Below are 72,089 nucleotides of genomic sequence, written 5' to 3'. Positions count from 1 at the left end.
GCACTCACCCACACACTCATACACACAGACATACTGTTTGTGTGTTTCGTGTGTGTGCATATGTTCTGCGCGAACTTAGAATCCGGTTTCATTCTAGAATGGACCGGGTCCAGGTTGGAATTCTAACCCTGCGCAAGTACAGGGGTGCCATTCTAGAATGAAACCCTTGTTGCTGGTCCATTCTAGAATCGGCCGTGCGCAAGGTTGGAATTTGGGTCCAAGTTGGAATAGTCATTTCAGTTAGACTATCACACAGCCAAAGCCACAAATGTGGATTTTCTGTTTGTTTTTATTTTTTGTGTGTTTGGTTGGGTTTTTTTTCTCAGGTTTTTTACACTTTACTCAAAGACATCGTGAATTGGGATTGTGATGTTCTGAAAGTGATTACGATTTTGAGAGACACTCAGCACTGATCGCTACGGACGGAAATTTCCGGACTGACAGTGTTTTGCCGATCTCGCTTGTAACTTTTAATCTTATTCATATACATGAAGTTGGTCTTCTGAATTGTGAAGATATAATGTCAACTTTTTTTTTAAACCTGTGACAACAGCTCTATACCTCACTCTGTCCTTCTGTTGGTCTGTCTGTCGGTTAGTCGGTCTGACCGTCTGTCTGTCTGTCTGTCAAAAAAATTGTCAAAAAACCGGACATTTCCGAGAGGGAGACAGCGCTGACATTGCAAGCGGCCGCAACCGGCTCTCATCACAAAAACAACTGCCCTGCAAACAATACCGCCTTGGTAGTCCCCCTTGCTATGGTCTGCCTTTGTTTATTGGGTACTCAGGAGTGTCAACTTTCTTGACAGGACATGACATCGCAAGATCGCCAAAGGATTTTTTTCAGGGGTAGACAAATCAGCCCCATTTTATCAAAGGGAAGGTGCAGGTGGAGATAATTCAAGGGAAGACAACTCTGTCTTACCTACAAACATTACGGCCCCCTTTATTCAAGGGTTTCATTCTAGAATGGCACCCCTGTACTTGCGCAGGGTTAGAATTCCAACCTGGACCCGGTCCATTCTAGAATGAAACCGGATTCTAAGTTCGCGCAGAACACATATATATATATTTGTCATCATTTTCACGAGTTTTCATTCACAAACATCTGGTAAATAAATCTCATGTTCCCCATGCAATAAATAACTCGAGGTGGTGAATGGGTTTGAGCTTTCATGTGAAACGTGGATTGTCAAAGTAAAAGCCAATCAGGCTGATTGTTTGATGTGTGGAACCATCGTGGCTTTGGATTTGTGTTTCCGAGGACAACGATTGTAAGCATTCACTCTCAAAGACCCAATCAATGTTGATAATTACCGCGGCGACTCATGGTCAATTTGCAACTTATCTCTGTAATCGCAAAATCCACAACGAAAAGTCATAAACACTTAAAAGAAAAGAAATATGCTCAACACTTACTGAATTCACAGGTATGATCGCAGCTCTGTACATTTTCAGACTGGAAGAAAAGCGTCAACAAGCTACGTTTGACGTCACATACAAGTTTGACGTGTTATCTCGTGCTACTGTGACGATGTTTTGTGGCCCGGAGTTGGATTCTAAAAATTCGTCTCCCTGTAACCAAAATGATGATAAAAACGATGTTTGGTGGCTTGTTGTCAGACCAGCATTTTGTTGTTGGTCCTCGGGGAGCATATCGCCTTTTGTCTCATATTTATCAAGCGCGGCCTTCGGCCTTGGTCGATAAAGATGAAACAAAAGACGATATGGTCCCCTTGGACCAACAAAAAAGCTGGTCTGTCAACAAGCCACCAAACATCTTATAATATATATGTGTGTGTGTGTGTGTGTGTGTGTGTGTGTGTGTTGTGTGGTTTCATCCACACCCCCCCACCCCCCACCCCCCCCACCCGCCGCCTCAACGTGGGATAACCAAGACTAATAATGGCGGCCTCCATGTTTTAAGGCAAAGGGAGCCACTAAAATCTAAATTTGTATTTACTTCTACCATAGGCTAATGTTATATGCTTATGAAGTGGTAAGGCATATACGATTTCAAAACGGATAACGTTTTCAGTACCGTCACTGTCCGTTACCATGGAAACGGCAATCTCCAACTGCCAAAATGGGTTGCTAGGAACACGTTTTTTAGCTTCCCCTTAAATCATAGGAATGTGTTTTTTTGTATGTAGGATGAAGGAGTCCATAGTTGTGGAATGACAACAGGGATTTTTTCTAGGATGAATAGTTCTGATAAAATATTTTTTTTAGATGAATTATCATGTTTTTCAGCACAATTTTAGTAAATATGACCCGCCTGAACAGTTATTTATTAATTTAAAGAAAATTCCTGTTGTCATTCCACAGGTTGGTTGTCCTCTGATAAGCATGTCCCTTAAGTTTCATTGCATTCTGAACAGCTGTATTGAAGAAAAACAGTTTCCTAGAGAGCAGGTCATGCAAAAACGCTGAACAGAGAAACAAGGCCGAGAACATTTCAAAGCTCTTTCATTCACCCCAAATCAATGTTAACATAGTTCAGGTATTTTTCACAGACACCTGGTAACTACAGGCTTACCTAAAACTGCCCAGCAGCATATGCTGCACCCCTTTCTAGTCTGATGAGCTCATCCTGTCTTTTGAGTTTAGCTGCACGCACAGTGTCGCGTCTCTTGTTTAACTGATCTTTCTTGAACCTGAGGCTGCCAAGAACCCTTTTACACTTCTAGCCTTGTTTAGTCTTTTCATGTTACAGCCTGTTGTAAAGCCGTAGAACTGTGCAGTGTTGAGAGCAGCCGCTGGTTCAAAATTGAATTCCCTAGCCCCTGTGACGACTGCAAACCGTACGCGATTTTTGCATGCAAATTTGTCCTTGGGGCAGCGAACCCAAACGCTGCTGTGGAGACCCTCATTAGAGTTTTGGGTTTTACCTGACACACATCTCTGAAGCAGTTGATCTTCGTCAGTCTCTGGTAAACTGGTTCTAGAGGAGGATTCAGCTTCTTGAAGTTGAGAGGTGTATGGACGAGTTTTGCGTGTGGTCCTGGGGGCTGGTAGAAGGACCATGACGCGGCACCATGGGGGCACAAGTCATGCTGTGGCTTGTCATCTGTTGAGAAGCCGTGACGCAGAGATGCCATCACTGCCCGTTTCATGTCTGCACCTGTCTTACCCCCCCCCCCCCCCCCCCCCCCTAATTGCCCGATTATAATATATCGTCAACTTCCTGATTGTATTCAGAGTCAGCTGATGATACCCTCGCCTTCCCAAAGTGATTCCTTTTTTGCGGCAGTCTGTCACAAGGTTGCGAAGCGCTGTTACAAGACGCTTGGAAACGTGATTGATGTACTCTTCTTTTTCGATGGTTACTTGATCTCCATAAGGCTTTATTTTGGAAAGTTTCTGGAAGGTTTTTGTGTCACCGTCTGACAGGATAACTGTGTATCGCAGATTGTGCTGCGACACTGACCTGCCCCACAGAACCCGAGCCGCCTCGACTTCCATGATGCCCGGCACTGGAACCTAAAAATAAAACCACCGTTTCAGTCAAAGTCAGCCACTGAATAGCAAACACACAAACACACACACACACAAAAGGCAATCAGCCACGTATCTACCAACATAGACGCTATTATTGCTTTTGTTCAGTACATGTATTACTATGCATGGATTAGTACCCAAACACACACACACACACATGCATGCACACATGCATGCACACACACACACACACACACACACACACAAACACACACACAAGGCAATCAGCCACAGATCTACCAACATAGACGCTATCATTGTTTTTGTTCAGTACACGTATTACTATGCATGGATTAGTACCCAAACACACACAAATACACACACGTACAGACACAGACACAGACACAGACACAGACACACACACACACACACACACACACACACACACGTACACTTCACATAGACAGCGCACACAAAACACTGACACACATTTTCACAAACACTTACAGATCTATGTAAAATTCAAACACAACACACTATCATCCCATTTCAACAAACGTCTTCACAAACGCACCATACACACATACTGTTTAGATCTACGCTCTCACCTGCAAAATTCTTGTCACAGATGTCCAGTTGTTTTACCAGCCAGGCAGCATACTCCAGGGGTTTCTCCTGGAGAAGTTTGTTTCCAGTTGTCTGGCAAACGTATGACAGTAGTTGCACATAACATGAGCGTCAAAGCAAATTCCAGTCAGCACGTCTAGACTACAGCACACCCTATTCCAATGTGGGACGAGTGCCCCCTGGTCAGCCATGATCCGTCGTAGCTTACACTGATATCAAGAACATCATCATCAGACAGTGTCATTCCATTGTGCGTTGCGTGTATCTGTCTGACCTGACGGACAGCCTCACTGAATACTTTCTCCTCCAGTAGATCTACATCAAGTCGTTGATAGAGTTTATCAGCTTTCTTCTGGAAGGTTTTGTGATCCATGCCTACCAAATCTAAACTTTCACAAAATTTGTAAAATTGTTGAGCACCTAGCCCACATATCAAGGAGTCTGGACGAATAAACGGCTTGCCTGATGAGACCATAATCCGTTTGACCGCTTTCTTTGGAAGCAAGGTATCCAGCGGTACCTGGAACAACTTCCTCACACGTTGAACAAGAGACATGCGCGTACACTGCAAGGCCGCGTGTCCCTGTTTTGAGTCTGGGCATAGTGACAGCGTTGGCTGTTTACATTGCGGACAACAAAGTTCGTTTACAAGTCAATACCATCAAAGGTTTCCAAATCAACAAGACATCTCCTTGTTTGGGAAGCCTCTGGACCTGTCGCTTTTGACCAGTGGCTGCTGTGTAGGCCTATGTGTTCGTCTTGAATTGTTTTCGCGTCAAACCGCCAAGAACACACTCTCAGTCCTGACGCAGAATTTGATCTGCATGCCACAGCGGTCGATCCAGATTTTGTGCGCTTGGTCACCGATTGTGTTTTAGTTGTTCTCTTGTCTCTGCAACTCTTCAGTTGTTGTCTTCTCGTACACTTGCCTTTATGATGTGTTTTTCGGAGCGTTGATCTTTTCACACGTGCCATTTTTCTAAGCAAACTTAGTCGAAAACTAAACGCGGTGAGCAGACGACTTTTAAAACGCGAAAAGCCACGCGAGCCTATCTGACCAATCGTGGCCAGGTATTTACGTCATACCCCCTTATATGGAAAGTGTCTGTGGTTTGCTTGTTTGAAAAATAGGGGGGTTTCCCCAGGAGAATCCATATTTAACCGAAAATAACCGCCGAATGACACAGGGGAGAGAACTGCTGTTCAAACGGTATACGACGTTCCCGCGTTGGGCGAGCAGAAATGTCTGTTGTCAAGGGTTGAAAATCGGAATTTTTATCGGAAGAGTGAATGAAAAGACAGAAAAATTCGCCGGGTTGGTGCAAAGAAATATGTTTTTAGAGACTTTGATGAATTTGTATAGTGTAATCATATGCATTTCATGAAAGTAGACAGATTGAAAGGTGCAAAACTGCTAACAACTCAAAATGGCTGTTTAAGTCCCATCACTCTAAATTTCAGTGGCGCACTTCGCCTTAAGTCCAAATTCCCGCCGCAAGTCGTGGCCAGCAGTCATTGATGAAAAGAGAAGTTCCAGAAATGACGTCAAAGTAATGATGACAACATCGATCACGTATCGATCACGTCAGAAATAGGAAGGAAGGTCGAGGATGAATGCATCACGAAAGACACCATGGACAACAAAGTCACAGCCGAGAGGCCGAAGATACGATTTACTCCATAAAAACGTTCACGACTGGGTGCCACACTGCCGGATTGAAACGTGGAACGACAGTTTGAAACCACAAAGACCTGTGTCAGCCTGCAGTCTCAGAAATCGACGGAATAAGTAGATACTACGCCCAAAACAGACTACAGGCATGTTGCAAAATTGACATGCAGTGAGGAAATAATAGGCCGAAAAGAGACCCTAAACATGATGCAGTAGTAGCATGCTGGTTCGTTCCGACCGTAATAAGCCTCGCCGCGAAACAGTCTCGCGGCCGGCAGAGTTGACAGTAGGCTCGGGAACTGGCAGGCACAGGATCGCGAGGGATTCACAGACACGCTGGCACCCAATCAAGCGCAAGAGGAGCCCGCCATCACCGCCCTGCGCAAGTCGCATTTGATGGGGGGTAGGTGCTGCAAGTGCAGCTCATTCTGCTGCCGACGAGACCTGGCCGGGCTCAGCGAGAACGATGACCTGACGACGCAGAAGAGGCTGCTCGGCAACATTCCCCTGTACTCCGTGAACATCGACAACCCGGAGAAGTGCCGCCTGGCCATTTGCCGCCTGTCCGACTTCAGGTACAAGGAGAAGATCGGCTACGGGCGTTTCGGGGTGGTGTACCGCGTGCTAGAGCGCCGGACCTCCAGGTCGCTGGCCATGAAGGAGGTGCCCAAGAAGCAGGATATCTACCGCAACGAACCGCGGCTGGAGAGGGAGCACGTCATCATGTCCAAGCTGAAAAGCCCGTGGCTTGTGGAGATGTACCAGTGCTACGAGACCTACAACAAGCGCCTGATGCTGCTGCAGTTCCTACCCGGACCCACCTTCGCGCAGCTGACTAGGAACAAAACCATCCCCCCCTTCACCATCAAGATCTACGCCGCCCAGATGTTGATGGCTGTGCTGGCTGTGCACAGCCACGGCTACATCCACCGAGACATCAAGATGGCCAACTTCCTTCTGGACATCTACGGCAACGTCAAGCTGTGCGACTTCGGCTCCTGCATCCGCTTCTTGCCCGTCAACATCGCCCGGAAGGTGTTCCCCTCCAACGAGGACTACGCGCAGGCTCCCACTGAAGACGTGGTGGACGCGCGCCAGGTGCTGATCGAGGAACTGCAGTACAGGCCCTGCATCCCCCACGGCACCTCCCACTACTGCGCCCCGGAGGTCATCTGCCAGGCCACCTGGGCGCCTTTCCGCGACACGTACACCTACATGTGCGATTACTGGTCGCTGGGCGTGTGCCTCTACTACCTCATGTACAGGAAGCTGCCCTTCTACTCAGGCTACAGGGTGCAGGTTCCCAGCCTGATCATGCACTGGCAGAAGACCCTCAAGTTCCCCAAGAGTAAGACGGTCCCCCAGGAAGCGGTGGACCTGCTGCGTGGCTTGTTGCGGGACGACACAGACCGCCTGGGAAAGATGGGGGTGCACGAAATCTCCACACACCCCTACTTCAAGGGCTTCCAATGGTCGGATATGGGAGAGGTCGAGTCAAACAATGACTGGGACTTGGAAGCACACTTGGCAGTTGTTAAGACGGAAACCTCTTCCAAGATCTGTGATGAGTCGCCCATGATTAAAAGCCTGATGTCTCTCAGTCTCACCAACCCCTCGCCCGGGCGGAATTCTCCGGATGAAGTCAGCCAGTCTGTTCATTTTAATGACACCATTGTTAAAAAAAGGGAACCGAATCCTGCGCAACCGTTTCCCGTGACTTGCGCTCTAGCCGTGCTGAACGACCACAGGCGCATGAATCGAAGTCCCAAGTCCAGATCGGATTCGCAAACGATACCAAGCATCCGCGTCATCCCGGAAAATGGTGTCCCAGGAAATGACTCTGCGTGTTAACTGGCTCCATTGCACAACCAGCATGACTGTGGCTTCAAGATCCAACTTTGCTCCTTTCGTTTTGGTTTCACAACGACGGCGTGGTGCACAGGCACTCGGAGTCACGAGGTGGGCGGGGCCTATATCTTGGATGTCACTTGTGATGGACTGGGGTTCTTTTCTTGTGGTGTGGTACACGCACAATAGCAACACGCACACTAGCATCATTGACATTTTTATTCTTCAGAGGACCACACACCCATTGGGATCCAGAAAAGACACGTCATGTAGATTTATGCAGTAAGAGATCTTTTGAAAGATATGAAGAAAAGCGGTGCTCATAACAAAGGCCTGGCCTGGATCTATTTCTCTTAAAATAAAGGACATGATTACATGATACTTAAAGTTAAAGCTGCGCTCCTATCTATTATCAAGACTTGTAAGCGTACACAAGTTTCTTTGGCAGCCAGGGTTTGCGTGAATTGTACCCTCTCTGCCACTTGTGTGCATTTGTGGCATGATTGTCAATGTCGGCTTTTTTTCGGGTATGGAAATCTTACTCTGTTGCAACTTCGGGAACTACGTACATGTATGTGAATGTTTTTGTACGAAGAAGAACATATACGTTGCCTAAGTAGAGTTGTCCCTTTTTCGTGCGCGAGCGTGTGTGCGTGCGTGTGTGTGTGTGTGTGTGTGTGTGTGTGTGTGTGTGTGTGTGTGTGTGTGTGTGTGTGCCGGTGAAGGAGAGAGAGAGAGAGAGAGAGAGAGAGAGAGAGAGAGAGAGAGAGAGAGAGAGAGAGAGAATTGAATTGAATTGAATTGAATTGAATTGATTTGAATTGAACTTTATTTAACAAGGATTAAGATTTAAGGCTACGCCTTTTCTTACAATCTGTCCTTGGGACGCACATATACACATTGATAAAATTAAAACAAATTAAAAGTTAACCAACAAAAGGAGGTCGGAAAACTTCAGCACGTGATGATAAAGATGACGATGACGATGACGATGATGATGATGATGATGATGATGATGATGATGATGAAGATGAGGCATGAAGAGCATACATATGTGGTTATTCATGAAATCAAATGCATACTATGTAGGTAATTATGAGTACAAGCTGGTAGATATCAAACATGTAGCAATAGCACAACAAAAATATGTTGAGAATATACAATGCACAGCATATCTTTGACGTAATACTAAGTGTGGTAAATCAAAACGCGTTAAACTACTCAGACATTAAGTGTTTTTTAACACATTTTTTAACACTTTTTAATGACTTTAAGTGCTTAAAGGATGATGGAAGTGAGTTCCAAACTAATGTACCCGAAAAAGCAAGATTGGTCTTATAAAGGTCTATTCGTGGAATCTGTGGGATCAAGTTGACCGACCCATATCTGTCGGTAGCTTTATTAAATAATGATGTAATGTAAATCGGCGAGAGAGAGAGAGAGAGAGAGAGAGAGAGAGAGAGAGAGAGAGAGAGAGAGAGACACACACACACACACACACACACACACACACACACACACACACACACACACACACACACACATACACACACACACACAGAGTAGCTGTATACGAGTATATATATTAACAGCTATTGTGTTTTCAGCGTAGCAATAGGGTCCGATATTTAGACGAGACAAGTATAATGCCGACGAGTCGAAGACGAATCGCATTATACTTGTTCGAGTCTAAATATTGGACCCTATTGCTACGCTGAAAATACAATAGCGATTATATAGCTGTTCTGACCTTTATTTGTTGTTCCAAACTTACAAAATGACAGTTTTTGCGTCGATGCGTTGATCTCAGGTTTTGATAGCAGACGCCGTTTCTTATGCGCATTAGTTTTGCGCAGGCGCCACACTGACTTTGGAAAACACAACACAGCTGTTAAACAGCTTTTTATTAGTTCATTCGTATACAACAAAAAGAAGTTTCAGTTTTTTTCATTTTGAACAAGACTACTTATGAAGAAGACCAAAACAACGGAAAACTAGAAACAACTGAAGAACTAGGATGCAACAAGGGGAGGAAAAGAGACCAGCTAATCCGTACAAAGCGAGCAGACGGCAGCGACGTTTCCAGTTTGGGTGAATGGCATTTATACTTGTCTCGTCATGAAACGAAATTTTCAACCTCAGTTATAAACGACTACATGAATGTTAGTGCCATGGGTTGTACATCAATACTTCAGAGGGGAAGTGGGGTATTTAGTGTGGAGTTACGAGATAAGAAAAGCCGAATGCGAAAATTTGGGTCAGTCGGCAACTGTGAACTAAGCTCACAGGCACACAAAAACGGCAGTTCCGTTGTACTCCCCTGTTTGTACTACATCTTTCGACTTTGGGCATTTTGTGGTGTATAGGGACAGAAAATAATAGGTTTAGTCCTGTTTCATCGGGAAGTTAGCAGAAAAGGGTATGCTATCGACATTTGTAAAGCTGAAAAACATTCCCGAGAAGAATTTCAAGTTGTCAGTGTATGCTGTTGTCGATCAGCGAAACATCGTGTGGTACAGGTGGGTAAACCGGATCCATGCGTCTTTGTTATTGACAATATGCTTTTGGATATTGAGAAAAATGGCCGACTTCCGTAGCATTATGCTTTGATGATCGGAAGAGACCATCCAATCACAGCCCCCGAATTCCCCCACGTGTTCATCAGAATAGCTATATCTATATATATATACGACTTGTGTCTGTGTGTGTGTCTGTGTGTTCGCGATGCACGCCCAAGGTTCTCGATGGATCTGTTTCAAATTTGGTGGGCATATTCAGGTACACCCCGGACATAACCTGGTCGATGAGATATTTCAACACGTGCTCTCAGCGCGCAGCGCTGAACCGATTTTGGTTTTTCTCTGGATCCATTCCCAGTAACTCTTCCTTATCTTCTCCAGTGTTTTCAGCGTTTATCTCCCTTCCTTCGTGTGGCGTCAATCCATATTCCCGTTTCTATTTTTAGAAGGTCACTGTCGACAACGCTCAATCCATATTCCCGTTATACTATTTTTAGAAGGTCACTGTCCCGGCGAAGCCGGGTATTACTCTTCTCCGGTGTTTTGCGCGTTTATCTCCCTTCCTTCGTGCGGTGAGCCGGCAAAGCCGGCGTACACCCGGCAAAGCTGGGTCCCCGGCGCAGCCGGGTATTCGGCTCGACTTCTTCCCGGCGAAGCCGTACCCGGCGAAGCGGGTATTCATCTATATATATATATATATATATATATATATATATACGACTAGTGTCTGTCTGTCTGTCTGTCTGTTCGCGATGCACGGCCAAAGTTCTCGGTGGATCTTTTTCAAATTTGGACACCGTATTCAGTTATACCCCGGACACAACCTCATCGATGAGATATTTCAACACGTGCTCTCAGCGCGCAGCGCTGTGCGCGCTGAACCGATATTTTGTTGTTGTTTTTTTTTTTGTCGGGATCCACTACCAGTAACTCTTTCTTATCTTCTCCAGTGTTTTCAGCCGCGATTATCTCCCTTCCTCCGTGTGGCGTCAATCCATATTCCCGTTACTACGTTACTATTTTTAGAAGGTCACTGCACATTACTATTTGTGTACCCCATTTTCTACCAAGCGTAGGTTGCTCGGTCGCGACTGCGGTGGTTTAGAGGTCGCGATTTTGTGTTTTGATTCTTTTCATATTAATTTGTATTTTTTCTTATGGTTTCCTTTGTTTACATATGTTTCAGTCTTTTACCTTCACTTTACATTAAAGAATTTGTTAAAACTACCTGGGGCGTGATAAATGCAAGAATCCGCGAGCCAGGACAGTAAAAGAACTTCGTGGCCCACCAAGTTCACCAGTTATGAAGAGGGTCGGCAGTATATTTTTCACTGTGATCAAATAAAAGAGAAAGGCCAGTCACCACGCACATCCTCGGCTCGCATGCAATGTAGTTATATAGCAAAGGGAATGCCTGTAATTCACACAGAGCAATCACTTGGTCTTAAACGTGGGCAAGACAAAAACTTTCATACTGGGGGAGCGAGCCAGTCTGAAGAGTACTCGGGTCCAGCGTGAGCGTTTTTTTATGGTGTTTGAGGATTACTTGAAGTCTCAGTCAAGAACTCCCAATAGTTTTAGAGATACAGACCCTTTTGTGAGGCTCTGGATCGTCCACGACCCAGGAAGCACGGTGAATCTTGTACGCAACATTTGGCATCATTACCAGTGATGCTTCTGTAAGTACAGAAGAAACACCTGATGATTTGTGTGAAAAAATACATGCACCCTGCATGCGCGAAAATGTGTACTCACACATACGCATGCCGCGAACACACACGCACGCACGCACGCGCACACGCACGCACGTACGCACACACACACACACACACACACACACACAAATACACTAACGCGCATGTCGCCCGCACTCACACGCACTCTCACACACTCGAACACACACACGAACACACACACACACAAACACACACACAAACACACACACACACACACACACACACACACACACAAACACACACAAACACACACACACACACACACACACACAAACACACACACACACACACACACACACACATAAATAAGCGTGTTTGTTTGAAATAAGACTTTGTTTAAAAGCATCAACTGCTGAAAAAATAAAAGAACCACGCAGTACTGTACTGTACTAACTTTTTCCGAACACTGCTTGACAAAACAATCTTACCGTCTCGAACCTTGGGTCCTCCCCTGTCCGTTTTTTGGTATGTAACATTAACAGCCGTGCTTCTTCTTTCTGTCTTCTTCTTTTATCTGTTTTCTTCCTTCATTTAGATCTCCTGATGAAGACCCAAGGGTAGAAACTGTAGTGTTGTTTTGTCAAGCAGTGTCGACTACTTCGTTAAAACTTGAGTAAAGTAATTTTCAATATTTTTTCTTCTCTTTCTCGCGCGCACTTTTTGTCAAAAGCTGAGTAATAAACAAACAAACAAAAATCAAAGAGTGCATTTGTTTTGTTTATTTTAATTGGCATGTGCACACAAACCCTCACAAAAGAAGAAAACATGTATAAATTTAATATAACGGTTGCATTAATTTGTGTTGTTTGGAAACAGAAAATGCATCTGCTGTATCACAGTTTAACTTTAAGTTATTGCTCTCCCGCTTCGTTGCATTTATTTTATTTATCACAGGAATGCTTTTACCTGAGATTCAAAACACAATTGATTTACCTCAACATTGCAACCCATGCCACGAAGATACTGGAACATTCTTACTTTCTTAATTTTATGAAGTTGCAGCTATGAAAATGTATCATGATCAGATTTCTGCTGATCCCAAGCAATATTGGAAGCACAAGAATGACTAATGTATGTCATTGACAAAACGAGACATTTAACAACACTTCGACTAAGTGGATTTTGAAGTGGACAGACACACAAATAATGTTGAAAAAAGGAGAAAAACATCAGGCCTTAGCATAGTTAACCGGTGCTTCATCGTCATCGATACCTTTAAAAGGTGAGAGTAAATGATGTAAACGTGCCATCAATTCACCATTCTTGTTTTTATGATTCTTGATTTTGGAATGTTAGGCTCAAAACAAAACAAAAAAGTCTGTTTACGGTATCCCGACCGACCCTATTTTTTTGCGCGACCCTAGACTTTTTTTGGGCATTTGGGAACCAAGGACCCTCTAGATATTAAAAGTGGGGGTCCCGGGACCCTCTAGGACGGGCGTTCGTGGGAAGCCCGGGACATGTACCTCATATCATCGTCTTTTCGCTGCGTTAAAGTGATCATTGAAAATATAGATCACAGTGCACGTATTCAAAGACTTCTTGAAAACTGTTGCTTTCAGAAAGCCAAACCTTGCAATCAAAGCTTTTTTTTTATTGATGTGATATCCACCCAAGCACACACTTCGTGTAATAGAGACGCTTTTTCATGTTATCAGGACCGTAGCTTTTGTGTTATGCTTGCAAATCACGCTGCTGTTCTTTATTCGGCGTGTTTCCCAAACAAGGGAAAGGAGACCTCCATTATCTTGTCATGGTTCATTCCACCACTTTTGTCCTGCACGACTTTTTGAAAGAGAGCCGAATACAATGTACCTAATGGAATAAGAACGTTCCCTTTAAACTGTTAACGACTGTACTCGTTATCCAATAGCAACACACAGGGGCAGCTGGGAAAATATCAACAGTTGCAAACAGATGACTATGGGGTGGATTATAGAAGAAAGACAGTCACCTTAGAGTGGAAGACTTCTGGATAAACACATGTCATAAATCAAAAGACAGTGGGGCTTCCTATTAAAACCGTACTGGAATAAACACATGTCATACATCAAAATACAGTGGGGCTTCCTATTACAACCGTACTGGAATAAACACATGTCATACATCAAAATACAGTGGGGCTTCCTATTACAACCGTACTGGAATAAACACATGTCATACATCAAAATACAGTGGGGCTTCTTATTACAACCGTACTGGAATAAACACATGTCATACATCCAAATACAGTGGGGCTTCTTATTACAACCGTACTGGAATAAACACATGTCATACATCAAAATACAGTGGTACCTGCGATGAAAGGACGCCACTGAGACCAGCCAAAAGTGTTTCTCTATTGCAGGTAGTCTGTCATAACAGGTAACGTTTGGTAAAGATAAATGTCAAATTAATAAGAGAAGATGACTTTGCATGGAAGGTGGCCTCGCGTCGCAGGTACCGTTTCATACTAACTGGAAACGACACTTGGGATTTGAATGTTCAGACATTATGGCAAGCCGACAAATAACGCAATGATGCAAAACCTTATAACATCCAATGCCAACGGTATGGCTAATGGGCGAATTTCGGAAATAAATCTGTTGGGGTTTTATGAGTTGTGTAAGAGGCACTTTCCTTTGTTTTTCAACAGAAACACTGAAGCAAGCTACACGTGACACTGTAGGCTTGCCTCAGTGTTTCAATGGACACAAGGGAAATTCTTCCAAAACCCATACCAACTTGACAGAGGTATTTTTCATACATCGTCTATTGTATATGATTTGAAGATCACGCGTTCTTACGTTTCTGTTACTTTTGAGGTAACGCGTTACCGTTCTCACCTTAGATGTGAGTATAATCCCTTTTTTGTCAAAGAGGATAGACCTGCATTTCACATACATGTCGGTTTCTTGAGAAAAGTGATTATCGTTACGTGAAACGGCCTGGTCTATGCACAGACATATAATGTAAGTATGATACTCTCTGTTTTTCTGGACAAAGCTTCAAACAAATTAGAAGGAAAAACAGAATCTGGCAAGACATGGGTGACATAAAAACCAAACAAACAATAAAAGCCCTCTAGAATGCGTGAACAATTCTTATAAGTATAGCAACAAAAATCACTGTTGCTTCTGTGATGGTGTGAAGGAAATCACGAATAACATGGACAGGCACAGTTTATAGTGATAGCCTCCACGCTTTGAGAGCGCTAACCAGAGATAGTAGGGAGATTTAAAAGACAGCACGTTTCGTTTTGCAGCTCGTTTCGTTTGGTGAATGAGTCACCCCGCGAAACGGAACGTGAAACGAGACGGCATAGGCCGCAGACAAGATTTAGATGTATTCACGTTTCGTTTCGGAATGAAGGAAGGGCGATAAATCTTCAAGTGAAATTGTCACGTCTGTCCTCGATCAGAATGGAAAAAAAACCCCTAGGAGGTGGTCCAGAATCGGGCATACTTTGATTATTTTCAGTCCAAATAAATCACACAGACTTTGTTTATACAAAATCACATACGAAGCCAGAATAAAAATTCGATGCGATGACCTACTTCTGCTTCGCCATTTGCTTTCTCACCATGAAGTTGGATAAATGTACCAGGATCAGCACCCTTCAAAATATTTCAGTTCACAACAGTTGTCTACCTCCAATGAACACATTCTCAGCGCTGAAAGACTGTGAAAGGGTTGATGAATCTAGCAATGCATAAAATGGCCAACAGATAAAACTGTTAGTGTGCAAAAATACTCACAAAAGTTGACGAAATATTGTTCGTTTTTTGGGGGTGGAAAACGTGACTGCGTTTTGACGTTCCACGTTCCGTTTCAGTTGACCTTCACCTTTCCAGCGAGAGACCCCCGAAATGATGACGTTTACCACAACTTCAAAACGAAACGTCCCGACGTTTCGTTTTTTAAATCTCCCTAGTAGCGTGATGTAGAGAAGTGTATGGCACGTTCTGTGAATTCAACTCACTGGCCGAGAGAGTTGACTTTGTACATCGCAACGAAAGTATAGTTACACTTAACCACTGTCCAGCGACAGGGAGGGGTTAATAATAATAATAATAATAATAAATAACTTTTCTATAGCGCGAGTCCCATCAATTGGCTCCAGGCGCTTTACAAACGCGCATCGACCGGGAGAAAGGAAGCCCGAGTAGAGCACTTAACAGGTAAATGGAATAAGCATTTGAGTATCGTTAATGTTTATCGCATAAGTTGAATCGACTAACACTGTAACTTTAAACATAGCAGACAGGTATCTAAGACAAGATGTCCGCTATTTATGTTGTGCAGTGCGTCATATAACCGGTCAGACAGGAAGGTAGCGACCAGATGACGGCACCAAGGATCTGAGAAGTCGCCGTAATTATCTTACCTATTGGCTCGCCTAGCGGAGATTCGACGGGATTTATAGACGCTAGAGCACGGTTATTTTGTGTCCGTATAGTTGGACCCTAGAGGTCACTGGGCGATAGTTACTGCGTAGACCGAGGTCGCCAGTAAAAGGATTTAGTAGTAAATACATTTCCTAGTGTACGGCTATAGAAGCTGTGTGATTCTGTGTAGGACCAGAATTAAAATATGTCTACAAGAACTTGATTACTTAAGAGATACAGAATATTTAGTAGACAGAGTAGACGGTGATTTTTGACTATACAAGAGCCGTGAGTCGTTACACTTAAAATAGATATCGTGCGCCTATGAGGTCACGGACTGGTTGTATTTCTTTACCTGATTGAAGAGTAGAGAGTTTTGATAGCGCAATTGTACGAGATTGTCATCTCTAGTTGTTTTTTGCTACAAAACTGTGAGTACCGGATTTTTTGAGTATCTAACCTTTATGTTCATGATTGTGTGTATTTGTGTGTATGCTGTCATAACTGATTAATACAGTGGAGGGAACTTACATTTGGAGTTGTGTTTGATTCCTGTATGACAGCGTACTAGCGCATTTGCATTCATTCACAGATGGGAACAAGCAAAACGAAATAATGAAACAGAGCTCATCCACACCGCCATCTGCAATGAGAAATGCATTGTTGGGAACTCAACAACCCAGCTGTATGGAACGCCAAAAGGCCCACGTTCTCGAGATCAATGAAATGACAGAGTCTCGAGGTTGCGCACCTCGAGGATGGTAACCTCGTGGCTGCCAGTCTCGAGGTTCGATCTCGAGAACGTGGGCCTTTTGGCGTTCCATACAGCTGACAGTACAGAAGCCGCGAGAGTGTATCAGATAACACTGCTGTGCTTCCAGAAGAGCAGCATGCTATTCTCAGCTGCCTTACAGCATTTTACAGCCACTCCACGACATTTGGTCGGGGGTAAACAATAATATCCAGCCCATTCTTCTGTCGTAAAGACGTGGAACACTCAAACTTGACATATCATCTGCCTGGAAGCACAAACGACATCTGTTGGAGACAGACGTGGTTGTGGGTGAGAAGACCATCACAACCTTTCTGCAATTATTAAGGCAGCACTTTTACAACATTCATCTTCAGTGGCGAACAGGCCGAAGACTTCATGTTCACGTTGAGGGACATAGGGCGGAACATCATCTTCCATGGATATGTCTTTCTCAGGCTATACGTACACCAGAACCATCAAAATAAATGATTTTTGTTTGTTTGTTTGTTTGTTTGTTTGTTTAACGCCCAGCCGACCACGAAGGGCCATATCAGGGCGGAAAATAAATGATGAGGGTGGATGTTGCAGGTAAGACTGAAGAATAAGACGACAGAGTTGGATGGCAACACCTGGGCTAATGTGCAGGAGAAATTGCTCCACTGGGTGGGAACCAAGCACGGGGTCAGACTGGTTGAAATCACTCACTAAACTGATTCTGGGCAAAGTTCGACAACCTAATGGAGGACTGAACGATTCAGAATCACTCCGGCTCCGCCTCCAAGACTGAGGCCAAGAATGAGTACGGTGGACGAATAGCACTCTTAGCTGTCAGATTTCTGAACAATCTGATTGTGTCAGTGTGCATGCGGTGGGGAGAAGGAAGGGAGGAATGACTGTGTTTTACACCAAGTACAGGGGATCCAAGTCGTCATTAGCCGACTCGTTCACAGTGTGTCGAGTTGCACCTCCCCCGCTGTCTGCTCCTTCGTCCTGTCCAGGCCTTGTTCCACGTGTCATGCGTGACCTGTTTCTCTGCGGTTGACCAGAGCTGCCAGACTCTGAGCCTCTCACTCTGTTACCGTTGTTACCAGGCGGCGTTCTTTCTTGGATTGCCATCGCCCTAGCATCTACCCCCTCTTTTGGGGAACTCTGGTGTTTAGGCACAGTCCCTCTCTGAGCAGAGTCATTGGATGCGACTGAAACATGAAGTGCATTTCTCGGTGCTACACTTTGAGAAACTTCAGCAGCTCGAGGCCTGTTCCTCGAAGTTGACCTGCTTTCTGCTGGACGTGGTCTTGCTGTTGAGCCGCTGGAGGATGACGCGTTTTGAGCGGGCCGTACCACATACACGCTGTTTGTATTTGTATTGGCTTGTCTGTTGATGTCTCTGTTGGTTGTTAGTGGCTGTTGTGTGTGATTGTGACTCGCCATCCCTGTTTCAACACCTGCAGCAGAAGTAGTGTTATCACTGTGTCCCAAATTGTCAGCCCGTGGAAGTACAACGTTAGCGTTATTCAACAATCCTCTGACAGCAGTAGCAGCGTGGCGCACCGAAACACTATTGGAATTCACTGCAGAACTTTGTGTTGCCTGTCCAATGGAAGTAAAGGTCGAAGTTACCCTTGACCCGCGGTTGGGGGCGGCCGGAGAGTTTGGTCCAGACTGCCCAGTGTAGGAGGCACCTGAATGCCGCGATGACGACCTCACTTCTTCAACAGGACAGGGAGAAGTCAAACCTTCTTGAGGGGGAGTAAGCGTAATACCCACGGAAGCGCTGACAGTCATCAGACGAGACTGCACAGCCGTGTGGGTGGGGTTGCGATGCCTGGGAGACGCGATTGGCTGTGTCGTGCCAGAGGGCGGGGCGGTTGGGGGCGGAGGGACCGCCTCTGTGTAAGGAGGGGGAGGAGTGAGAGGCAGGTTTCTGTGATTGCATCCTGGCTGGACTGATGGAGCTCTCAACTGTGCCGCTGTCTCATAGTCTGGCGGTTCCACTGCAAGACAGAAACAAGTAGCGTAAAGCGATATCAAAACATTCAGTCAATCTGTTCGCCAAAAAGATTGGAACTGCAAGTAGTGTACAGCAATATCAAAACATTCAGTCAATATTAACAGCTATTGTGTTTTCAGCGTAGCAATAGGGCCCGATATTTAGACGAGACAAGTATAATGCCGACGAGTCGAAGATGAGTCGCATTATACTTGTTCGAGTCTAAATATCGGACCCTATTGCTACGATGAAAACACAATAGCGTTTATATAGCTATTCTGACATTAAATTATGTGTTAAAATCATGCTTTTGCCAGCAAAAAGTACCAGAATGGTCCATGTCGTTGATTGCAGACGACGGTTCCCTTTCCGCATGAAGCCACGGAAATAACCGAACATTGAAAAACCCACGGACATGTATTACGGAGAAAACTCGAGATAACCGGATGTTTGGCATTTCGTCAATATGCTAGGAATCATATGACGTCATGACGTATAATGCTTGCCTACGTAGATTGTATTTTCGAAAGTCTGACTTCTGTTGGGAATTCGCGTAGTGAAGACTGCGGTAAATCTGTAGATGATAAGAGAACAAGGATTGTCTCACAAGAAACGACTAAATGTTCCAGACCGGTAACTTCATTTCAACATTGCACGTTCTATGTGACAGGAGAGTTTGCTGATTTTGTGTTAAACATTGGAGAGATCGTCTGCTAGAATCAGAGATAGGTCGCTTCAGATTGCAGCTTCTGGAAATGTGCAAGGTTTGTTGCCTGTTAAAGAATTGGATTTTACACGTAATGTATGTCATGTACATTAAGCACACAAAAAAACACACACAAAGCAAATGGCATCGTCTGTCGACTTGTCACATAAACAAACCTGGCGAGGTATGCGTGTACTTTATACACGTGGAAGAAACCGGAACCATGCGCCTTTGTTATTGCCAATATGCTTTTGGATATTGGTAAAAATGGCCGACTTCCGTAGCATTATGCTTTGATGATCGGAAAAGGGATGTGTGAGACCATCCAATCACAGCCCCCGAATTCCCCCACGTGTCCATCAGAATAGCTATATCAGCCTTATAGATTGGAACTGAACACGCTCGATCATATATCATATACAACTCATAAGTGTGGCTAATTTGCATAAAACTTATTTTCGTTATTTCTTTTTCAGTATAATCTTAAATATATACACAACATATGGATATGTTTTTGTATTCAGAAAAAAATGCAACACAGTCATTATCAAATTGCAATTTAAATTTCAAGCAGAACTTTGAGTAACAAATTGATCGATTAATCATCAAGCTTTCAAGCTGCAATACACGCTCATACTCAAGACCGCGTCAACGTTTGTTTGATAAGAAGGTCGATGATTGAAAAAAAAAAAAAAATAGGCACCTAAGTACACCCTCACACTTTTTATTTTTACAAACGGATAAGGCGTCATAAATGACATTTGTTGAAAAAAATAAAACGAAATAAAAGCTGAGAGGATATCATCTTGAAGATTTCACACGTAAAGGTACATAAACGTCTGTACAGAAATTTCTGATAATTGCTTTACACACACACACGCGCACACACACACACACACACACACACACACACACACACACACACACACACACACACACACACACACGCCACCACTACCACACACACATTACAACGACCACCGTACACCCCCACCTGGCTGCACCACCACACGCTGACGGCGGGCACTCTGACCATTCCCTCTGCCACCTCTGCCCCCTCGAGTTCCACCAACGTCGGACCGACGTCGACCGCAGCACGACTTTGGCTGGCAGTCCTTGCAAACCCAGCACAGCACGACAACCAGGACGACGATGAGAACGACCCCGCCGCCAAGGCTGAGGCCGAGGATGAGCACGGTGGAGGAACAGCAGTCCTGGTTGTTGTCCGGCCCGCAACACCCGTTCCAGCAGCTCTTGTAGCCCGCGCTTTGTGAGTAGCATGTGTCGCTAGCGTGGCCTTGACCTGTTCGGGTGACAGACAGAATCAGAAGGTCAAAATGGTTACAGTTGTATATCTCGTCCTCTCATTTGCAACCTTCTGAAGTCATAACCAATACATAATTTACAGATTTAAATCTTTTAGACGTAATATCTCTGTTGAAAGGGGGGGGGGGGGGATCCGGAAAAAAACAACAACAACAACAACAACAACAACAGCAACAACAACCAAGCCACAACAACAGCAACAACAACAGAAAAAACCAGCAACAACACCGACAACAACAACAGCAACAGCAACAACAACCGTCGCTCTCTCTTGAACAAGAAAAAGCGAAATAAAAGAAATGCATGTTCAATATGGTTGCTTGTGAGGGAGAATTTCAGCTGTTAGTTATTGATCACTTTAAGTCAGTGATTGGCTGATCCAGGTTGCGAGAATTCTCTGAATGACAGGCATAATCTCATCGGAATGGTCCAGTCCCCATTTGGCCTATCAATCGATTAAGTCGTGGGATCGCTCCAAATTGTATTTTGGTCGAAATTTTCACCGGCAATAAAGCCGTAATTTCCAATAAGCTGACTGTCAGCAAATGATTATTGACATATCTCGAACATTTTATCAACATTCGCTTTGCGGCTCATGTTGATATTCATCTTCTCGACATGCCTATAATCAATTGCTAACAGTCAGAATATTAGAAATAACTCATACTGCCGCGGCCTGTTTTGACGATGAGAGAATCACACGCTGATTAAGAAGATCGTCGATCTTCTCTCGGAAAGCACAGGCCAATACCACATGATCATGATGCTATAGGTAGGACGTCAGCCGTATGTCAGCCAAAATAAACTCCAGACTGAATTTGTCCCCGCCAATTTCATCAGGTACAATTATCTAGAGGCAAGAAGAGCATGTCGAGGCCTTGAAAGTGGAGCAGATTTGTGATGAAAATCGAAAGATTTGACCCCAATATTCGATTAATTAGAAAACGGTTCGAGAGGTAACGTCCCTTGAATGAAAAAAGAAAGTTTTGGCGATGAAGCAAATTTCTAAGTCAAAAGATTACTTTTCGTTACGAATAAGACTCCATGAGTAGAATGCGGGGTCCAAGGTTTGATCAGCAGTACTTTGGAGAGGAGGGGGAATAGCCAGTGTGGAGTTTATGTGAGATAAACAAGGCCGGCTGACGTCCTACCCATACAGCATGTGCCAAGGCCCTCCTTGCATAGCACGCCAGTCGATACAGATTGAAGGCTACGACGCTCTGAGTGAGGCTAAGGTGTGCATTTGTTCAGGCTAACGTGCGTGCTACTTTGGACGCTTTCCGAGAGAAGATCCACAGTCTTCTTAGTCGTCGTGCGACAGCAAGGCACGGGAACAATAACAACCTGTCTGTTTCCAAAGACGTAACGACGCTGTCCTTTGTCATTGGGGATAACAAGATATGGTTCGTCGCCAAATCATCTGCGCTCGCTCCGCGCGCGCGCGCATTTGTGTGTGTGTGTGTGAGTAACATTTTCTTTCAGTTGCTCCAACTCTACAGTCAGTTAGTTGAGAGATTACTGAACAAATAATTGATTGGTTAGTTAAGTGATTTGCTAGTGGACAGCTCCCCTCTCTCTCTCTATCTCTCGCTCTCTCCCTGTCTCTGTCTCTCTTTCTCTCTCTCTCTCTGCAATTCTCTCTCTCGCTCTCTCTCTCTCTCTCTCTCTCTTTCTCTCTCTGTCTCTCTCTCTCTCTGTCTCTGTCTATTGCATTGCTACTTTCTCCCTCTGTCTCTGTCTCTCTCTCCTTGACTTGCTGTATGTCAGTCTCTCTCTCTCTCTCTCGCTCTATCTCCCTTACTCACTCTCTCTCTCTTTCTCTCTCTCTCTCTCCCTTGCTCACTTTCTCTCTCTCTCCGTCTCGCTCTCTCTCCCTTACTCACTCTCTCTCTTTCTCTCTCTCTCTCTCCCTTGCTCACTTTCTCTCTCTCTCTTTCTTTCTCTCTCTCTCTCCCTCTCAGCTCACTCTCTCTCTCTCTCTCTCTCTCTCTCTCTCTCTCTCTCTCTCTCTCTCTCTCTCTCTCTCTCTCTCTCTCTCTGTGCCTCTCCCTCCTAAAGCACCTAAAACACAAAACATAGCTCTACTCAATTGATCAAACAAGGCTTAAGCGTATACTTCCCTCCTACCTGAACTTAAGTTCCCCATTCTGATATATTATTTTAGCAAGTTATTTCAATATTTCCTTTGGCTAAATTAAGATTCTGTTTTGATGATTTTTTTTTAATTGTTTATTTAAACTTATTCAGCCACAAATATAAACATATTCTACATACATGAAAAGCAAATAAGCCCACAAAACCGCTCCAGTCCAACCATATTCCGCGTACACAATCATTACTTCCATCCCCATTTTGAAATATCGCAACAACAGACTGAATTCCAGATATATAACACGATCATATGTGTTCTCTGTTTGCATGTTTGTCCAGTGTCTTGTCCCCACACAAAGCATATTAACTCTACCTGTCCCAAGATAGGCCAAATGGTTCTAAGAGGACGTTAAAACTAATTATCATCATCATCACCTCTCACTCTCTCTCCCTCTCTCATAGATACTCACCAATAGCCTCGAGAAGAAACAGCAGACAGACCAAGATGCAGTGAGTCACTCCTGTCATTGCTGTGATGCTGTGCTAAGAAGACGTTGGCCGTTGCACGTGAAGTACTATCCGTGTCCTTCAGCCCGTATATCTATCATCTTCACTGGTCTTCAGCTGCCTCTCCCCCTGCTTGTTATCGGCTATTCCAAGACGTTGACATTTGCATAATATTCATGCACGTTTCCAATGATGACCTGCGGGGTTGTGCTTACTCGAAAGCCCGGTTGACAAACATGTACACTGACTTGGTGGCCTACGGGGTTGCACACACGGGAAAGCCCCGTTGACAAACAATGACTTTGCACGTGAAGCACTATCCGTGTCCTTCAGCCCGTGTGTCTCTCATCTTCAATGTTCTTGACCTGGGGGGCTGCGCTTACTGGAAAGCCCGGTTGACACACACTGTCTTAGTCCCAACACAGAGGACGTTGACATTTGTACAAGGTTCATGCACGTTTCCATTGATGACCTGCGGGGTTGCGCTCACTGGAAAGCCCGGTTGACACACACTGTCTTAGTCCAACACAGAGGACGTTGACATTTTTTGTACAAGGTTCATGCACGTTTCCATTGATGACCTGCGGGGTTGCGCTCACTGGAAAGCCCGGTTGACACACACTGTCTTAGTCCAACACAGAGGACGTTGACATTTTTTGTACAAGGTTCATGCACGTTTCCATTGATGACCTGCGGGGTTGCGCTCACTGGAAAGCCCGGTTGACACACACTGTCTTAGTCCAACACAGAGGACGTTGACATTTGTACAAGGTTCATGCACGTTTCCATTGATGACCTGCGGGGTTGCGCTCACTGGAAAGCCCGGTTGTCCAATACAGAAGGCGAAGCGTTGATGTGTTCAGTAATGAAGCCCAAAAGCGACCGGGTCTATTCTTTTGCTTCTGTTGGTTTGGTTGCAGTGGCCATGTTTTTCATTGCCATACCAAACTCATCATTTTCGTCTCGGGTTAATGTTTTAAAAAATGTCAAAAAGAGGCGTTTCGGCTGCACTTATTTTGTTCTCAGTCCCAGTTGACAAGGTACACCAATCATGATTTTGATTTTTACTTCAGTGGAATGATTGTCCAAATTTTCCAAAGTCAAGTGAGCTGTAGAAAATGTCATCACCGCCAGAGGTCCAGTCGTTGTGCGGTTCCTGATACCTGGAAAATAAAAGTGTAGAAATGTTAGACGTTGGGGAATGAAAGTGCAAAGCTAGTGGGTTTGAGAAAATAATCACTAGCCTTTTAGAAACCATATTTTTCACACGAGATATACCACTAAAAAAATGTTAAAGGGGTTTATGCATTTAGTTTGATCAACAACTCAGTCTGCAAGTTTTACTGTCGTACGTAGGTTTCAATTTCTGCGATAATAAAATCATATTGTTTACGTCGATTTGTGTTTAAACTGCTGTCTTGTTTATGTGTTTGTTTATTTATTTATTTATTTATTTATGTGTTTGTTTGTGTATTGAATTATGTGTTTGTTTGTTTGTTCGTTTGACTGTTTGTTTGATTGTTTGTTTGATTGTTTTTTTATTATTAATTTTTTTTCCAAATGTCCCTCAGTGTACTTTGAACATATGCTATCGACAACTCAGTCTGCACGTCCGTCTTGGCAAACTTCACACTTATGCGAGAAAACCTTTAAAGATGTTGACTACTGAGCACACACATCACACACAATACGAGGGCTTATCACACAATGCTTATGGCTCGTAGTATACCTTATTATGTAACTGTTGAGGCAGACCAGGTGATTTGTGAACATTGCCTGTAGGCAACGAAAGCTTCCACATATATAATCTGTCTCTTTTTGAACATAAAAACTAACACACTCTGTGCTAAGCAGTCGACACATAGAATTGAAATCAGAGCAAGTCAGAAGAAAATCAGCACTCTTTTCGTCATCTCTTTCCTCTTCCCAATCAGTTGCTCCACAAAAAGAAACAAGTCGCGTAAGGCGAAAATACAACATTTAGTCAAGCTGTCGAACTCACAGAATGAAACTGAACGCACTGCAATTTGTCAGCAAGACCGTATACTCGTAGCATCGTCAGTCCACCACTTGTGGCAAAGGCAGTGAAATTGACAAGAAGAGCGGGGTAGTAGTTGCGCTGAGAAGGATAGCACGCTTTTCTGTACCTCTCTTCGTTTTAACTTTCTGAGCGTGTTTTTAATCCAAACATATCATATCTATATGTTTTTGGAATCAGGAACCGACAAGGAATAAGATGAAAGTGTTTTTAAATCGATTTCGAACATTTAATTTTGATCATAATTTTTATATTTTATATTTTCAGAGATTGTTTTTAATCCAAATATAACATATGTATATGTTTTTGGAATCAGAAAATGACGAAGAATAAGATGAAATTGTTTTTGGATCGTTTGGATCGTTTAATAAAAAATAATTTATTTACAAGTTTCCGATTTTTAATGACCAAACTCACTCATTAGTTTTTAAGCCACCAAGCTGAAATGCAATACCAAACCCCGGCCTTCGTCGAAGATTGCTTTGCCAAAATTTCAATCAATTTAATTGAAAAATGAGGGTGTGACAGTGCCGCCTCAACTTTTACAAAAAGCCGGATATGACGTCATCAAAGGTATTTATCGCAAAAATGAAAACAATGTCCGGGGATATCATACCCAGGAACTCTCATGTCAAACTTCATAAAGATCGGTCCAGTAGTTTACCGGGAACGTAGAAGAAGAAGAAGAAGGTCCAGTAGTTTAGTCTGAATCGCCCTACACACACACAGAGACAGACAGACACACACACACACACACACACACACACACACACACACACACACACACACACACACACACACACACACACACACACACACACATACACCACGACCCTCGTCTCGATTCCCCCTCTACGTTAAAATATTTAGTCAAAACTTGACTAAATATAAAAAGAGAAAATAAACAAGTCGCGTAAGGCGAAAATACAATATTTAGTCAAGTAGCTGCCATTTTTCAGCAAGACCGTATACTCGTAGCATCGTCAGTCCACCGCTCATGGCAAAGGCAGTGAAATTGACAAGAAGAGCGGGGTAGTAGTTGCGCTAAGAAGGATAGCACGCTTTTCTGTACCTCTCTTTGTTTTAACTTTCTGAGCGTGTTTTTAATCCAAACATATCATATCTATATGTTTTTGGAATCAGGAACCGACAAGGAATAAGATGAAAGTGTTTTTAAATTGATTTGGACAATTTAATTTTGATAATAATTTTTATATATTTAATTTTCAGAGCTTGTTTTTAATCCGAATATAACATATTTATATGTTGTTGGAATCAGCAAATGATGGAGAATAAGATAAACGTAAATTTGAATCGTTTTAGAAATTTTTATTTTTTTTTACAATTTTCCGATTTTTAATGACCAAAGTCATTAATTAATTTTTAAGCCACCAAGCTGAAATGCAATACCGAACCCCGGGCTTCGTCGAAGATTACTTGACCAAAATTTCAACCAATTAGGTTGAAAAATGAGGGCGTGACAGTGCCGCCTCAACTTTCACGAAAAGCCGGATATGACGTCATCAAAGACATTTATCAAAAAAATGAAAAAAACGTTCAGGGATTTCATACCCAGGAACTCTCATGTCAAATTTCATAAAGATCGGTCCAGTAGTTTAGTCTGAATCGCTCTACACACACACACACACACACACACAGACACACACACACACGCACATACACCACGACCCTCGTCTCGATTCCCCCCTCTATGTTAAAACATTTAGTCAAAACTTGACTAAATGTAAAAAGAAAAAAAAAGAACATAAACCACGCACAGAAAACTGGCTTAGTTTTGACACATTACATGCACCCATATCGACATAGAGTTGAGTTTTTTTTACACTGACATTCTGTGACACTTTGCGAGAATGTGTCGACAAATAAAATAAATCAAAAAAGGTGAGAATAAAATCAGCACTACTGAAACATTGCGCACTTCTCTACTCAAATGTCCTTCAACACTGACAAATCCACCGACCAGTTTGGAACAAGAACACACATTTCAGTGACCCATATGCACAGATGGTCCTGCCACTTGTACGTATCCCCCAAAATAACGGGGGTCAGTTCACTGCAAGACCTCTTGACATCGATCTATCGATAGGCCTGGTAGGCCAGGTAGCACAGGTGTGTGAATTTGTTCCATGGAGTGGTTTAAACTGGGCACAGTAGATTTAGTATGGTTGATGACGCATGTCCGTATGTATGAGTACATTTATGTCTGTTTGATTCTTTGTTTGTTTGCTTTGTATTTTGTTTGTTTGGCTGTTGCGTTTCTTTCTTGCTTTCTTTTGGGCGAGTTCGTGCGGTATCGGTTCTGTGTTTGGCTCACTGCCTGTCTGTCTGTCTGTCTCTGTGACTGTTTGTATCCGTCTCTCTCTCTCTCTCTCTCTCTCTCTCTCTCTCTCTCTCTCTCTCTCTCTCTCTCTCTCTCTCTCTCTCTCTCTCTCTCTCTCTCATACATACATGTTGGCATGTATGCTATGAACATTTTTTTTTCTCTTTGTCTGATTTAATAACCATGTTTTTATGTTTTTGTTTTGCTTCTTCTCCTGCTTTAATATTATGCACTGCTTAATTAATTCCCTCTTGGGCGAGGGCTGGATGAAAAAAGATCTTTGCTGTATCTACTCCATTACCCTCGAAAAATAAAGTTGGTTCGTTCGTTCGTTCGTTCTCTCTGTCTTTATCTGACTATCTCCCCCCCCACCCACACTGTCTGTCTGTTTGTATCTTTCTCTCATAATCCCTCTCTCTCTCTCTCTCTCTCTCTCTCTCTCTCTCTCTCTCTCTCTCTCTCTCTCTCTCTCTCTCTCTCTCTCTCTCTCTCTCTCTCTCTCTCTCTGCTGTTACTTTTAATACTAGGTACGATCCCTGGGCAACATTAGCAAATTCGAAGCACATCTCGGCCTATGCGTTCTATCTATTATTTCGATCAAAATAAAAATTAATCAAGTACACCATACAGACTTTTATGTGTACAACCTCCTCAAAGGAGAAGAAGAGAAAGACACGATTTGTTTTCATTTTCTTTCGTGCGCCTGTCGTAAAGAGTAGTCTTTGTGGTACATGTGCCTGTTCTGACTTGACAGGGACTGTATTTTGCGGTCCCCAAGAGAAGAATCCGACTCGGCGACAAGAACTGTGACCCTGCACAAGAGGGCTTATCAACTGTCTCCAAGATCGCCTCTCATCGCTGTCTCTCATATCTAAAGGGTCAAATAAGTTCTTTTCTAGTACTAGTCCCAAATAGAAACCTTCCTGTGGGACAGGAAGCAACAACTCAACTTTTCTAGTCAATGAGCTTGGGAGCTTCACAAATGCAATGTTTTCACCCAAACGAAATGAACCATAATAATTGTTCGTTAGGTTGATTCGTTTTTCTTCTGTTGATATGTGTGTATACATTTTTCACTCTGAAAAGTGCTTCGTGATGTAAACTCTTTCCTATCAAATACTAGAGCGTTTGATACCAAGCCAATCAAATACAGTCGTAAACCATTCTTCTACTCTTATCAGATGCAAGGACAGTGCTGAATAAACATGCTATTATTATTGTTAGTATTATTACTAACTCCCTAAAGATAGGCAACCAAGCTCTGGAAGTTCTAGCATTAAATTTGATCGTGGAGAACTTCTTCTTCTTCTTCTTCTGCGTTCATGGGCTGAAACTCCTACGTACACTCGTGTTTTTGCACGAGTGGATTTTAATGTGTATGACCGTTTTTACCCCGCCTTTTTAGGCAGCCATACGCCGCTTTCGGAGGAAGCATGCTGGGTATTTTCGTGTTTTTATAACCCACCAAACTTCGACATGGATTACAGGATCTTTTCCGTGCTCACTTGGCCTTGTGCTTGCGTGTACACACGAAGGGGGATTAGGCGCTAGCAGGTCTGCACGTAAGTTGACTTGGGAGATTGGAAAAATCTCCACTCTTAACCCACCAGGCGGCAGCGGCCGGGGTTTGAACTCACGACCTCCCGATTAGGGGGGCGATGTCTTACCACCACGCCAATGTGCCCGTCAATCGTGGAGAACAAATGCGACCCCTTCAGCATCGACGAAAGGCTTCCTATCAATAGTGCTGTGACCATCGACAAAGATTTTCTCTTGCAGTCGTCCTTCCTTCTTTGGCCTTATCGTGTACAGAACTGGACATCACACAATTAGCCTACTAACACCAGTCGAGGTTCTCGGAAGAAAAAAGTAGATCTTTCTCTGTATTTATACTCTTACAAAAAAAAGACAAATCTCTCTTGATGCAGTATTATGTTGTACAAACGTCACACTATCCAGAAATACATAATGACATAATCTTTTTCTCAGCTAGCGTGGAAACTGATTCTGACATTTTATTTGTCAGTGATAAAACGCTTAAAGGACCAATACGCTTAAATCCGTTCGCACTTTCATAGAGTTCATCCTTCAAGTCAAAACTAATATATTGAAGAGAGAGAGCATACTCCACAGAGGAATGAGACCTTGTGAATGAATGCAAATGCGCTAGTACGCTATCATACAGGAACAAACACAACTCCAAATGTAGGTTCCTTCCACTGTATTATACAGACAAACATACACACAAATACACACAATCATGAACATAAATGTTAGGTATTCAAAAATTGGGTACTCACAGGTTTGGATGCAAAAGCAACTCGAGATTACAATCTCGTGCACAATTTCACTAACAAAACCCTCTACCCTTCACTTATGCAGAGAAATTTACACAAACAGTCCGTGAACTCACAGGCACACGATATCTACTTTACTGGTATCGAATCACAGCTCATGTGTAGTCAGAAAAACAGTTACAGTTCATATTCCGGCAGACTCAAATCACCGTCTGCTCTGCCTACTAAACACTCATTATATCTTATAATGTACTTAAAATCTTATAGACATATTTTAACTCTGTCCATACACAGAATTACACAGCGTCTATGGCCGTTCACTAGGAAATGTATCTGAATACTAATTCCTTTCACTGGCGACCTCGGTCTACTCAGTTCCTTTCGTCCTGTGACCTCTATGGTCCAACTATACGGACAACCATAACCTTGCAATAACTTCGCGAAATCCCGTCGAATTTCAGCTATGCTGGTCTAGAGTTATGATACTTCGGCGACTTCTCAGATCCTTCACACTTGTCATCTGGCTGCTATCTCCCTCTCAGACCGGTTATACGACGCACTGCACAACATAAATAGTGGACATCTTCTGCTATGTTTACAGTTTACAGTGTTAGTCGATTCAACTTATGCGATAAACACTCTAGCGATATTCGAATGCTTATTCCATTTACCTGTTAAGTGCTTTCCTGTCGCATCTATCCGGGATTCCTTCCTCCCGGCCGATTACTTGGACAGTGGTAAAGTGTAACAATACCCTAGTTGCGAGTTACAACATCAACTTGTTTTCCCGGTCAGTGAGCTGAACTCACAGTGCGTGCCGCACACTCTGCTATGTCACGCTATATCTCTGGTTAGCGCTCTAAAAGCGTGGAGGATATCACTGTCAAACTTTGCTATGTCACGCTATATCTCTGGTTAGCGCTCTAAAAGCGTGGAGGATATCACTGTCAAACTTTGCTATGTCACGCTATATCTCTGGTTAGCGCTCTAAAAGCGTGGAGGATATCACTGTCAAACTTTGCTATGTCACGCTATATCTCTGGTTAGCGCTCTAAAAGCGTGGAGGATATCACTGTCAAACTTTGCTATGTCACGCTATATCTCTGGTTAGCGCTCTAAAAGCGTGGAGGATATCACTGTCAAACTTTGCTATGTCACGCTATATCTCTGGTTAGCGCTCTAAAAGCGTGGAGGATATCACTGTCAAACTTTACCTGTTACAGTGTTACTCGTGATTTCCTTCACAGACCTACTTCTTCTTCTTCTTCAGCGTTCCAGAATGTTCTGGTTACGTGTGAGCTCGTTTGCCCATTTGGGTTTCCCACACTATACTCAGAGAGCATATATAGTCAGCTTCACTCCGCTTTCGTTGAGTAGGCATGCTGGGTATTTTTTGTGTTTCCATAACCCACCGAACTCTGACGTCATAGATTACAGGATCTTTTCCGTGCGCACTTGGTCTTGTGCTTGCGTGTACACACAAAGGGGGTTAAGTCACAAGCAGGTCTGCACATAAGTTGACCTGGGAGATCGGATAAATCTCCACTCTTAACCCACCTGGCGGCAGCGACCGGGATTCGAACTCACGACCTCCCGATTAGGAGGCCGACGTCTTACCACCACGCCAGTGCGCCCGTCAATGAGACCTACAAAAGCAATCAAGAAAGAAAGACAGACAGAAAGCAAGATAGACAGAAAGAAAGACAGAAGGAAAGGAAGAAAGAGACAGAAAGAACAGAGAAAGAAAGAAAGAAAGAAAGAGAGGAAAGGGAGAAAGAAAGAAGAAATGAGCTATGTAATGATGCATAACTCCGCCTCATTTAGTCGGTAACTGAGATATTTCGCGTCAAGAGAATTGTAGCTTCCGCCCCCCCCCCCTCCCCCCCAAACCTCTTTCCCCCATCCACCTCCCATCAGAACACATTTTTTTTTGGTGTTGCTAGGCCCGTGTGTGTACAATGTACAGTAAGATAAATCAGCATAGTTTGCCCTCTTAATATGCTTTCAATAAAACAGCCAATTAACGCCATGGTCTCAAAGTTTCCAAATGTTCGCTTACTAGTTGTATTGCAAGAATAATCGCCATTTAAAAAAATACAATAAGAATGCATGGACAAGGAATTAGGAGAAACAAAACCGTGTCTTATGCAACACGTCATTACATAGTCCTGACTTTATCCATGACACAGAAACACACATACTTCATTAATCTGTTATCACTGACTTTTTCTATGCTGGTCAAACATTCCAAACAAGTTAAAATCATTACTACGAAGGAGAATTAAGACACCATTTCAACTTCAACAGCATTTGCCAAACAACATGATAAATGCATTTGCTCGTATAAAAACACAGTGTTAAAAGTCGCTATGTTTCAGATTTCAGTTTGTGTAAGACGCTGTATTCGTCTGATAAGAGTAGACGAATGGTTTACGGCTGTATTTGATTGGCTTGGTATCAAACACTCAAGCATTTGATAGGAAATGAGTAAACACGCGTAACCGCATATTTGATGATAAATAAATGGATAATGTCAATGTATACGAGAATTTTTGTTGGCAAAAACACTGGTACGGTAGTGTGAGATACGTACGGGTCAACTTTATGTGCAGTCAGAGACGGTATCCATGTCCCACCCTCGTGTCAACATTGTAGCACGTAAAAGATATCGGCCATTCTGTCAGATCAGAAGTGCATGTGGCTGATTGCACCTAAAACAAGAACACACCTGGGTAGCGCGACTCTGTTACTGCGCGCTTTGTATTGGAATCTCGACCCGAATTTCCTAGCGATGGGACAAGAAAGTCATGACAATGAAAATATGAATAATTGTCAGTAAGTACTGGTGTCACATGACTGATGTGAACCAGTTGATAGGCTAATGGCGATGCGCTTAAATCTGTTAGCGCACTCTTGGAGTGCGCTAACTTTTCCACAGAGCGTATTCTTACGCCCTTTGCCAAAGCGAGACTGTACTCTCATCCTCAGAATTAATTAATGACATGTAGCATATATTCTCCACTTTACCAAAAAATAACCATAAATTTCCTGCGGCTCAAAGCAGAAGTGGTTTTTTCTGACAGATCACAGGCGCCTGTGCCACAGTGAATCCCACTGATCTAAAAATAGAAGCGGCTGTATCTCTTCCACAATGGTCTCTTCTCGTTTTGACTTGCAAAGATTCTTCTCATATGCCGTGTTAGTGGCATGTAGCTTATTAACCTCATTACCAAATGATGAGTTAATTATAAAATTCCCAGCGGCAAACAGAAAACACAAGTGTTATTCCGATAACGTACCAGCTAGACTGGTCAGCATTTGAAAGTCGACTCTGTTATAGTAGACTACACTGAAATACGACTGCATCAGTTCAGTAAATGAATGGTTTCCGAATTATTATTTCAAGGCAACAACAATCGGAATCGAAAACGTGTAGGGTTAAGAACGTTCTTACCATGTACAAAACTTATTACCAGCCTGCCTCATGCGTGCAGACGAGCCATTTTTGTTTTTGAAATGCGACTGCAGTTCAGTGGTTCGATTGCCCTAGCCGCCTAGCAGACGACATAAACCCCGCAGCAAATTAACATGTTGGGCAAATGTGAACAAACAAACGATGGGGATATAATACGTGTAGAGTTCAGAGCATTCTTACCGTTCATATATAGTACCAGACTCCCCGATGAGTGAAGATACAACACGAGAAACATACCACATTTACTTTGAAAATGTGCAAACCGTGGCCTTGGAGTCAATTCAAGGGGCAACACTCTGCACAGTCAATCTGTCGAAGCTCGATGAAGGTTTCGAATCGCAAATAACTAAGAGCACAGTCCTTTCTCCGAGTTTAAATGAGGTCTGTATGAAAGATCATCACTTTTTAGCTTAACGCTACTCTGGAATTTACCAACAGAAATTAAAACAAGAGTTTGCGTGTGACGAAAGCACGACACACTTGAGACAGCCCACACAAAAGTAAATCTAATCAAACCTGACCACACAGTTATGCCTATCCAAATGCGCGTAGCAAAATGTGCGTTTTGAATCTTCTTTTTTCTCTGGCGGTACTGACAATATCGTTATTGAAACAACCCCAGTGCACTAAGGGATTTATAGAGCAAATCTCGAAAATAATTATTGAACTCAGCGCTATGCGCTTCGTTCAATAATGAATTTTCTCGATTTGCTCTATAAATCCCTTAGTACACTGGGATGTCTCAATAACTTAAAGTATTTGAAAGTACGTGTGTTCGTGTCACTGAGAAATAGCCATTATGATACAAGTATGTGCATATATCATCTCACTTATTAGTTTCCAAATCGACCACGAGTCATTTCTGTTACCTGTTAATCAAAACTCCGTGGTCAAGGGCGTCACAATGTGAGTACCTGTCCATCGATGATTTATGGGTGATACTATTGGTTGATTGATTTTTCTCCTGGAGGTTACTTTACTGCAGAAAAATTCTCCCTTTTAAGATCTTCAAAAATCAGGCCTTAATAAAAAAGGAGGGTAAAATGCACAGAGGTCAAGAACCGAAAAGCTAAGAAAGCAGGGTCTTAAAAGAGAAGGTTATAAAATATCCAAGATATTGTTCTAAGATAACCTGGCACTCACGCCCCCCCCCCCCCCCCGACCCCCTCCCCACCTAACGAACAGACATACACAGACAGACAGTCAGACACACACACACACCTACACACACACACACACACACACACACACACACACACACACACACAAACACACACACACACACACACACATACACACACACAAACAGCCACACACTCACTCACACACACACACACACACACACACACACACACACACACACACACACACACACACACACACATTTTGACAGGGAAAGTCCCAAAACTGAACAGAATATTTCACACGTTTCAGAGACCTTATTTAATCATGCGTGTCGAGGGCTCTCTCTCTCGTCAAGCGTGAATGTCGCATCCAATGAACCAGAACCAGAGTTATGGCAAGGTCCATTAACTGCCCACATCACTAAAATCTCCAGGTGGGGTCGAACCGACAACTACATCGATCCCCTTATCTCCTGAACAACTTTACGCCGTCTTTCGATGTCTACACGTTTTGCTTCTTTTTCTACTTCTTCTTATTTGGTGTGACGACCCTGGGAATGCATAAAGTCATGTATACTGCGGAGAGAATAATAAACATGGTCGGTTAATCATGATATCCAACTGCGGAAAGAAGGCATCAGAAATGCGAAAACAAAAGAACAACAATTTACGTACACAGCACAAATAAAAGCAATAGACACAAATAATACAAACAAACCGAACCAAACCGACCAGGACTTACCATATGAACATACAATCTGACCCGTCAAAATACAAAATGAATGGTATTTTCACTTGACAAGGTTACACGTTTAATCTGTTTAGAAATTGTAAAACGGCGTAGCTGTAGATTTGTGACAGTCAGACAAAACAGACAGACAGACAGACAGACAGACAGACAGACAGACAGACAGACAGACAGACAGACAGACAGACAGACAGACAGACATGCAGATAAGCTTGCGGATAAGCAGACAGACAGATTCTTCCGACATGCCTTCACATTAATTGATTGCAGAAAAAAAATCATTTCTTTGTACAGGTAACAAAGGGAGGGTTGTTCGTTTATTAATTTGATACATTTCTTTCCTTTGAAGCGACCGGATAGCCAAAGTCATTCACATCTGTCTCCAGCGACTGAATATTGTAAATGTCGACCACAAAGTGTTCCGCTGTGCTCGAGAATTCATCCGTTTTTATCTACTGCATGTTGGCGTTTTCATTTCAATCAATCAATATGAAGCTTATATAGCGCGTATTCCGTGGGTACAGTTCTAAGCGCTTGTCGAAGAGTTGTCAACACAGGACTAACAAAGAAACTAACATCTACAGACGGACACGAACCCTATCGCACACTAGCAAACCCTGATAAACATACAGCAAACAACTGTTTAACAACAATGTACACATCAATAGCTAGGTCCAAACAAAATAATATTAAACACAAAGAAAACACCTCTCACAGAGCACAGCACAAGAATGTCTTTTGGGGCACAACACATCACGTCGAACATGAAAGTCGCAGCCAGCTACGGGAAGAACTGAGTCTTCAACCTACTCTTGAACGCGTCAAGAGAGGGGCTCTGGCGAAGCTCAAGCGGCAGGGAGTTCCAGACGGAGGGGCCCGCGGAGGGGAATGCACGCTGACCTGCAGATGCGAGTTTCGAGCGAGGGATGTGAAGGCGGAGTGGGTCAGCAGCAGAACGAAGGGGACGGTCGGAGGGCTGGGTGTACAGGTCCAGGGAGGATTGAAGGTACTCGGGAGCAGATTCGTTGAGACACTTGTAGACGAGAGTGGACAGTTTGTAAGAGATTCGGGTGTTGACAGGGAGCCAGTGCAAGGAGCGAAGTAGGGGGGTGATGTGGTCTCGCTTCGTCTTCCTCAACGTCAGCCTGGCAGCAGCGTTCTGGACTTGTTGTAGGCCATGAATGGATGAGGCGGGGAAGCCAGCCAGAAGGGAGTTGCAGTAGTCCAGACGACTGAAGATGAGGGAGACAACCAGCTTGACTCAGGCGTCGTGGGTGAGGTAGCGACGGATGGAGGCGATGCGTCGTAGGTGGAAAAAGCAGGTCTTGATGATGAAGGAGATGTGTGTCTGCATGGAGAGAGTGGAGTCGAGAAAGACGCCAAGGCTCTTGACAGCTGGGCAGAATGGAACAGTCGCGTCATCCAGCTGGAGGTCGGTCACAGTGAGGGAAGCAATCTTCTGTCGTGTTCCAACAAGAAGGGCCTCCGTCTTCTCACTGTTCAGCTTCAACTTGTTCTCAGTCATCCAGTTCTTGATGTCAGTGAAACAACTGGAGATGGATCCCAGGAGATTGTCAACGTCCTCCGGCTTGGCGCTGTTCTGGAGCTGCGTGTCATCGGCAAAGGAGTTGTAGTTCAAGCCGTGGCATTCGATGACCAGGGAGAGGGGCTGGGTGTACAGGGTGAAAAGGACAGGACCGAGGACAGACCTTTGTGGGACGCCGAAGCGGACAGGGACAGGCTGAGAAGAGAACGAATCAGTGGTGACAGTCTGAGAGCGGTTCTGGAGGTAGTTCCGGAACCAAGAGAGGGCGGTGTCGTGAATGCCGAACGTGGAACTGAGGCGATCGACGAGTAGCTGATGGTCGATCGTGTCGAAGGCCGCGGAAAGGTCCAGCAGCACAAGGGCAGAGACGAGACCGCTATCTGTTGCGTTCAGGAGGTCCGTGGTGATTCGCAGGAGCGCCGTCTCGGTGCTGTGGTGAGGGCGGTACGCTGACTGGTAAACTGGCATCAACGAGTTCCGAGAAAGGTGGGCGCTCAGCTGCTCCAGGATGATACGCTCCAGAAGCTTGGAGAGGAAGGGCAGGTTGGACACAGGACGGTAGTTCTTCAACTCGTTGACGTCAAGGCCGGGCTTCTTGATGAGTGGGCGGACATTTCCCGTGTTGTTGTTGTTGTTGTTGTTGTTGTTGTTGTAGTTGTTGTTGTTGTGTGTGTGTGCGTGCGTGCGTACGTGCGTGTGTGTGTGTATGTATGTATGTGTGTGCGTGTGTGTGTGTGTGTGTGTGTGTGTGTGTGTGTGTGTGTGTGTGTGTGTGTGTTTGTTTTTTTGGTTTTATATACACAAATGTTGACAACACCAAAACAAAAAACAAAACGACAACAACAACATCAACAACATCATCAACAACAACAAACACAACAACACCAACACCAACACCAACAACAAGAACAACAACACACCCAGGTTCTTAAGCGATGAAAGAAAAATCAATCAGGCGATGCCATCAGCAAAGTTTCTTTCGATTTAACAAAATGATTGCTTTTCATCATTATAAACTCAGATGGTTATGTTAGCATGAATAGAAATACATGTTGAATACCGTCAGCGATGTATTCAATTCAACAAACTAATAGACATTTAATAATTACCCACCAAGCAGACTGTATTATATGTTCAGCAAATTAAAAACACGAGCGAGTAAAAAGAAAAGTCACCTTAAAGTTCAAGTACGCAAATACTCGACTAGTTCAATTGTAATTGACTAAATAGAAACATCAAAAGTGACTCACTCGATTTATACGAGATAACAGGTGCACAATAACAGCTATACCAGTTCATCATGCAGGCTTCATAACACTGAAGTGATTCAAAATTGTTAATTAAAACATCATTTAAACCACGAGAATGGAAACACACTGCACGGGGCCTATCCTGCGACCAGCCGATTGAAAGAATAAACAGTGTCTGTCTCAAAGCAAGAGTAGCTGTTTACGGGTAGATAGGCCTAACAGGGGGTATTAGGGTAAAGGTTTATGGGAGGACAGGAATGACATCAAACAAAGCAGAATGAGAAGGGGTGGAGCTGTGGGTAAAAGGTAGTGAGACAGGTAAGCTACCACACAGGTAGCTATAGTTTATAGGGTAAGGGAGCACACAGACGCACGCATGTATGCATACACACGCACGAATGCACGCACGCACTCATACACAGAAAGAAACGGCCACAAAAACACAATCACACAAACACACGCACGCACACAAGCGCACACACATATGCACGCACGCACACACACACTCACACACACACATGCACGCGCGCGCACGCACGCACGCACACACACATACGCACGCACGCACAAACGCACGCACACGCATACACACTCACACACACACACACACATACACACACACGCACGCACGCACGCACGCACACATACTCACATATATATACACACACACACACACACACACATACACACACACACACACACCACACGAAACAGATCCATATGGGGTGGAGTACGACTAGAGCACAGTACTATAGTTTGCTACCACTCATGCAGGCAGCTTGTATTGGCGAAAAGAATAGACAGTGCTTCGTAAATAACTGTCTTTCATTTTGGTTTAGCAAGGTAATTAGGCCTACACGAATGCATGTTCGTCTATGCGTGCGCGGACGCACGCAGGCACACACGCATCCATGTTCGCTGGCTTGCATACACGAGCGCGCGCACGCACCCTCGCCTGCAGACCTCCAAAAGACATGGAGGTATAACAAATGCTGAGAATCAGCAATACATTCAGCAATTTCCTCGCAGAATAAACAACAGATCAGAGGCAAGGCTCGTGTTGTGTTTGGAACGGGTTGAATGGTGGAATGGGTACGAAGAGAGGGAGGGGGGGTACTTTTAAAATCGACCTATGGGTCGCCTTAGTAGGCCTAGATCAATCAGTAGCGCATGGGTTACCACGATTTAATCGGGTAGAGTCGGGCAGGGGTCGGGTGGATTGGGGTTTGGGGAAGGTCCCCGGTAAGTGCCAAATGACGTCCCTCGCCCTAGCTGACAATGAATGGTTAAAACCTGCTGTCCTCGCCAATGATCCCATGGAGAATAAAACTGCTCCAAAGACGTAAGCCTTTCTATCTATGAACACTGATACCTGCTATGTGAGCCGGCTGGTACTGGTGCCGGCTGGAGCCAATGGTGTCTGTGCATTGCAGGTACCACTGTTCATGCAAAGCAAATACCACCTGCGGTCCTCGCCGAAATAAGTCTTTGGGTTTGCTACTGCTTAAAAAAAATTAACAGCTCAAACAGTCCATGCACATACTATATATGTATACTTGTGTATAAGTCCATGGAAACCTTTATCACGTTTGAAGGTTTACTTACCGAAGGTATCGGTGTACAGTGACACTGTCATTACCTTTTATCTGTTTTTGATTCCTGATGGTACATGTATCCATTGATAGCTCTCAATGATCAGGATTTCCAGTCTTTTTGATTATAGTACACAATCACGTTATTTACGACAGCGAATACATGTTGACAGATTCCACACAAGGTTGTTGGGGTCATTCAGGTTTTTTTCAAATCTGATTCGGGTGTGTTTGGGTTAAACAATGTATTCAGAAACTGACAGATAACAATGCCGCATACAATCAATTGTACAAATGGAGCACTACAAGCAAAGCTTACAAGCTATTTGTGTGTGTTTGCAGAGGACTTGATTCCGTTTCCGACAGGAGCCTTTTCCTTTTATTTAACAGCAGATATACAACATTTAAGACGGATTTTTGGCAATTTACTCTACTATCTACGTGCAATAGTAGGATCGGTCTGACTTTTTTAGGATTGTGTTTTGCTCGTCTATATTCCATTTATAACGGTTGGGCTGTACTGATAGTACAAGTAATTGGTAGCGATAAGAGGATTTTCGAGTAATCTTGACAGATTTGCTTTCCATGACGTTAAAGCGTGACAGAGGCTGGGTGTTTTGCACCCTTGTTTTGGGTGATAGCTAATTGAGAGAGAGAGAGAGAGAGAGAGAGAGAGAGAGAGAGAGAGAGAGAGAGAGAGAGAGAGAGAGAGTGAGAGAGAGAGAGAGAGAGAGAGAGAGAGAGAGAGAGAGAGAGAGAGAGGGAGAGTCAGAGACAGAGACAGAGACAGAGACAGACAGAGAGAGACAGACAGAGAGAGGAAGAGAGAGAGCGACAGAGAGTGAAAGAGAAAGTCAGAGGGAGAGAGAGGGAGAGACACACACACATATAGGTAAAGATAGAGATAAAGAGAGACAGAGAAAGAGACAGCGAAAGAAAGAGACAGAGAGAGAGAGGGAGACAGGCACAGATACTGTGACAGAGCGACAGAGACAGGGAGACAGGGAAATCTGGTTAACGTTGAAATTGCAAACAATGCACAAAACATCGACACACTCTGGAAGAAAGACAAACAAGAATAAACAAATCGCGTAAGGCGAAAATACAATATTTAGTCAAGTAGCTGTCGAACTCACAGAATGAAACTGAACGCAATGCCATTTTTCAGCAAGACCGTATACTCGTAGCATCGTCAGTCCACCGCTCATGGCAAAGGCAGTGAAATTGACAAGAAGAGCGGGGTAGTAGTTGCGCTAAGAAGGATAGCACGCTTTTCTGTACCTCTCTTTGTTTTAACTTTCTGAGCGTGTTTTTAATCCAAACATATCATATCTATATATGTTTTTGGAATCAGAAACCGACAAGGAATAAGATGAAAGTGTTTTTAAATTGATTTGGACAATTTAATTTTGATAATAATTTTTATATATTTAATTTTCAGAGCTTGTTTTTAATCCGAATATAACATATTTATATGTTTTTGGAATCAGCAAATGATGGAAAATAAGATGAACGTAAATTTGGATCGTTTTATACATTTTTATTTTTTTTTACAATTTTCAGATTTTTAATGACCAAAGTCATTAATTAATTTTTAAGCCACCAAGCTGAAATGCAATACCGAAGTCCGGGCTTTGTCGAAGATTACTTGACCAAAATTTCAACCAATTTGGTTGAAAAATGAGGGCGTGACAGTGCCGCCTCAACTTTCACGAAAAGCCGGATATGACGTCATCAAAGACATTTATCAAAAAAATGAAAAAAACGTTCGGGGATTTCATACCCAGGAACTCTCATGTCAAATTTCATAAAGATCGGTCCAGTAGTTTAGTCTGAATCGCTCTACACACACACACACACACACACACACAGACACACACACACACACACACACAGACACACACACACACACGCACATACACCACGACCCTCGTTTCGATTCCCCTTCGATGTTAACATATTTAGTCAAAACTTGACTAAATATAAAAAGTCACGAAGAATCAACAAAGCCTCACCATATAAACTGAACTCTCCTTGCACGTCAAACCAATGAATGTCCAACCGTATCAAACAAGCAATCGACACAGCACAAAGATAAGAAACTCTCACATTGTACCATGGAGATCACTATACTCTCTTTCTTGTTGACCGAAAAAAGATCCCGAGCCAAGGGCACAGTATAGCCCCGTTCCCTGCACATAAGGGAGGTGCTAACAAGTGTAAGTATATGCCACAGCCAATTGTAGGTCTATCCCCTCGTTTGCATGTTTATTGCACTGGTATTGGTTCCTTCTGAATTTAAAATCACACTCGATTAAGTGCACCGTGCGTCTGTGGTAGGATCTACTCAAGTCAGTCAGGCAAATTTCTGCAGTTCGTGTTTTTTTCCAATTTTGTTTTTTTTTAGCATGAAAGTCAATTGTTCATTCCATTGCATTTTATTTTCTCGGTTGCCAAAGCTGATGTGCAAGAGAAAGTTACTAACCGAGTGGGGGCGAGCCGCGGGGTCGAGTTGGTTGACATTGAAAGCTGCATGTGCTTTCCACCTTCTTCTTCTTCTTCTTCTGCGTTCGTGGGCTGAAACTTCCACGTACACTCGTGTTTTAGCACGAGTGGAATTTTACGTGTATGACCGTTTTTACCCCGCCATTAAGGCAGCCATACGCCGCTTTCGGAGGAAGCATGCTGGGTATTTTCGTGTTTCTATAACCCACCGAACTCTGACATGGATTACAGGATCTTTTCCGTGCGCACTTGGTCTTGTGCTTGCGTGTACACACGAAGGGGGATAAGCCACTAAGCAGGTCTGCACATAAGTTGACCTGGGAGATCGGAAAAATCTCCACACTTAACCCACCAGGCGGCAGCGGCCGGGATTCGAACCCTCGACCTTCCGATTAAGAGGCCTACGTCTTACCACCCCGCCACAGCGCCCGTCAGTGCTTTCCACCAATCCTAACCCGTGGCTGGCTCCCACTCTTTTGATAACTTCCCCGTGCACAGCAGCCCAGGAGAGCGGTTCCGCATAACTCTCACTTATTTTACTGTTGTTGCTTATATAAAAGATGACAGTCACTTTAACCAGTCATCGGACTGTGCACTTGTTCGATCAAGCATTCAAAAGCAATCAAAACTATTCCACCAGTGAACTGCTACTTGATCTGATCTAGTGTGACTGTCTCGTGAAAGTCCGTCCATTTTCGTTGCCTGTCGTCTGTCTTTACCTTTCTTCAATCTTGGTCCCAACGTCTCAATCGATCACTCATTAATTTTGAGAAACAAATGCATATAGAGCGCTTACTTCCCTTTATTTGTCAGATCTTAAAATAGTGCTCTGCCTCATCTGATTATGATTTTAATTGATCAATCTAAAGAGGTACCGAACCAACCATCTGGCATGGTAGCTCAGTTAGAAAAGCACTGGACTTTATTTCCTCAGGTCACAGGTTCGAATCCAGACCGAGACAGACACACGGATCGAATTTATGTGATGACTCACAGACTGTATCCAAATCGCACCCCCTATCAACGCAGTGACGCGTAAAAGACCACTTTCATTTTGCCAGATAGGCAGGGGGCTGATTACACCCAAAGACCCACACATCTGGGTAGCGCGACTTTGTTGCTGCTAGATTTCCCTTGGAAAAAAATTGGGAAGTACCTTACTGTATGGCAGCTCACTCTCCCCAGTGAGAAATTATCCCGAATGTCCATGAGGGTAACCTCATAAGACGCGTGTACTGTATGATACCTCATCTTTAACTTTATTCTTCTGTTTTTTTCTTCAGCTTTTCAGTCTTTATTTTTATTTATTCTACAACTTAGGCTTACGTTCCCCTTTGTGCGCTACATGTACATGTTCGTGCGTTCCTCATGCACCATAGTGTTCATTAAACTTTGAAAATTACCGCATAATTATACCCCTTTAAGTGTGTCAGGTATAAGTTTATTAAAGTATGTACATTTAAAGGTGCTGTAATTCTGACAGCATACGTATATCCGTTCAACTGCGCCAGGTAAAAGTTTACAAAAGTATGTACATTTAAAGGTGCTGTAATTCTGACAGCATAAGTATATCCGTTTAACTGCGCCAGGTAAAAGTTTACAAAAGTATGTACATTTAAAGGTGCTGCAATTCTGACAGCATAATTATACCCCTTCAAATGCGTCAGGTAAAAGATCAAACAAGTATGTACATTTAAAGGTGCTGTAATTCTGACAGCATAATTATACCCCTTCAAATGCGTCAGGTAAAAGGTCACACAAGTATGTACATTTAAAGGTGCTGTAATTCTGACAGCATAATTATACCCCTTCAAATGCGTCAGGTAAAAGTTCACACAAGTATGTACATTTAAAGGTGCTGTAATTTTGACAGCATAATTATACCCCTTCAAATGCGTCAGGTAAAAGTTCACACAAGTATGTACATTTAAAGGTGCTGTAATTCTGACAGCATAATTATACCCCTTCAAATGCGTCAGGTAAAAATTCAAACAAGTATGTACATTTAAAGGTGCTGTAATTCTGACAGCATAATTATACCCCTTCAAATGCGTCAGGTAAAAGGTCACACAAGTATGTACATTTAAAGGTGCTGTAATTCTGACAGCATAATTATACCCCTTCAAATGCGTCAGGTAAAAGTTCACAAAAGTATGTACATTTAAAGGTGCTGTAATTCTGACAGCATAATTATACCCCTTCAAATGCGTCAGGTAAAAGGTCACACAAGTATGTACATTTAAAGGTGCTGTAATTTTGACAGCATAATTATACCCCTTCAAATATGTCAGGTAAAAGTTCACACAAGTATGTACATCTAAAGGTGCTGTAATTCTGATACCCCTTCAAATGCGTCAGGTAAAAGGTCACACAAATATGTACATTTAAAGGTGCTGTAATTCTGACTGTACACAGTCACTCTGTATACGACACTACTAGGCTGTTAAAGCCATATGTACTCGATGACTATACACGCTAATTGCTTTACCAACAGCTGGAGACATGCTAAATTAAGTTCCCTGCAAAATATTGTGGTCTAGGACCCCTTCAATGTTGAGATATGTTAATTTTCATTTTGATCTGGATCGTCCTATTTATAGATTTGCCAACAGAGGTAGCGTTGACGCAAGGGAAATAACTCCGCGTCTTTGTTTACATCCAAAGTTTTTGAGACTCTAAAACAAGCTGAAATGCATGTATATGGTCCGCGCATGGCGACATATCGTCATTACATGGTCTTATGGTGCGTTTGACATCGATTATGGGCAAACTACACTTTGTAAACACGGGAGCGCGTACATATGCCTTTAAATTGTGGAAGAATAATTGTTTTGCTGATTATTTTTGAGACACCTGTGCCAATTTGCGCAATTGATTATAAGAGGACAATTTTCACTCAGCGTACGAAGCAGCTAGGCTGTTGAATTTTGGTATCCAAATAGAAAAATGCTTTATTTTGCTGAATTCCTTTTAAGGCACCTATGTCAACTTGCAAACTTAAATATGCGAGAAAAAAACCCACAAAAACTCACTCAGCATACGAAGCAGCTATGCTGTTGAATTTGTGTTTGTTTCCAATTAAAAGAATGCTTGTTTTGCTGAAATTCTTTTCGAGACACCTATGTCACAAACAAATGTGCCAACTTAGATAAATTATGCGGAAAAAAGAAGAAAACAACTCACTCAGCATACGAAGCAGCTAGGTTGTTACATTATTGTATGTGTCCAAGGGAAGGGTGCGTGTATTAAATACACAAAAGCCTAGATAGATCTGTGGTGGGAAACATGATCGTGTGGGAAATAAGGACGGAACCTTTCACAAACGAGCAAACCAAACTTGCCACCGATGAACCCACAGGTGCAAATTTCAGAGCTTCAAAGACTGAAAACAAGCAACAGCTTTGTTCTGGTTGAAAAAAAGCCGAACGTTTCGAAGGCATGTTATTACCCTATGCACTGAAAAGCTAGACTGTATTCATGCACACACAAACAGGTGCATAAACCTTTTATTAGACTGTTTGATTTTCACCCTTGGTATTGCATTGCTTTTATGCATGCTGACTGGTTAATATTGCCCCAATACACCAATTGTTTTTCTATATATCACCGCTTATTAGTGTACAGTGAATTCTAAAGAAAATCAATACAAGACTGAGCAAATAATAAAATAAACACGATTTGTGCTGTATACCAGTCTGTGTTTCTGTATCTGTCTGTCTAATATACATACGTACAACAGTAAGCCTTTATCTCTCTCTTCGTCTCTCTCTCTCTCTCTCTCTCTCTCTCTCTCTCTCTCTCTCTCTCTCTCTCTCTCTCTCTCTCTCTCTCTCTCTCTCTCTCTCTCTCTCTCTCTCTCTCTCTCTCTCTCTCTCTCTCTCTCTCTATTGGTTCTTCCTGTCACCCTCTCTCACTTATTCTCTCTCTTCGTCTCCCTCTCTCTCTTCGTCTCCCTCTCTCTCTGTCTGTCTGTCTGTCTGTCTGTCTGTCTGTCTGTCAGTCTGTCTGTCTGTCTGTCTGTCTGTCTGTCTGTCTTTGCCCGTCCGTCCGTCCGTTTGTCTGTCTGTCTGTCTCTGTCAGTCTCTATCTGTCTCTGTCTGTCTGTCAGTCTCTCTCTGTCTCTGCCTCTGCCTCTGTCTCTGTCTCTGTCTCTCTCTGTCTCTCTCTCTCTCTCTCTGTCTCTCTCTCTCTCTCTCTCTCTCTCACTCTCTCTCTCTCTTATCAAGCGCACTTGGACCGAATAAATTCGAAAAGGACAACCGCATGGGGTGTTCACTGGAACTTGATTAAGTCCCTTTATTGTCTGTAATCCAAGAAGATTGAGAAGGCGTGTTTTTATATTGCTTCTGTAGATTTCGCAGACATTCTTTAGTTCCCGTCGTGTGTAGTTACTTCCGACCGCTGGCAGAATGCGTGTTCATATGACGAGGCACCCAGGGAACTCATCAGATACTTTTGTGAGTTGAAAATGTCACAGAGAATGTTAGCTCTGAAATAAGCATTGAATTCGAAAACTTTCATATCAATTTTGATATACAAAGAGAATCCTATAGGTTTGATTGGAACTTTGATTATGGCCCTGTCACACCTTGACGTATGAGCCAGCGTATGCCGACGTATGAAAAATCTGGCGAATACGTCGAATACGTTATGGGTAAGTTTTGTATACGTTAAGAACACGCTGAAGTACGCTGGTATACGTCGTCGTACGGCGAGGTCCTCGACACATTTTGAACATGCACAAAATTTCCGGACGTATGCCAGCGTATGGCTCATACGTCCCGCATACGCGGGCCGTACGTCATAGGTAAGTTATGCGATCGTTGACACACGTTCTCCCACGTTACTAATACGTCGACGTACGTCGAGATAAATGTAAACGTACCCAAAATGTATCTCAAACCTATGAGTAACGTGCTTTGAACGTATGTCGAACGTATCTCCAACGCATATTGACGTATGTAGACGTTTTAAACGTGTTCCGGACGACCACAGAACGTACTGAACGTGTTTCTAACTTACAGCTGCCGTACAAAAGCGTATTGGCAGCGTTTATGGGGCATTGGTATATAAAGATGGGGGTCGCAGGTGGAAACCGCCAGTACTCCTCAAGACTCCCTGGTGAGCAGATGTCCATGTAATCCGAGAGATGGAAGATCCGGCAAGGCTGAGACGAGAATACCAACTAGCTGTCCTCCAACATCAGTGTTACACGACACTTGAGATTGCCACAAGTTCTCAAATGCCGTATAGTTGTGTTCTTTTATTCTACGTCGCCCGTCTTCGCAGCAGCAGAAAACAACTCGTCAAATTGAGTTCGAAGATTTATTCAGCATTCAATACATACAACTGCACAACGTAGCAGAACTCAAATAGAAGCTTTTTTAGCATTCAAATCGCGCTGGCATATATAGTAAATACTCAATCTCGAGAATATTCCAGACCGAACACGATACAACTACATTATACGAGCCGTGCATGGACTAAACTAGCGACATTCTCTCTGACGTACATCAAAAGCGCCGACACACTTAATCCGAACGAACGCCACGAACTCACGACTAAAACAGCATGGTAAACAACTTGTTTTGACAGGACTAGAAAGTTCACCTGCATTCTCGTCCAAGCATAAATATCGTGTTTACAAAATATAATATTGGTACTTTCCCACAAAGTACAAATAAGTCAACTACATGCAACACACAAAACTGAACCAAAGCTCAGCAACGGTAGCGTTTCCTAACAATCAGCATGACCTCATCGATTTGACACTGTACCAGGTGCGTGCCGGTAGACGAAGGAGAACAAGAGGTGAACGAGGGAGAAGGAACTGGGTGAGACCATGGATCGGGAGGGGACGGCAGTTTGGCATGTATGACCAGCTAATGGTGGAACTCCGTTACGAGGACCATGCATCCTTCACCAACTTTCTGCGAATATCTCCAGCGATGTTCGACGAGCTGCTGGTCAGAGTGGGTCCAAGGATAACCAAGCAGTACACCTTCTACAGGGATCCGCTTGAGCCTGGCATGAAGTTGGCCCTAACTTTACGCCACCTTGCCTCTGGGAACAAGTATGCCTCGATGAAGTTCGGATGGAGGATCCCTAACAACACCCAGTCCCTTGTGGTCAGAGACCATGGATCGGGAGGGGACGGCAGTTTGGCATGTATGACCAGCTAATGGTGGAACTCCGTAACGAGGACCATGCATCCTTCACCAACTTTCTGCGAATATCTCCAGCGATGTTCGACGAGCTGCTGGTCAGAGTGGGTCCAAGGATAACCAAGCAGTAGCCTACACCTTCTACAGGGATCCGCTTGAGCCTGGCATGACGTTGGCCCTAACTTTACGCCACCATGCCTCTGGAAACAAGTATGCCTCGATGAAGTTCGGATGGAGGGTCCCCCACAACACCCAGTCCCTTGTGGTCAGAGAAGTCTGTCAAGCCATTATTGACGAATATGTGGATGAGGAGCTGGTCTGCCCAAGTACTCCGGAGAGTTGGCGAGCCGTAGCTGATAAGTTCTTCCAAAGATGGAACTTTCCCAATACATGTGGGGCACTTGATGGGAAGCACGTGGCCTGCCGCTGTCCCCCAAACAGTGGGAGTCTATACTTCAACTACAAAGGATTCTACTCCATTGTTCTGATGGCGCTTGTAGATGCCGACTACAAATTCATTTGGGCAGATATTAGTGGTACTGGATCAGCATCTGATGCGCAGATATACAATTCCTGTGAGCTGAAGGAATGCGTACCCTAGGTTTTCCTGACCCTGAGCCTCTTCCCAACGACAACGAGGATGTGCCCTACTTCTTCATCGGTGACGATACCTTCACCCTTTTTACATTTAGTAAAGTTTTGACTAAATGTTTAAACAAAGAGGGGGAATCGAGACGAGGGTCGTGGTGTATGTGTGTGTGTGTGTGTGTGTGTGTGTGTGTGTGTGTGTGTGTGTGTGTGTGTGTGTGTGTGTGTGTAGAGCTATTCAGACCAAACTACTGGACTGATCTTTATGAAATTTGACATGAGAGTTCCTGGGAATGATATCCCCGGACGTTTTTTTTCTTTTTTTCGATAAATACTTTTGATGACGTCATATCCGGCTTTTTGTAAAAGTTGAGGCAGCATTGTCACACCCTCATTTTTCAATCAAATTGATTAAAATTTTTGTAAAGCAATCTTCGACAAAGGCCGGACTTCGGCATTGCATTTCAGCTTGGTGGCTTAAAAATTGATTAATGACTTTGGTCATTAAAAATCTGAAAATTGTAATACATTATTTTTTTATATAAAACGATCCAAATTTACGTTCATCTTATTCTACATCATTTCCTGATTCCAAAAACATATAAATATGTTATATTTGGATTAAAAACAAGCTCTGAAAATTAAAAATATAAAAATTATGATCAAAATTAAATTTCCGAAATCGATTTAAAAACAATTTCATCTTATTCCTTGTCGGTTCCTAATTCCAAAAACATATAGATATGATATGTTTGGATTAAAAACACGCTCAGAAAGTTAAAACGAAGAGAGGTACAGAAAAGCGTGCTATGCAGCACAGCGAAACCACTACCGCGCTGAACAGGCTCTTCAGTTTCACTCCGTTATGCACAAGTGGCGGACTACGGTCATTGTGAAAAAATGCAGTGCGTTCAGTTTCATTCTGTTAGTTCCACAGCTTGACTAAATGTAGTAATTTCGCCTTACGCGACTTGTTTTAATTTTTTTTTACATTTAGTCAAGTTTTGACTAAATGTTTTAACATCGAGGGGGAATCGAAACGAGGGTCGTGGTGTATGTGCGTGTGTGTGTCTGTCTGTGTTTGTGTGTAGAGCGATTCAGACTAAACTACTGGACCGATCTTAATGAAATTTGACATGAGAGTTCCTGGGTATCCGTTTGTATGGCCATGTCCATGTTGGGTTTGATGCGTGCATGCCTGGTTTTCTCCTGTAGATGGGTGTCGGCACAGAAGGTCTGCCCGCTGTCCTCAGCCAACATGCTCCGTCTTCATGGCAGCTCAAATTTTTTATCGAGGTTCTCTCCTCTAGATCCGCCGTGTTTTGCCTAGGGGCTTGCGCTGCCTAGTTGATAGGGTCACCTCGTAGAGGATGTGGTCATAGACCACGCACGGTCGGTCTTGGGATAGGGAAACGTTATGCTAGTCCGGAGGGATTACGCCACAATGGCCACCTCGCGAAGACCCAGGGTCCTAGACTAGGGAGGTCCAAGGGGGAGCACCGGGAGGGCTACCCCTCTACCCGCACCTCCAACACAATCCCTTCCCCTGGTAGCTTCATCCCCAAGGAGGAAACAAAGCTACCTGCAACACCCCGTTCCTGGGAATGATATCCCCGGCATTTTTTTCATTTTTTCGATAAATACTTTTGATGACGTCATATCCGGCTTTTCGTGAAAGTTGAGGCGGCACTGTCACGCTCTCATTATTCAACCAAATTGGTTGAAATTTTGGTCAGGTAATGTTCGACAAAGCCCGGACTTCGGTATTGCATTTCAGCGTGGTGGCTTAAAAATTAATTAATGACTTTGGTCATTAAAAATCTGAAAATTGTAAAAAAAAATAAAAATTTATAAAACGATCCAAATTTACGTTTATCTTATTTTCCATCATTTGCTGATTCCAAAAACATATAAATATGTTATATTCGGATTAAAAACAAGCTCTGAAAATTAAATATATAAAACTTATTATCAAATTTTTTTTTCGAAATCAATTTAAAAACACTTTAATCTTATTCCTTGTCGGTTCCTGATTCCAAAAACATATAGATATGATATTTTTGGATTAAAAACACGCTCAGAAAGTTAAAACGAAGAGAGGTACAGAAAAGCGTGCTATCCTTCTCAGCGCAACGAATACCCCGCTCTTCTTGTCAATTCCACGGGCACTGCCTTTGCCACGGGCGGTGGAGTGACGATGCTACGAGTATACGGTCTTGCTGCGTTGCGTTGCGTTCAGTTTCATTCTGTGAGTTCGACAGCTACTTGACTAAATGTTGTATTTTCGCCTTACGCGACTTGTTGTAGGCTACGACATGTGATCGTCGGCGATACGCTGCATACGTTATGCATACGTTATGCATACGTTAGACTATTGTTGGACATACGTTGTGAACGCCGGCAACACGTTAAGCATTCGTTGGTATACGTTATTTATAAGTTATCGAAATCTTCTATAATTATACGTTACTATCACGATATGTGTACGTGAAACTCGTTATGAATACGCTATGTATACGCCCAACTCGTTATAAATACGCTATGTATACGCCCAAAATTGAAAAAAAAACATGGATAGTTCAGCGTACGCCAGCGTTTTAGGGAAAGTTTGATACGTCGGCATACGCTGGCTAATACGTTAAGGTGTGACAGGGCCATTCATTCATGAATGTGCAATTATAGTTTTGTATCGTCAAAACCATGTATCTAGGGACAGGGGGTGTCACAAGACACTAGATAAGCGACTCTCGTCCAAAGTGAGCAATAATGAAAGAAAAAAAGAAAGAGAGAATGCTTTATGTCCTACAGGCTAAATATTTCGCCTCTTAAGGACAAAATATGGGTTATATGATTCGAGTTTTACGCCCTCATGGCTTTTGACGAGATACACAAGTGTATGCGTGTTTAGGTGGTATCAACCATCTGCACTTATGGCAGAATGACCGAGGTCTTTTACGTTCCATTGTGTTGACACGGGGGTGGGACATGGCTTCCATCTCTGGGTCTGCACATAAAGTTGACCCGTGTCCATCCCGGCCCGAATTCGAACCAGCGACCTTCAGATCACAAGTCCAGTGCTCTACCAACTGAGCTACCGGGCCCCCTAATGAAAGAAAATAATCGACGTGTGCTATTTCACCCAGTCAACAGGTAAAATATATCGGTGTATTTTTCAACTTCAATGGACTGTAGACTGCCAGTCACACATAGACGCTGCTTCTACTACCCTGGAAAAGTGGAGAGCGTGGCCAATCGTGAGCCAAACGTTGGAGGATCTCCATGAGCGTGGTTTGGACGGGGTGGGATCTAGCTGCTAGGTCGGGAAGCTGCACGCTCTTCATACGCTTATTGTGAACTGCACAAAACAAGCGTAGCCGGGTCGTGACGCAGTACAGTCGTGAAGTAGTTTTGTTTTATTTGCCATGTGCTAGATTTTTTTACGGCGATATGCCCCGATTTGATAACTTGTTCAAATCGGCGTGCTCGGCCAGGTCGTGGTAAGGACGTGTAGTGCTGTGTGGCTGGGGGTATTACCCGTTTTGGTAGTCGTCATAGTTGCTGCTGTATCTTTTTGTTCGTATTTTTTATCAGCCATTATCTGCAGCTAACAAGTAAGGATTCTTTGTCCTTCAGAACCCAAGTGTCCCTTGGGGGACAAAGAATAGCAAAAGAATCTGATCTCTTTTGATGGCCAGATTAGTTTGCACAAAGGATAGAAATAAAAGGGGAAGTGTGGGAGGAGCGGGGGATGTGGGGGAGGGAGGTGGTTGTTTTTGGGTGGGTGTGTTCGGAGGTAACCGTGGGATAAATCATCTTTTTTTGTGTGTGTGTGTGTGTGTGTGTGGGGTGGGGTGGGGGTGGGAATCAGCTTTTTTTTAATGAGATATTAGGGCTTACAAACGGACATGCCTTATTTTACGATCTTATAATATCAATAACAGCTCATTCATTATGTATCTATGTTGTATAAAATATAAAACAGTCAATCAGTTTATTAAAAAAATAATTTAAATTAAAACAAATTGCCTATTTTATCCACACACAACAAATTCGTACATATTTAATTTTTCCTTAATAGCTATTTCCTATCTATTCATTTTTTTCCTTAAATCATCTTAACGCAACGAAAGGTATGTCCCAAATACTTTGTAAACCATTCTTTGTAAAAAAATCAAGGCAATTGTTTACATCATGAACTCGACGAAGCTATACATGATCTATTAATGTGTAGAGGTGTAATTTCCTCGGTGTGTTACTTCCACCTCATCAAGTGACGGTTTACAACCCTTTTGCCCCATTTCCCTTTCGTTCAAAGATCCGTTTGGGGCATTTCGCCTTCCCAAAATGCCACCGTCAAAAATTCGAAAAACTTCTACCTGTGTTCATCGAATTACTTCAGATTTAGTGTATACATTTCAGAAAAGGGATTATTAGGACGGACTTTCACGAGACAGTTACGTAGTTTGCGTTCATGTCATTGACAATTTCGAAATAGTTTATTTTAGAACACACTTTGGAGAGTACCTTGAACTTCGCGAAATGATCATGCACAACCTGAAGTTAATGGTCACCAACTATGAAGATTTCGCTGAACTCAAATTGACTAAAACAAGAAATTCCTCCGATAGGAAAAACACCCCCGTCAAAGGGAAATAACCTTCTCAGTTGGTGGCAGTGAGAATGGTTATTTCCCTTTGACCAACGGGGGTGTCCCTCTATAAGTCCTTGTATAATTTTAATCCACCAATAACTCCCTAACCGTGTGTTTGACTGGTCCCAATTTTTGTAAGGACCGTCTCAGGAATGTATACAACCTGTTCACCAAGTTTGGTGACGATCGGTCCGTTCATTCTTGAGATCTACTTGCGAACACAAACACACAAACACACAAACACATCGAGTGAAACCTATACACACCCCTATACCGGGGGTGTAAAAATGACCCCCTTCTTGTATAAATCACAATCGCATTCGAGAAAAACACGGTTCGTTTAATGGTAGCAACGAGCGTTTTAGGGAATAATGTTATCACACAAAATGTCTTTGCTTCTTTAAAGACTGTAAAAACTGCTTCTGCTGAGAATTCTTTTAATGGTGTTTAATTCACGTAAAGGATAAATTGCGTGCCATACATTTCACAGGGTCAACCGTCATACCAAAAATATGTCAAGCAGGAAAGTGACAGATTCTGATCTTTTCTATAATTCAAATAACATGCGCACAAAATCAGCCTTAAGCGAGCATTCTGGTGATAAGGCACAAGAACGAACATCACGTTGGAGAGTAATGTCCCTTCTGAGCTCTTATATCTTTAAAGACCTCGTTGGTCCGTAGAGATACAGGCTCACACTCCAAATCCGCCGAGAATGTCAGTAAACGGGACATAAAGTGTGATTTCTTCCATCAAACTAACCACAGACCTCTAATCATCTGGAAAAGGAAGGATAGAAAAGAAAAATGACTAGCAAGCTAAAGTTTGCTAGTGGACTTCATGAGAGTAGAAAAATATCGTTTATTTGACTGATCTCAACTGATGTGTCTGTGCTCTAAGCTCAAAAGTAACGGTAAGTCCCTAAAACTGTAATTTATTAACCTATATTTATCACCACGTGGAAATCCTAGCTCTATGGCACCGAGCAATGAGTTATAACAGTGTACAAGTCTCGGGGGATTCGGAAATTCAATGACGGTGTTTGGAATCTAATCGGAGAAAATTGTTATAACGTCTGAAAGAAGAAGAAGAAGTGCATCTACAACAACAGTTATCTTCCTTTATAAAATGTTTTTCACTGTTAATGTCTCTGTCTGGCTGGCTGTGTGTGCCGTGTGTGTGTGTGTGTGTGTGTGTGTGTGTCTGTGTGTCTGTGTCTGTGTGTCTGTGTGTCTGTGTGTCTGTGCCTGTGTCTGTGCCTGTGTCTGTGTGTCCATGTGTGTCTCTGTCGCTTTCTGTCTGTATTTCTGTGTGTCTCTGACTCTCTGTCTCTCTTTCTACCATCCCCACCCTTATCTCTCTCTGTGTCCTCCCCACCCCCACCCCACCCCACCCCCCACCCCCAAAAAATGCTTAGGACAATCAAGCGTTTATGATTTAAAATGGCCGTCAAACTAAATGTCTTTCAGAAGTGATTTGTTGACAGTAGTGATGGCTCTTACTCTCTCCCGGCCCCCCCCCCTCCCTAATCTCAGTCTCTATGCCATCGTGTGTGTGCATGCATGTGCGTGTTCCCGCGTGTGTATGTATGTGTGAAATTGCGACTGTGTTCACGCATCTTTTCCCCCGTGTAGGCCCCTATGAGTAATTCGTTTGATTAATATTCTTTGCCAGTATTTTTTCTCAAAGAATAATTTAAGGCCCCCCACAAAAAAAATAGTCTGTTTACAGTATCCCGACCGACCCTATTTTTTCGCGCGACCCTAGACTTTTTTTTTGCATTTGGGGAAAAAAAACACTTTGTTTTTGGGCAAAATAATTAAAAAATATGTTTAAAAAAAATCCCTTTTTTTTGTTGCCTATGTTACCGTAAACAGATTTTTGTGTGTGTGCCTAACAATATGAAGAAAAAAACCCGAACATTCAAACATTAGACTCAAAATGACTAAAGCCGTCAAAAGCAAATGGCTTTACGAGGCGATCTGTTCAAACTGGCGTTGTCTGATCCAGACGATAATCAAGTATTCGCAACGCTAGGATTAACACTGTGTCCACAGATTTGTTTGGTTGTTTGCTTAACGCCCAGCCGACCACGAAGGGCCATATCAGGGCGGTGCTGCTTTGACATATAACGTGCGCCACACACAAGACAGAAGTCGCAGCACAGGCTTCATGTCTCACCCAGTCACATTATTCTGACACCGGACCAACAAGTCCTAGCACTAACCCCATAATGCCAGACGCCAGGCGGAGCAGCCACTAGATTGCCAATTTTAAAGTCTTAGGTATGACCCGGCCGGGGTGCGAACCCACGACCTCCCGATCACGGGGCGGACGCCTTTCCACTAGGCCAACCGTGCCGGTCTGTGTCCACAGATGAAGCAAATGAAAACAGATGACTTAAGTTGAAGATATTATTCTTGTGTGTCGTACATTTTCTTTGCCAATCTTAATAAATGACAGATTCCGTAAGTCATGCGGTAGAAACAGATGAAAACTGAAGTGTTGTTTGGGTGAGTGTGTGTATGTATGTGTGTGTGTGTGTGTGTGTGTGTGTGTGTGTGTGTGTGTGTGTGTGTGTGTGTGTGTGTGTGTTTCTGTGTGTTTGTGTGTGTGTGTGCTGCACAAAAATCGTTTTCCAAGATATATTGAAAATTGGCAGGGTTTTATAGGCCGACAATTTTCAAGGACAATAAAACTTCCTTTCAGAAGAAAGAAGAAAGGTTACTCCGAACCCTGTCACTACTTATTGTTTTATTTTTTTGACTTTGATATAACGTGTATATTATTATTTTTTTTCTCTCCAGATCATTAGAATTGAGCGGGTTGCCTACATCCGCATTAGAGAACGCCACGTCGCATTTGTGATGGAGAGTTTCCGTAGTTTAAGGGTTATTAGCATGGGGGAAAAAATTTAGTAAAACGCTTCAGAATGTTTTTCAAATGACAGATTTGTGTGTGTTTGTGTGTGTGTGTGTGTGTGTGTGTGTGTCTGTCTGTGTGTGTGTGTGGGTGTGTGTGTGTGTAAGGGTGTGTGAGTGTGTGTGTGTGTGTGTGTGTGTGTTGTGTGTGTGAGTGTGTGTGTGTGTGAGAGAGAGAGAGAGAGAGAGAGAGAGAGAGAGAGAGAGAGAGAGAGAGAGAGAGAGAGAGAGAGAGAGAGAGAGAGAGAGAGAGAGAGAGAGAGAGAGAGAGAGAGAGAGCGCTTCAGATTGTTTTTCCAATGACAGATTTGTGCGTGTGTGTATGCGTGTGCGTGTGTTTGTGTGTGTGTGTGTTTGTGTGTGTGTGTGTGCGCACCAACATTATTTCATTTTTCCACACCCTTCTCCATCACCTGCTCTCAATAGATATGACGCACGGCAGTTGACAGTGCTTGAAAATGTCAACAGCCTTTTTCTGACGTCATTCGTTATTTACTCTTTTTACATTTAGTCAAGTTTTGACTAAATGTTTTAACATAGAGGGGGAATCGAGACGAGGGTCGTGGTGTATGTGTGTGTGTGTGTGTGTGTGTGTGTGTGTGTGTGTGTGTGTGTGTGTGTGTGTGTCTGTGTGTCTGTCTGTCTGTCTGTGCGTGTGTGTGTAGAGCGATTCAGACTAAACTACTGGACCGATCTTTATGAAATTTTACATGAGAGTTCCTGGGAATGATATCCCCGGATTTTTTTTCTTCATTTTTTTGATAAATGTCTTTGATGACGTCATATCCGGCTTTTTGTAAAAGTTGAGGCGGCACTGTCACACCCTCATTTTTCAATCAAATTGATTGAAATTTTGGCCAAGCAATCTTCGACGAAGGCCGGACTTCGGTATTGCATTTCAGCTTGGTGGCTTAAAAATTAATTAATGACTTTGGTCATTAAAATTCTGAAAATTGTAAGAATTTTTTTTTTATAAAACGTACCAAATTTACGTTCATCTTATTTTTCGTCATTTCCTGATTCCAAAAACATATAAATATGTTATATTTGGATTAAAAACAAGCTCTGAACATTAAAAATATAAAAATTATGTTCAAAATTAAATTTTCGAAATCAATTTAAAAACACTTTCATCTTATTCCTTGTCAGTTCCTGATTCCAAAAACATATAGATATGATATGTTTGGATTAAAAACACGCTCAGAAAGTTAAAACGAAGAGAGGTACAGAAAAGCGTGCTATCCTTCTCAGCGCAACTACTACCCCGCTCTTAACTTCTTGTCAATTTCACTGCCTTTGCCACGAGCAGTGGACTGACGATGCTACGAGTATACGGTCTTGCTGAAAAATTGCAGTGCGTTCGGTTTCATTCTGTGAGTTCGACAGCTTGACTAAATGTTGTATTTTCGCCTTACGCGACTTGTTTTTTTCTTTTTTCTTTTTTTCTTTTTTTGGCTGCATAATGACAGACGCTGTAATGCTCATTTTGCATTGTGCCCCTGTCAAAATTGCACCCATTTCCTTCGTCTCATCGTGACGTAATTTGTCTGGCTTGCGGCGAATAAACGACAACGCTTGAAATTGGCCAGAAATGACACCGTCGGAACGGATATTCTGTCTGAGCGAAGATGGAGACATTTCATTGTACGATTTTGTGGTTGGAGTGTTTTGAATGTGCGTGAGAGACAGAGACAGAGAGAGAACGTTGTTTTCTCGTTCATGTTTTTTTGTTTTTGTTTTTTGTTTTTTGTAAGCCGCGAAATTTAGCATATAAACAAGGAGCACAACATTTTAAAACTTATAAATGTGCCCTTAGAGACTATGCATTGCATTGTCAAATGGCGGACAATATTCTGAATTCACAATATTCAATCCAATCAAAAAGAAACATAATTTCAAGTATTACTTTATGTAGGGAACAGAGAGAGAGAGAGAAAGAGAGAGAAAGACACTGACACTGACACTGACACTGACACAGTTTGATTGAATATGGGCCTACAGCCCCTTTCAATGGGGGGGGGGGGGGGTACACATGAATCACAGGAAAAAATAGAAAACATGATATTGAAACGTATGCAAAATACACAGTGGTTTGTTCCAAGCTTTCCTCTATCTATAATCTTGCACATCAATGCTGCCTAATATATACATACAACCGAACAATAAATACAGCAACAACAAAACCTTCAGCGACAATTAATCCTCATTACTATTTAACATTGACAGTCTTAACTGAAATGCAAAAAACAAAAACTTTGCTAAATCTACAATTGTTTCTGTGTCTTGTTTTTTAAACATTGCAGTCATACTGCCCAACTGATCACCAACACTTAAAAACTGTGCTAAATACTTTATTCTTAGCTCACAATATGTTTGGCATTCAAACAAAAAATGGATTTCGGTCTCTAATTTATCTTCACAAAAGGGACAACACTTGTTTTCTGTTGAATTTTGGAAGCGATATCTGTGGATATTTATCTGTGAAACGCCCATTCTAAATTGAGCGATGACATTTCTGTACACATCTTTCCATAAAATGCCCACATAACGTTCTTTTTCAAAACAGGCTTTATAATTTCCATACAGTGATAGGCGCTCACTCGAGTCCAAATGATTACGCCAATCATGGCAGAAGGAACTGCAGAGCCTCTCCTTCAGTTCTGCAAAAAACACCCTCTCGTTTCCACATCCAAACATCCAAACTTGGTAAAATCCATTTTCACACAGAACTGCCTTTACATGCGTTACCCATGTGGTACCACCTTTTTCGTGGAGGTTGAACAACATTTTGTATGCCTTCTTTGAATAAAAATTGTCTGGCTGTCTCAATAACCGTAACCAATATTTAATCAACCTTGTGACTGTTGTCACCCAAAGAGGATACCTACCCAATTCACCATACACAACATCATTGGGAGTTTTATCTACTACGTGCAGAAACCGTTTACATGCAAATAAATGAACACGTTCCAATTGGTCATACTTCTCATAACCCCAAATTTCGGCTCCATATGTTAATACTGGCAATACTTGCGCATCAAATAACTTAAAAAATACATCAAATGAGTTACAACCCATGTTCTTTAAAGTATTCAAAATTTCGATCGTGCTTCGCTTTGCTCTTGTTGCTGCGTCTTCAATTGCGACGCCATAACTATGTCTTGTTGAAAAGGTAAGGCCAAGATATTTATACGAATTTACAACTTCCAACTGATTCCCATCAAAAATCCATTTTTCTCTTGCACTTAGAAATCCGCCTTTTCTGAAAACTATTATTTTGATTTATCTAGATTTACTCTAAGACACAGACGTTGCATTGCAGTACATAAAACGTTTAACTGGTTCTGTAATCCAATAACAGTGGATGCTATCAAAGTGAGATCGTCAGCAAACAATAGCAAAAAAAGTTCAAGTTCCGTCGGACCGAGGGACACACCATGTTTGCCCTTTTCAATAATTTCGTTCGCTCGAGAGAGAGAGAGAGAGAGAGAGAGAGAGAGAGAGAGAGAGAGAGAGAGAGAGAGAGAGAGAGAGAGAGAGAGCAAGAGAGACTCAGACTCAGAACTTTATTACAAAAGGATAAAGGTTTTAGGCAAAGCCTATTCTTCCAACCTGTCCTTTATACAACACATAAAGACAGACGCACATTAAAAATATAAATTCAATCATATAAAATACAGAAATACATTGTATGGAATGCAACACAATGTGCATTTAAGGAATTACATAAGGAGAACTCAAAAATTACAAAATTACATTGACATAGTTATACCTTTCATTTGGGAATAAAGTTGCTCCGATCAGCTACACATCCGTTAACACTAGTACAAAATGTTTAACAAAATAACAATCGAACAAGACATTTCATTCACGAATGATGTGTGAACGTGACTGTCTCTTAAACATTTTCACTGAAGTTGCATTTTTTATCTGTTGGGGGAAGGAGTTCCAGAGAAACGCTCCCGAGAAGGCTAAGCTCGATTTGTAGAGGTCTATGCGAGGTATAGGAGGGATGATTTTTTGGGACCCATATCTTTTTGTGGCATGTTTGAAATGTGATTGCAAATATTTAGGACAGTCGTCATTTAGAATTTTATACATGAACACAGCCTTGTTTAACGTCAACTGATCTTTCAAGGGGAGGAAATTCAAGAGCTTTAGTTTATCATCCGTGGACCTATTCAAATCATGCAGAATAAGTTTTGCAGCTCGGCGATGCAGGGAATTGAGTCTTTTTAAATGAACATCACTGCAGTTATCCCAAAGTGTCGATGCGAAGTTTATATGAGGCATTATGTGGGCGTAATAGAACATTTTGAGTGCTGCAGAATCTGCGTAATGCCTTAATTTTGATAACAGGTACACATTTTTTGATACTAGATTGCAAATATTACTCAAATGAGTTTGCCATTTCAACTCTTGATCAATGGTAACACCCAATAATCTATGTTCCCTAACTTGCTGCACTTGAGTTGAACCAACTGACAGTTGTAATTGTAAAGGACTTAATTGGTGTTTTTGTCTCGTGGTTATCACCATACTCTTTGTTTTAATCGGATGAATGATCATTGCATTAGAAACGCACCACTCAGTGATTTCATCCACACTTGTTTGAAGAGAAGAGTTGACGGATTCCAAAGATTTTTGACTGGTGTGAACAGAAGAGTCATCCGCGAAGAACTCACATCTAACTTTTTCATCGGACACATGAAGGGGTAGATCATTTATATAAATACAGAACAAGATAGGTCCTAATACAGACCCTTGAGGGACACCACTCCTGACAAACTCGTTTGACGAAGTTTTACAGTTAATGGATACATACTGTTTCCGTTTTGAAAGATACGATTCAAAAAAGGCACAGACGGAGTCGTCTTTTAAATAGCACTTTAATTTCTTTAGTAGAAGTGAGTGATCTACTAGGTCAAAGGCTTTCTTAAAGTGCAAAAACAACGCTCCCGTTATTTCTGCTTTGTTTATTGCTGACAGCCAAGTCTCACATATATAAAGAGCTTAAGGCGGTGTGGCAGGAATGCTTAGAGCGGAATCCAGACTGAAAAGGATGAAACAGATTCATTTGTTCCATATATGCCAGTAGGTGTTTTTGTATGTGCTTTTCTAAGGGTTTAGATAGAACAGGTAAGAGGGAAATAGGTCTAAAGTTGTTTGGGTCTGTAAGATCCTTATTTTTTGGAAGTGGTAATACCTTTGCACACTTTAAAATAGAAGGGAACACGTTTTGTTGTATGCTTAGGTTATAAACATAAGTTAGGGAATCGACAATGTAAGGTAAAGCAAGTTTTAGCAACTTGACTGGAATCTTGTCTGGACCCATTGACTTCTTATTCGCCATTTGTTCTACCAGTTTTCCTACCTCGTGCACTGAGATTGGAGGAATAGAAAACGTGTCAGTTTGAGTCAACTTTTGTCCACAGAATGTTTTTAATTTTTCAAAACAATCATCCGTATCAAGGGAATCATTCTGATTGAGACAAGATTTTAGGTTGTCTGCTAGCGAAATGAAGTGTTTGTTAAAATCATTTGGAGATATTTGTGAATGAGAATTGGTTGATCCCTTCCTAGATTTATCAAGAATTTCATTCACTGCTCGCCAGATTGTAGCTGTATCCTTTTTTTCAGAAATCAGTTTATTAAAATATTCTGCCTTTGCTTGTCTCACTGTGTCTAAAACTTTATTTTTTTCAGTTTATACTCTGTTTTCATGCTGCGCTCTTTAAAATGATCACGCATCGCCATAGCCTCGATAATGTCTGAGGTTAAGAGAGAGAGAGAGAGAGAGAGAGAGAGAGAGAGAGAGAGAGAGAGAGAGAGAGAGAGAGAGAGAGAGAGAGAGAGAGAGAGAGAGACAGAGAGAGACAGAGAGAGAGAGAGAGAGGTGTATGTGTGTGTGTCTCACTCAACACTCACGTCAGATTCCCCAACAAATGTGCTAAATTTGTAAAAGGTTAGTATTATTTGATCATGATCTAGGAAACGTTTTTCACAGTTTTGTTTATAACTTTTAGTCATGTATTGACTAAATGTTTTAACATAGGCTGGGTATCGAGATAGAGAGAGGTGGTGAATGTGTGTATTTAAAAATGTAAGCTACGTTCGTGAAGAGCGATTCCTAGAGAACTACTTGACAGATCGTCATGAAACTTTACATACAATTGATTCCAAATGATATCCCTGGACAATTTTATTCCTGTTTTTGATAATGTCTTCGATGACGTCATATCCGGCTTTTAGTGAGAGTTTAGGCGGCACTGTGACGCCTTTCATTTTAAATCAAATGAATTGAAATTGTGGTCAAGCAATCTTTGACGAAGCTCGGACTATAGGATTTTATTTTAGCTTGAAAGCTTAAAAATCAATTGATGAGTTTGCTCAATAAAAATCAGAGTTCTAATTAAAATGAAATTGTTAGTAATCGATCCAAAAATGATTTCATCTTATTCTTTATTATTTCCTTATTCTAAAATATATAGAGAAGCCATGTTTACTCTGAACATTTCATTACAAGTAAAGAAAATAGGTGAACCCGTCTCAGTTGTTTGGTTTAGGCTAGCAAAGCTTTAGTACATGTAGTCTCCGTGTTGGCTCTTTTTTTTTAGTGAGGATCTTTTATTGTAAGCCGACAGATTGACTAAATGTTTTTATATCATCGCTTCAAGCGACTTTTTAAACAAGTCGCGTAAGGCGAAAATACAACATTTAGTCAAGTAGCTGTCGAACTCACAGAATGAAACTGAACGCAATGCAACGCAGCAAGACCGTATACTCGTAGCATCGCCAGTCCACCGCGCACGGCAAAGGCAATGAAATTGACAAGAAGAGCGGGGTAGTACTTGCACGGAGAAGGATAGCACGCTTTTCTGTACCTCTCTTTGTTTTAACTTTCTGAGCGTGTTTTTAATCCAAACATATCATATCTATATGTTTTTGGAATCAGGAACCGACAAGGAATCAGATGAAAGTGTTTTTAAATTGATTTGGACAATTTAATTTTGATAATAATTTTTATATATTTAATTTTCAGAGCTTGTTTTTAATCCAAATATAACATATTCATATGTTTTTGGAATCAGCAAATGATGGAGAATAAGATGAACGTAAATTTGGATCGTTTTAGAAAAATATAAAATTTTTTACAATTTTCAGATTTTTAATGACCAAAGTCATTAATTAATTTTTAAGCCACCAAGCTGAAATGCAATACCGAAGTCCGGCCTTTGTCGAAGATTGCTTGGCCAAAATTTCAATCAATTTGATTGAAAAATGAGGGCGTGACAGTGCCGCCTCAAATTTTACAAAAAGCCGGATATGACGTCATCAAAGGTATTTATCAAAAAAAGGAAAAAAACGTTCGGGGATATCAATCCCAGGAACTCTCATGTCAAATTTCATAAAGATCGGTCCAGTAGTTTGGTCTGAATCGCTCTACACACACGCACGCACACACACACACACACACACACACACACACACACACACACACACACACACACACACACACACACACACACACACACACACACACACACACATACACAACGACCCTCGTTTCGATTCCCCCTCGATGTTAAAACATTTAGTCAAAACTTGACTAAATGTAAAATTTTGTATAGTGATAGTGTGAGTCGAGGGGGTGGGGGTGTCGAAACCTTGCAAAAGCAAATTCGTGGTGCTTTGTTGATGGTTTCAATGTCAGATTCATCTAATTTAGTCATGTTTTGTTTGATGCAAAAGTCAATCATTTCGTCCTGTAGATATTTCCAATCGCTTGGGAAAAAATATATTGTATAAAAAGGTCCAATCAATTATCCAACCGACTTATTACTTCATTCGCCCATGCACTCATCAGAAAACCGAAAATCTCCATTGGCACCTTACAAACGGCAACAGACCTCATTATTGTGCAAGAAAATGTATTTCATATGACCTATTTGGCCGAACGCAAAGATACCGCAGAACAGTCAAAAGCAGTTTTGATAAAGGTGAAAAGCAAACAATTTTTATTTTCAAAATTAAATATCTAGAGCTATCAAAAGTCTGCAAAGTTTAACCACAAAAATGTACAAAGAAGTGAAAACTGGGTTGGTATGCAGGAATCGAGGTCAGAGACTTTTAGTCCAGGATACATTGTAATAGACTTTAGTCCGTGCTAAATCGAAAGAGACTTTAGTCCAGGCTAAATTGTAAGAGACTTTAGTCCAGGCTAAATTGTAAGAGACTCTAGTCCAGGCTAAATTGTAAGAGACTTTAGTCAAGGATAAATTGTAAGAGACTATAGTCAAGGATAAATTGTAAGAGACTCTAGTCCAGACTAAATTGTAAGAGACTATAGTCAAGGATAAATTGTAAGAGACTTTAGCCCAGGCTAAATTGGAAGAGACTTTAGTCCAGGCTAAATTGTAAGAGACTTTATTCCAGGCTAAATTGGAAGAGACTTTAGTCCAGGCTAAATTGTAAGAGACTTTAGTCCAGGCTAAATTGGAAGAGACTTTAGTCAAGGCTAAATCGTAAGAGACTTTAGTCCTGGATTAATTGTTCCCTCAATGCAGTTTATCCCAGACTAACTCAACTCGGAGCCAGCTTAACCGGCCTTGGTTCCAGGTACAATGAAACCAATTTACAGAAAATATAAAATCTCAGTTAGAGTTGAAGCACGCACTTCCCGTCAGAGACAGCTCTCGGCTATGCAGTTGCTCTAATGCCATTCAGTAGAGTGGTCGTCGTCGCTGTCCTTGACGAGGTTGTTGTAGTTGACGTTCATGACGATGTTCTGCAGCAGGGGGCGAGCGTCCAGCTGTTTGACCACGTCCAGCAGCATGGACCCCCGGTTTGACATGGGCTGGGCTGGCTCTGAAGGAACACGAGAGAACGAATTATTCTATAGATGTCCAGCAGCATGAACCCTGGGTTTGACATGGGCTGGACTGGCTCTGAAAGAACACGAGAGAACGAATTATTCTATAGATGTCCAGCAGCATGAACCCTGGGTTTGACATGGGCTGGACTGGCTCTGAAAGAACACGAGAGAACGAATTATTCTATAGATGTCCAGCAGCATGAACCCTGGGTTTGACATGGGTTGGACTGGCTCTGAAGGAACACAAGAGAACGAATTATTCTATAGATGTCCAGCAGAATGAACCCTGGGTTTGACATGGGCTGGACTGGCTCTGAAAGAACACGAGAGAACGAATTATTCTATAGATGTCCAGCAGCATGAACCCTGGGTTTGACATGGGCTGGGCTGGCTCTGAAAGAACACGAGAGAACTAACTATTCTATAGATGTCCAGCAGCAATAACCCTGGGTTTGACATGGGCTGGGCTGGCTCTGAAAGAACACGAGAGAACGAATTATTCTATAGATGTCCAGCAGCATGAACCCTGGGTTTGACATGGGCTGGGCTGGCTCTGAAAGAACACGAGAGAACGAATTATTCTATAGATGTCCAGCAGCATGAACCCTGGGTTTGACATGGGCTGGGCTGGCTCTGAAAGAACACGAGAGAACGAATTATTCTATAGATGTCCAGCAGCATGAACCCTGGGTTTGACATGGGCTGGGCTGGCTCTGAAAGAACACGAGAGAACGAATTATTCTATAGAAGTCCAGCAGCATGGACCCTTGGTTTGACAGAGAGAGAGAGAGAGAGAGAGAGAGAGAGAGAGAGAGAGAGAGAGAGAGAGAGAGAGAGAGAGAGAGAGAGAGTGAGAGAGAGACGTAAGACATTTTATTGATTAAACACACAAGGTTCATTTCAACGGGGTGTGGGGAGGGGGAGTCAGTAATACATGCCGTGTGTTTGTATTTATAGACAATCCGGTTTTATCTCTTTCTCTCTAACATATACTCACACGAACGCACGCGGGAGAGAGAGAGAGAGAGAGAGAGAGAGAGAGAGAGAGAGAGAGAGAGAGAGAGAGAGAGAGAGAGAGAGAGACAGACAGACAGACAGACAGACAGACAGACAGACAGACAGACAGATAGGGAGAGATACAAACAGACATACAGACAGACAGGCAGGTAGACAGACACAAACACACATACACACACATTCTCAAGACACAATCTATGCATTCTGATAATCATCGGTCCACGGCTATCGCCAGTTTCTCTCTGACAGCGTGCTGAATTAGTGCGCGAATCTATCAAAACAAGAATACAGAGTTATCTCCCATATGTTTTTTTGCGAGCACTGATCTAAATTTGAGATCAGTGTTCGCGAGACGAAAATGATTGCAGATTGGCCGACTTTGACAGTGATCTCCGTTCTGTTCTTCACAGTTATGATAAAGACATCGTTCAAACAAGTCGAAATTTTGAGACTGCTGTTGGAAGGAGACCGTGATATATGGTTGCATCACTCTCAACTGGTTACAGTAAAAAATCGTCTGCTCCGGCGCGCGCCGAAGCCAATGTTGATTATCACGTGACACTTTAGAGTTGTTTGCACAGTAAATACATCCGCGAAAGATAGCTCGCTTGAAACTGTCTTACATATCAATTCCTTTGTAATTTAAAAATTACACAACACCATGAAAAATCATTATCGACTATCGCGAATCTGCTTATATCAATAACACATTACGAAAAGATCTAAATATGTAAAAAATCGATTTCCTCTCCAGAGAAGCAAAACAAAGGCATCCTGTCAGGGATAGAATGAGACCCGAAGGTAAGTAACTCTTTTTGGACCTGAGTTCAGGATGACAATCTATGGTGTTCAAACCTTGTGCCCATGCTTGTCGAAGTCCTCTCCAAAAGAGTTTCTGGCGCCGCCACCTGCGACCCTCCTGTGACCCACCCCGTGCCAGATGAAGTTGGGCTTACACGGGTGTGGCACGTGATCCCCGTTTGGGATCTCTGTCCGGTACTGTCCGTAACCCACGATCTCCGACACACATAGTGTTGCTATCAACAGTGTCCTGTGGAAACACACACACACACACACACACACACACACACACACACACACACACACACACACACACACACACACACACACACACACACACACACACAACGTTTAATGTCAAATGACTCACCTGCGTTCTGTTTATAATGAATCATTTTTAACGTTTAAATAAATCAACACGCTTCTTTTTTTTTCTTTTTACAAAGCTTCAAATAATGGGCGAAGAGGCAGTTCTAACCCAATAAACTTACCAAGTCGACATGACTTTAATAACCTTCAAAAAGAATAAAGCTTCAAAGAATGGTCGAACAGGCCATTCTAACCCAATCAACTTACCAAGTCGACACGACTTTATCAACCTTCAAAAAGAATAAAGCTTCAAAGAATGGTCGAAGAGGCAGTTCTAACCCAGTCAACTTACCAAGTCGACATGCTTGCAGATCGTCCGGACGCACAATGGCCAGAAGTCCAGGAGATGGAGGGTACTGTGTCGTGGTCAACGTCCCCGTGTGTACTCATGGTCAACTGACCCTTCCATTCTAATCCCCTTTTTGTTGACCACGTTAAAGGGTGGGTATAACGCTATGTGCAGTTAGATTTGATAGTGGCAGTTTTAGCCCATGAACGAAGAAGTTAAAATGACAGTATCGCACAGTATAACAGTCTTATGCCATTGTCTTTGGCGGTGGTGTTGTGTTGTTGTTGGTGGCGGCGGTGTTGTTGTTGTTGTTGTTGGCGGTGGTGGTGTTGTTGTAGGTGGTGGTGGTGTTGGTGGTGGTGTGTTGTTGTTAGTGGTGGTGTTGGTGTGTTGTTGTTGGTGGTGGTATCAGTATCACACAGTATACAAGTCGTGACATTGGCTTTGGCGGTGTTGGTGTGTGTTTGTTGGTGGCGGTGTTGGTGTTGTTGTAGGTGGTGGTGGTGGTGTGTTGTTGTTGGTCGTGGCGGTGTTGTTGGTGGTGTGTTGTTGTTAGTGGCGGTGTTGGTGTGTTGTTGTTGGTGGTGGTATCAGTATCAGACAGTATACAAGTCTTGACATTGGCTTTGGCGGTGTTGGTATGTGTTGTTGTTGGTGGTGGTGTCGGTGTGTTGTTGTTGTGTTGTTGATTTCGGTATGTTGTTGTGTGTGGCGGTGTTGCTGATAAAGGTTTTGCTGGTACTTTAATTTAGTCATGGTGTTTCGGGGGTGGGGGGGGGGGGGGATTCCAAATATTCATGTTTTCAGTTTGGCTTGCTTTACATCGATTAGAAATGTGGAATTTTTTTTTATAAGATCTTCTAAAGTAAATTCTTTGACCTACAAAAATGTAAGAATGACAAAAACCAAGAATTGTAAGTTATTGGAACGTTTAATTATGACAAAGTTAAAACATTGAAATCGCTTTTGGGAATTTGTGAAATTATTGCTTTTTTCTGTAATAAATCAAACGTTCCAAAAACTTTCCATCCTTGTTTTTTTTTTCATTCTAAATCTTGAAACGTAAGGAGTCTATCTGTGTTTGGATGACCAACATGTAAAACAGAGCCTTTAAAGCCCCAGAAGTGACCATCACTGAGCGATCAAACATTAGCTTTTTATATAAGCTTTCTTTCCTCATAATGGTCTCTCTCTCGCAGCCTCTCTCTTCTTCATAGAGTGTTTGCCCACAGTCAACCAAGCGTCATATTTCTCCTCGTCATCTGTCCCTTGGCCTGAGTTGCTCACTTGTATGTCGTCAAATAATGGTGAAAGTTTGGACTTAAGGCAAACTGCTTATGTTATGGGTACGAATGGACTTAAAACAAACGTTATATAATCTCAGTTGCTCACGTATGTGTCCTCAAATAATGGCTACAGTTTGGACCTGAGGCAACCTGCTATTTTATGGGTACGAATGTACTTAAATGTACGTTAAATAATCTCAGTTGCTCATGTATATGTCCTTAATTAATGGCGAAAGCGTAAACTTTAGGCAAACTGCATATTTTATGGGTACGGATGTACTTAAAATGTACGTTAAATAATCTCAGTTGCTCACTTATATGTCATCAAATAATGGCGAAAGTTTGTACTTAAGGCAAACTGCTTATTGTATGGGTAAGAATGTACTTAAACTGCTTATTGTATGGGTACGAATGTACGCAAAATATACGTTAAATAATCTCAGTTGCTCATTTATATGTCCTTAATTAATGGCGAAAGTGTAAACTTTAGGCAAACTGCTTATTTTATTGGTACGAATCTATATATATATACGACTTGTGTCTGTGTGTGTGTCTGTGTGTCTGTGTATCTGTGTATTTGTGTATTTGTGTATTTGTGTATTCGCCATGCACGGCCAAAGTTCTCGATGGATCTGCTTCAAATTTGGTGGGCATATTCAGGTTGACCCGGTACAGGACACAACCTGGTCGATATTTCAACACGTGCTCTCAGCGCGCAGCGCTGAACCGATTTTGGTTCCACCTCAGCTACCCGGGCCCCCATACCGACACACCATAGCCGCTACACCACATCACAACGCCAAAGTTCTCGGTGGATCTTTTTCAAATTTGGACACCGTATTCAGCTACACCCCGGACACAATATCATCGATGAGATATTTCAACACGTGCTCTCAGCGCGCAGCGCTGAACTGATTTTGGTTTTTGTGTTCATTTCACCATTATAAGTAACTCTTCCTTATCTTCTCCAGTGTTTGGCGTTTATCTCCCTTCCTTCGTGTGGCTTTCCCGTTTGTAAGTTACTACGATTTTTAGAATGTCACTGCGCTGTCCACTGCGCTGTCCACAACGCTTCCCTTGCACCGGTAAGTTGTTCTTACTGTCAAAGTGAAAAGGTCGAATCAATTTATAGCCACGCGAAAAATACACTCTCACCTATCTCTATATATTTATAGATACAGATATGCATATATATATATACGGCTTCTCTGTGTGTGTGTGTGTTTGTGTGTGTGTGTGGGCAAAAACCTGTGTATTGTAGAGTTCTGTTTGTGATGTGGTCTAGCGGCTTTTGTCTGTCTGTATGTTCTGGCATGTGAGAAGCCACAGCAGATAATATAGGGCTAAGAAATAAGCTCTAAAATTCTCAACTCATACCACTTTCAACCCCTGACTCAGTTTATAAACTCAAATAGAAATATTCTGCCAAATACCTCAAAGGAAAAATTAAGCTATCTTTTAAGTTTTAATAAAGACCTTGGGTGGCAAGGTCCCAAACGTATCGCTGGACTTATGCACACGCACCCACTTGGTCCCTGGATATGAAGAGACATTGCTGCGGCTGACGCCATTGCTTCTCATACAGCTACTATATATTTTTATCAGAACTTTTAAAAATACCATTTTATATCCAAGTATCTCTTAACACCATTTTTAATTAGATGAGCGAGAGTGTGCGGGGGGCGGGAGGGTGGTGAACCACTGTACATAAAGGGAAAGTTTGTGTGCGTGCCTGTGTGTGTTCTTAATCTAAGACAAATGTCGCCAATGTTTTTACAGAGTGACGTTAAATAAACGATTTTATCATCATCATCTGTCTGTATGTTCTGGCATTTGAGAAGCCACAACAGATAATATAGGGCTAAGAAATAAGCTCTAAAATTCTCAATCCCGTTTGACAGGACTTCGCCTGCAGAGGTGATTGTGATGAACCGCCACGCTGTCTGTCTCTGTCTCGCGATTCACCCCGGCGAAGCCGGGTATTCCTCTAGTGTACTCATATGTACGTTAGATAATCTCAGTTCCTCACTTATATGTCATCAATAATGGCATAAGTTTGGACTGGAGGCTTTATTTATGGGTACGAATGTACTTTACATGTTCTGTGCTTTGATAGGTCGTTTAGTTATGAGTGCAAGACCCACCTTAAGATTAGAGAAAGAGAGAGGAAAAGAGAGAGAGAGAGAGAGAGAGAGAGAGAGAGAGAGAGAGAGAGAGACAGACAGACAGACAGACAGACAGAGACAGAGGGAGAGAGAGGGGGACAGGGAGAGAGAGAGGGAGAGGGAGACAGAGGGAGAGAGGGACAGAGAGAGACAGAGACAGAGAGATAGAGACGGACAGACGGCAAGCAAGCCAACCAGCCAACCAGCCAGCTGGACGGACAGAACGACACAGTTAAACTATGTAAGCATATACATTCAACACACAACATCGCGTGTGTTTCTTGCTTTTATTATTTACGAAACACGAAACAGACATCGTCATTTAATCATTTTAACAGGTAAACATCTTCATAATGAAATCAAACGCCCGACTGCACTACAAATACTATGACTAATGAACAACAAGGTGAGAATAATGACATATAACAGTCAACCATTTCTTGTTAACATACTAACCGCGTGCG

At 42.6% G+C, this 72,089-nt stretch overlaps 3 protein-coding genes across 3 annotated transcripts; 2 read left to right on the top strand and 1 right to left on the bottom strand.

Moving 5' to 3' along the window:
• The first annotated feature begins 5,585 nt into the window (after positions 1-5,585).
• On the top strand, positions 5,586-8,203 carry LOC138968767 (serine/threonine-protein kinase 38-like). Its single transcript, XM_070341412.1, has one exon. It carries the CDS (start codon positions 6,136-6,138, stop codon positions 7,588-7,590), a length of 1,455 nt encoding a protein of 484 aa, XP_070197513.1. The 5' UTR covers positions 5,586-6,135; the 3' UTR covers positions 7,591-8,203.
• An 8,603-nt stretch (positions 8,204-16,806) lies between these two features.
• On the bottom strand, positions 16,807-40,038 carry LOC138967959 (uncharacterized). The gene is made up of 3 exons (XM_070340520.1): positions 40,008-40,038; positions 20,654-20,962; positions 16,807-18,957 (listed from the first exon to the last, which is right to left on the bottom strand). Exons 1-3 carry the CDS (start codon positions 40,036-40,038, stop codon positions 17,864-17,866), a joined length of 1,434 nt encoding a protein of 477 aa, XP_070196621.1. The 3' UTR covers positions 16,807-17,863.
• An 8,331-nt stretch (positions 40,039-48,369) lies between these two features.
• On the top strand, positions 48,370-49,264 carry LOC138967958 (putative nuclease HARBI1). Its single transcript, XM_070340519.1, has 2 exons — positions 48,370-48,533; positions 48,742-49,264. Exons 1-2 carry the CDS (start codon positions 48,370-48,372, stop codon positions 49,262-49,264), a joined length of 687 nt encoding a protein of 228 aa, XP_070196620.1.
• The last annotated feature ends 22,825 nt before the right edge of the window (positions 49,265-72,089 follow it).

This window comes from Littorina saxatilis, linkage group LG6 (genome assembly GCF_037325665.1).
Source record: "Littorina saxatilis isolate snail1 linkage group LG6, US_GU_Lsax_2.0, whole genome shotgun sequence".
In the NCBI taxonomy this organism is placed as follows: domain Eukaryota; kingdom Metazoa; phylum Mollusca; class Gastropoda; order Littorinimorpha; family Littorinidae; genus Littorina; species Littorina saxatilis.
Note: the sequence above shows the minus strand (reverse complement) of the source record. Positions and strands in the feature narration are given on the sequence as shown.

What these genes read in the sequence shown, in the direction of transcription:
- LOC138968767 (XM_070341412.1), top strand. Translation starts at nt 6,136, where the DNA reads ATGGGGGGTAGGTGCTGCAAGTGCAGCTCATTCTGCTGCCGACGAGAC.
- LOC138967959 (XM_070340520.1), bottom strand. Translation starts at nt 40,038, where the DNA reads ATGACAGTGTCACTGTACACCGATACCTTCG. An exon ending in ACTGTACACCGATACCTTCG is followed by an intron (nt 20,963 to 40,007) that starts GTAAGTAAACCT and finishes TCACCCGAACAG; the next exon opens with GTCAAGGCCACGCTAGCGAC. An exon ending in GCGTGTGGTGGTGCAGCCAG is followed by an intron (nt 18,958 to 20,653) that starts GTGGGGGTGTAC and finishes TCTGTCTTGCAG; the next exon opens with TGGAACCGCCAGACTATGAG.
- LOC138967958 (XM_070340519.1), top strand. Translation starts at nt 48,370, where the DNA reads ATGTATGACCAGCTAATGGTGGAACTCCGTTACGAGGACCATGCATCC. An exon ending in CCGCTTGAGCCTGGCATGAA is followed by an intron (nt 48,534 to 48,741) that starts GTTGGCCCTAAC and finishes GAATATCTCCAG; the next exon opens with CGATGTTCGACGAGCTGCTG.